Source organism: Pristiophorus japonicus, chromosome 22 (assembly GCF_044704955.1).
Source record: "Pristiophorus japonicus isolate sPriJap1 chromosome 22, sPriJap1.hap1, whole genome shotgun sequence".
NCBI classification, from domain to species: Eukaryota; Metazoa; Chordata; class Chondrichthyes; family Pristiophoridae; genus Pristiophorus; species Pristiophorus japonicus.
The window spans coordinates 62,269,359-62,341,447 of NC_091998.1; the positions used below are offsets into that span (position 1 = coordinate 62,269,359).

General features: G+C 45.4%; 1 protein-coding gene across 1 annotated transcript; it reads right to left on the minus strand.

Annotated features, from left to right (window-relative positions):
* Positions 1–3,325: 3,325 nt before the first annotated feature.
* On the minus strand, positions 3,326–42,963 carry LOC139234648 (dickkopf-related protein 4-like). The gene is made up of 4 exons (XM_070865332.1): positions 42,850–42,963; positions 29,117–29,267; positions 18,542–18,706; positions 3,326–3,678 (listed from the first exon to the last, which is right to left on the minus strand). The coding sequence occupies exons 1-4, from the start codon at positions 42,961–42,963 to the stop codon at positions 3,401–3,403; spliced, it is 708 nt and encodes a 235-aa protein (XP_070721433.1). The 3' UTR covers positions 3,326–3,400.
* Positions 42,964–72,089: the final 29,126 nt, after the last annotated feature.

Genomic DNA, 72,089 nt, shown 5'->3' on the forward strand with positions numbered 1-72,089 from the left:
GATACCTACTTTATTCATCTTGTTTCTTAAAATATAGCAGACATTGTGTTGCAATGAGTTAAAAGTTGGGCAGTTTAGAATTAAAAACTGTGGATGTGTGATACTCTTGGTGCAGAATTGCAGGTTTAGTTTCAGAATACACAGGAAATTTTGATATGCTGCATAAATTCCACCGGTGCAGTGCACCACATGGACCTGGTGATTTAGCTGCCATTTTACAATATACTGTTGAAGTAAGTAGAGGAAGGTTATAAAGGTAAGTTACTGTTCTCTTCTTAAAATGGAAACTGACCCTAACACGCAAGATCTTAGGTTTATATTATTGTGACAATAAATTAGTAAGAACAATCAAAATACTTTCAACGACAGTACCTTTGTGTGTTGGAGCATTATCGGGTATTTCATTGGGACTTAAAGGGAAAATGCAGTCCACCTCGGCTTTTTCCATTGTTATATTGCTATTTTGCATATTAGTTATCAATTGGAGCAGTACCAATCAGGGTTTATTATTGAACTGCTGAGCTGTCACTCCCCGTCAGCCTGAGGTTTTGTTTGGCTCACATCTTTGAACTGCTGGGCTGCAACTTTGAGTTGGGTTTGTTGTTGCGCGCTTGACTGGATCTTGCAGGAGCACTGGACTGCAACTTATGGGTTGTGTATTTTATTTGGCACTAGAAAGTAGTTTTGGTTTGGTGGGTCAGGTAGAGTTTGATCATGAGACCAGCTGGAGTTGGAACTGCCAAGACTCTTGATTAACTGCCAGTTTTGATCATCCACCAGAAGCTAATCATAGTGATGGCACAAAATGAGGTTTGTGCACGGAGGAAAGACTCAAATTGAAACTGACTATAATAATTAGCAGGTTTTGAGAGTTTGGATGACGAAGTCCAGTAAATGTCTGGGTTGTTGGTATACTGATAGTTGCTCTGGTTTAAGTGTTACTTGTCAACACTTCTGTAGAATTTGCCACACTGTATAGCTGGCAACCCAATAACTTACTAGTGTATTTTACAGGCTTTTACACATTTTATCTTATTTGTAATATATACAAAAGTTTGTTCATATGAATCCAAACGTTCTCGAACATTTTAGAAATGAATGCAAAATGGTATGAAAACGAGCTAGTAGGTGGGAAGAAGATTGTCCTTTATTACAAGACTTCCTTGGGGGTGGGACTAAATTCTATATGTGCTAATTTGATTTGCAGAATTCTGACCTTGGCAAAAGGTTAAATGTCATACAATATTGGGACTGCTCTGATGTCTGATGATGGATAGTTAGTGCCCAACATTGCAATCGAGCTGGTATTTGAAATGGAAAAAGCTATTCTGCAAGTATTTGTTGAGCTGATTGCTCTCTGCAATCTCTAAACGGAACCTAATATTGCCTGATGTGTGTGTGTGTGTGTGTGTGTGCTTCACTGCAGAATCCTGAACTTCCACTGAGCTCTGTTTACTTGTGTGGAGAGATAAATCAGCAACACGTCCTGCTGGTGCCAAATAGCCTCTTCCTATGCTGTAACATCTCTGTTTAAGGTCCTCTCCCTGTGTAATATACATCTTGTGTGTTACGACCATTTTAAAACATGTTACAATAAATGTAATTCTACAATTAACAGGACATTGGATGATATTGATGGTAGAGATTCTGTTCAAGTATTCTTACAAAAGGCTGCAACATTCTGATTTTTAATTTTTAAATAGCATTTAACCTGTAAATCATGCATATTTCACTCCTCTTATCTGTTGCTCACTATTGCATATTATTCATGGAGCCTTCATAATGCTGCTCAGAAATCAACTGGTGTGGTGATACTGAAAGATGCACTTAATACTGAGCTTTACATGAACTGTTATTTTGAATAGGGGATGGAGCAGTTGGCTTCAGAAATACACCTCTATTTGCCACGCAGTGATGTTAGGGATGGGGAGGGGTTGACTGCCAAGCACAGACCATGGAGAGACAGAACGTTGGAGGGCAAGACTTCCCAAGCAGCTCCGTTGCACCCTCTACGGCCGGGTCTGCCGGGGAATGTGTGTGGTACAACGGGAAGAGCCGAAAGAGCAAAAAAATTGACATGAATAGCTCTTGGACACTACAGTATCACAGAAGCTTGGGAGGGCCGGAAAATGTAGCAGTAGAAGGGTGGAAAGTATTTAAAGTTGGGGGTATGAGGTGATGTAAGTAAGGACCTTTCTTGGTGTAATTATCCTTAATTGTTTTTTGCTGTTGATATCAGTCAGACGTTGTTAGTGGAGTTTCAAAAAGTTACTAAGACAGTGCAAACCTTTTCTAAATGTTACTGAATTTACAAAATTAGATTAATTGCTGTGGCCTGTTTTGCCTTTGATACGGTAGCTATACTAATGTGAGGTGGATGCTAATCATAGAGAGGATGGCAGTAGAGCACGTCAACAGACAATGGTCCAGAAAGTACAGTTAAAATCACATTCAGACCTCCACGTGTTCCACAATCTCACGCTTTTCTCAAATGCAGAACACTTCTCAAAATAAACCTAAATTAAGTTTCATTTCTCAACAACAGGAGAATTTGCTCTGCTACTTCATTTCATTGCTGAGATCTTGGTATGCACAGCTTTAACCCTTGGTTTGCTGCTTGTATGGGAGCCTTGACTACGCAGCTAGCTATCAGCTCTCTTCCAGCAGAGATAAAAAGAAAATCAGCCAGTGCTGGAGATGTGAAACACAGCAGGCTGGTGAACATCTGAAAGAGACCAGTTAGTGCTTCACCTGCAGATGATCAGCTGAAACATTAACTTGGCTTTTCTCAAATGCCGACTGACCTGCTGAATGTGCCCACAATTTTCTGCTATTTTAACACTTTTAGTGTGTCTCAGTAATTGAAAGCATTTTTTTTTTGCTCCTCCCTTCCCCAAGTTAGGTTTATTTTGTTCAGTCACAAGCCTGTGCCCACTTGTACTTTATCCTCGTGCTTTATGGTTCAAATTGCTTTCTGCAGACACAGCCTGAGTTTGGAAGGACACGATGTCTAATTATACTACTGGTCATTCTTCACAGTTCGAGTGCCCAGAGTATGAAACTTTCATGTACTCCACATTACTGAAATGCGAGTGAGCAATACTGCATCGGTTGGCTCTGTCATATACCTGTATTCTCTGCTACTTGTTCTCGACACTGCCACCTACAGCAACACCATTTTTGGCCATCAAATACTTTCATCTGTTGATTCAATTTGACACAATCAGCTAACATTTTTTCCACCACACACACTATGCTGCACTGCAAGTGCTTCATCTCACAGAGCTCGTTTTAATACTTTTGTGTCTGTTTTGATGCATGGGGTTTGGCATTTTCTGCTTTAATGATTTAATTTAATTTGAACTGGTGCAATAGCTGATCCTGTTAATCTTTGATGCGGTTAAACCAAGAGTTCGGGCTGGGATCTCTCTCGTTGGCAGACCCGTAGCCTGGAGTTGTGTTGTGATGTGCCTTGGTTTTGGTTACGGCAGGCTAATCCTGGTCCACAATCGCATCGTTGGAAGATCTCCGGTCCCTGTGGGCCCTCCTTGCGGCGTCGTTTCGAGCAGACTTGTCCCTCTTTCAGGACAGGCCGACAGATCTTTGACCAGAAGTGACGAGCACAGCACAATCCAGCGGAACAGTCTGATGTTCGCAAGCATGTCTCTCCTTCCAGCTCTGCAACATATAGAGAGTATTTATTATCTACAGTATATGCTGGCTAAAATAATCACCTGATACAGTACGGAAATTGTGTCTGTGTTTGCTTCTGTACCTATATTGTGCATACTGAGCAAAAAGGAATGAATCTCCCCCTTCACCACCACCACTCCCTCCCCCAGCCCATATGCTGCAGAGCTCATATATCCATCAATCTCAACTTCTAAATATGTACAGCAGACAACAGGATAAAGGAAATATTCATTTGGATATGGTATTGTATAGCTTACATGTATCTGTGTCAACTCCTGTTTATGTACAATACACACCAAGTAAACGAGAATAATTCACTGCTACCTGACACCGTTTGGACCATTTGTACATGCATATATGTGTTACAGTGTCAGCTTCTGAATGTTTACAGTACTCCCTCTGAAGACTAGGAATATTGATGTGTTGGCTCACTATTCGTTTTCTTGGCGTATGAATCTAGCCAAACAAAGTCACCTCTCGTACTATTTTATTGATCTAGTTTGAGTGGTACGCAAGACAAAATGTCTTCCAAATGACACTCCGATAGTTCATGTTTCTCCGCTCCACTTCCATTCTGACCTCGGCCTCGTGCACTGTTGAATTAAGTTCACCGTGAGCTCGAGGAACAGTACCTCATCTTTCACTTTACAGTCTTATGGACTCAACAATTTCCTCTGACCCTATTTTTACCAGATGGCAGCTGTTGATGATTCTGCTGTACCCATTGACACCTCTTCTAGACCCAATCTTTTGTTTCCTTACTTTGTACCATTACCATCTATTTTTGCTTTGTTCAATCGTCTCTCTTTCATTTAATCTCTCCTGCCTTCCACCATATCACAGACCTTCTCTTTGTTCTTCTCCTCCCCCTTTCGCTGCCCCCACTTGCTTAAAATATGTTATATCTCTCAATGTTTCCAGTTCTGACAAAAGGTTGTCGACCTGAAACATTAACTCGTTCCCTCTTCACAGATGCTGCCTGACCTGCTGAGTATTTCCAGCATTTTCTGTTTTTATTTCGGATTTCCAGGATCCGCAGTATTTTGCTTTTGTTGCTGTTCATGTTTCTCATCATTCCTAATGAATTTTCAGTTACATTTCATCTACAAAGTTACATTTTTCTACAGTTTCAGAGGGCGGATTTTCAACATTAAAGGAAGAATTTGCATTTATATAGCTCTGAATTTAAATGGCCAGTTAACTTCTGCTTTATATATAAATGTTTGTCAAACTGGGACGTGTATATGCTTCAAGATTTTAATGTAAAGCACTCGGAAGTGAGACTGACATCATTTTGGTTTAAGGTGTTACTGTATTTCATAACCAAAACTTAATTAATTTAAATAGTTTACAATAGTTCTCACTGTCGCACAAATTTTACTGCACTCCTTTCCCCCATGTTGACAACTGTACATGGCATTTGCTGTCTGCCCTACTGTTTATTCTGGTGAAATTGGAAATAAATGCTTCAAGAACATGCTAGCAATACCCAAGAGAGGAAATCTTCACGAACGCATTAACTACATCCCAGTGACGAGAAGAATTTGTATCCTATGATTTGGGTCATGCTAAAACGGTCCAAGAATTAGTGCATGAGATGTATTTGCCACATACTACAGCAAGGTAAATAGTCCAAGAGTGATCCTACAGTGAAAACACAGACTCGACAAGTAATTATTCATCGCAGGATGAAAAGGTAAGCACTTTGTAATCACATCTCTGTATCTTGATTTTTGCAATGTTCAAATAACAGCATTATGTCTAACCTTGACTGTGGTCACAGCATGAGATGGCACAAATGCAAGATTGACTCATACTAGTAGATTCAAAGAAGTAGCTACGTGATAAACTTCCAGTAACATTCATTTTAACAGAGTTGCATGAATATTTAATGAAGCACAAAACTGAAGGTTATACGGATAAGTAAAGTTAGTGGTCATCGAACACTCTCTGGAACAACAGTTTCTGACCTGTTGGGGCCACACAGAAATGTCAGCTGTTGGATACAGCTGCCCAGTGTTTAATAATGGAAATTGGAACATTAGTCCTTGAATTTCCAATCTCGGGGGCCAAGGAGAAATCTTACAATATTTGTAGGGATTAAATAAGTTGGTTGTTTTTATATCTTCACGCTGTGGACAGATTCACATGCTGATTAACAATATGACAGACAGCACCCATTGTAACCATCCTATGGACTCCCACCACCCATACAAGGTTGGGGTGGGGTGGGGAACGACACACACACATACCCATCGAGCACGAGCATCCCACAGGATGTCAACTTATAACTCACAGCTGTAATCCGACCCCCAGGAAGTGGGTTTGAACCCTACGCCTGGCGCACAAGTGGGAATGCTACCGCGGAACCAAAGGCTCACTCCTCATGAGTTGCTGAGAGTCAGCAACAGTGAGATTGTACATGAGGAATGGTTTCAATGGCATGAATGCCTTCATTTCTTCTTCCACACTCACTTGTGTTATTCTTTTAAAAGGGTTTTGCTCTTGTAAGAGGTTGTACTTTACAAAAATGCTTCCGATTTCTTAATCTAAAATGTTTTATTAGTGGTGCGTGGTGTGTCTTATAGGTGTTTTTCCCCATCATTGAGTGATTTTGAACAATTGCTATTCGTAACGTTAATAAGTTCCAGGGTGGTCTGGACTAGTTTGACTGCCTAATGGGGTGGAAGAAGAATTTTCCAGATCTTTTTTACCCCCTAATTGGGCTGGAGTTTTATCTTATTTTTTGCCTCTTCCAGGAGATTACATGATTCCTGGTTTTGAACATGTCAGGGTGAGTCACATACAGTATGGTTATACATACTGATCCAGCAATGCTTCACATTTAAAATTCCCGTCTTTGTTTTCAACTTGCTCCATGACCTCGCCCCTCCCTATCTTTGTAACCTCCTACAGCCCTCTAAGATCAGTGTTCCTCCAATGCAGGCCTCTTGTGCATCCCCAATTTCCTTTACCCACCATTGACTGCCATGTCATTAGCTATCTAGACCCCAAGCTTTGGAATTCCCTCCCTAAACCTCTCTACCTCTCTACCTCTCCTTTAAGATGGTCCTTAAAACCTACATCTTTGACCAAGCACCTGTTCTAATATCTCCTTTTGGCGCAGCATCAAATTTTGTTTGGTAACGCTCCTGTGAAGTGCCATGGGACATTTTATGATATTAAAGGTGCTATATAAACACAAGTTATACTTGGTAGGTGTGTACAATGCAGCTGCATCGAGCAGGGAATATATTGTGGAGCATTACTATCCTTTATTGGTTCATTGTATTATTTAGCAGGTTTTGTGCAACATTTCAGCAAAACCTAACAGTACACAGAAAATATCTCTGCAACGTCTCAATTATTTGTAACCATGATTGGCCTACAAATTGTAGTAGTGCATATCACTGTCTTAAATAACAAATTCTTAAGTTTCACATCTCTAGAAAACTCTCAATAGCCCCCTGGGCAGTGAAATTGTCCTTCACACCTTTGAATAATTGCTCTGTTCCAGCCTAGTGTCATCTGCAAACTTGGAGATACTACACACAATTCCCTCATCCAAATCATTAATGTGTATTGTAAATAGCTGGGGTCCCAGCACTGAGCTCTGCAGTACCCCACTAGTCACTGCCTGCCATTCTGAAAAGGGCCCGTTTATCCCGACTCTCTGTTTCCTGTCTGCCAACCAGTTCTCGGACCTTATATAAAAGTTTTCCAACCTCACTCCGGAAATTATCCAACTTTTGTTCACCTTGTAGTTCTTTCTGATTTGGGACTGAGCCGTTCAGAACCTCTCCCCCAAAAAATCACAGGTTCTGTTTGTGCTGAGTTAGTTCATCTCCACTTGGATGGAGAGGGGCTACAATTGGCCTAAATGCTTGCGCACCAAGGAGTGGCAAAATTAGAGATCCTGTTCGTGATCATAATCCAGTGGTCGGTGCTGGGTGAGAACAGGATCAGACTTGGCCGGTGTGCCTCCTGCAGTGCGCTGCTTTGCTGACATTCCAAATGGGCACTTGGATAAATACCAGAGGGCAACTGTTGCTTGTGAAACAGGAAGAAAGAAAGACTCGCATTTATATAGTGCTTTTTACGTCTCAAAGCGCTTTGCAACCAATGAAGTACTTTTGGAGTGTAGTCACGATTGTAATGTGGGAAACGCAGCAGCCAATTTGCGCACAAACCAGCTCCCACAAACAGCAGTGTAATAATGACCAGATAATCTGTTTTTGTTATGTTGATTGAAGGATAAATATTGGCCAGGACACCGGGGATAACTCCCCTGCTCTTCTTCAAAATAGTGCCATAGGATCTTTTACGTCCACCTGAGAGAGCAGACGGGGCCTCAGTTTAACGTCTCATCTGAAAGACGGCACTTCCAACATTGATACAGTCCCTCAGCACTGCACTGTACCTTAGCAAAAGACAGTGGAGTAGAATTTCCATGTAGATGCTTCGATCTACCGCTGTAACTTCAGCAGAAGATCAGAGGAACCCCAGAAAAATGCTGTATGGAAATTCTTCCCTGTATAATTTCTTCTGTGTGTCTTCAGGAGGCGAGAGAAGAAAATTGGCTGTGATTGAGGGGTGGGGGCAGGTCAGGAAAGCGTTTTTTTTTTTTAATTCATCTGATTCAGCTGAACAGAAACATTCCCTCTTCTGATTAAATGTACAAGAAGATGTTGATCAGGATTGGCATTGATTCCCTATCTATAGCATGCCGTTACTTACCCAATATCCAGATCACCAATAGTAAGACCAGTGGTTGATCATAGAACTCTTGTCACTGTAAACAGTTTACTGGAATGTATTTGTCCTCATCATCAGTAGGTGGATTTGAATATAAAGTCTTATCAGATTGCGACTCGGGCCATAAACCAATGGAGAATAAGTAAATGGACAGTGCTCAATGCAACCCAGTGTATTCACAGTAATTTACAAACTTTACTATTCTTTAATTTATCAACTCTAAAGGCACATCACCAAGCTATCTTTCAACAAAACTAAATCCTAAAAATGGTTGCTAACTTCTTGCATGGCCAAAAGCTACCATGCAACTACCAGCCTAGTCCAGACTGTTATGAACCTGGTTCAAGTAACTGCAGTTAACCCCTTAATCTCAGCCTACTCGCCAAAGAGATGTCCATCAAAGAGTTACAGGCAATCAAGTAGTATGCCCCTTTGTAGAGGGGCTGTGAAGAGGGCGACTGGATTGAACGTCACCAAGGTCCAGGTCGCTGATTGGAATGTGGGAAGGTACAGCAGGAGTGGCGAGTGATCGTGAAGCGACGTGATCGAGGCCCAGGAGAGACGAGGGCCTAGGGGCAGCATAGGCCAGCCACACTGTGATATGTGCACGCACTAGGTCCGTGCAGCAAAGCTGGTCTCCAGTTGTCTTGGTTAATCCTTGCCACTGGATCAAGACTTAGCTCTGTCAAGCCCATGTGGTGGCTGGTGTGCAACGGCCACCAGACGTTAAAAAAATCCACGCACAGGCATCTTCCACCCTTCAACATGTAGTTCGGGATCTGGAATATTAGGTCCTTCATTGATACGCCTGTGAACCCATCCCTTTTTGGCGTGGAAGCAAGTCATCCTCAATACGAGGGACCGCCGATGATGATGACAGGCAATCTTGTCATAGACCTCAGACATACTGATAGATTTAGATGAGGAAAGACGGGAAGAGGCTCGAGTGGAGCATAAACAGCGGCATAGACTGGTTGGGCCAAATGTCGTATATCCTATGTAAACATTGCTCTCAATCAACTTCACCACCTCAGGCTGGCTTACTTCTTTAACATATTTCTAGATCCTTTGAAAACATGTTGGAACATGTTTTAATTACATAGATCACTATCAAACACGGGCAATGTTTATTGAACCTCTGTGGTTCAGAAGCTACAAAATGAAAAGCTTGGCAATTTAAACACCCAACATATTAATCAAAAGGGGTCAAAACCCCAATGCCTATTCAGTGATTTTCAACCTCCTTGATCGAAATGTGTGTTGTTGCACTTTGGAGAAACTTGACAGAAAACAACACTCTCCCTATCAACTATGGTCAACACTTTAAAAAACACTGATAAACTAATTGACAAAAATGCTTTATTGTTGACACCATTTGTGGGTATACAATCAGGAACGAAAAAAAAATCTTGTGCCATCTTGTAAGGTTGATAATTTCACAATCTAATTAATTTTCTCCAAGCCTGGTAAAGACCTGGTGGGGGAAGGAGCTAAGTGAGTGAGGTAAGTAAGTGAGAGTGTAGTTTGCACCTCACGTTGACCGTTATCAAAGTTTTTGTGCAACTATTGCAGTTGGGAAGAAAATGCACCAGGTTGATTTCTCCAGTGCCTCTCTCGAAGTGTGTGTGGAGGTCCTGCTACTTTAAGCTTTGGAGGCTTGTTCGCACAGTGTTTGGTCTGATTACCTCGTGGATGGGCATAACTCTCCACCGCAGTGATGGTTACACTAATAACATGCCTGTTTCCAAGCCCTACAATTTAACATGTGATGATGCGTCCAGAAGGTTCACCACACTCCAATCGCTAACTTTCCACATATTTAATAAATTATAAGCTTGTGGAATTGATTCACGAGATGTATTTATAAAGCTGTGGCTTGAATTATTTGCTTACCACAAGGTGCTGGAGGGGCACTTTGCTTTTTTTTCTGTATCACATTTTTTGAGGTGAAGAGGGGTTGGGAGAATAGCTATGCTGATGCATCTTTCTTAGCAATTATTAAACTAATTTCTAATTTTCATACCGGTTATTTTTGAAGTTTCCTCAATTCCTATTCTGATGGTGCTGACTCTTGCTGGTGTACAGTGGCACAGTCCCAACAGCCCACCAGTTCCTCATCCAAGTGCTTACTTTTCATAAGTGAGCTCAGAGAATAAGTGTCGACAGTCCATTCGACTGCATCACAGTCAGGCCGATCCTGCCCATAACTGGCATCCACACCTGGCTCATTTACTTTTCTCTCCCTCCACAGCCTAAGACTGTAAGATCAATCATAGCTCCCTCAATGCTGTCTTATTTGAGATCCCTCCGCCAAATCGAAGACCCTCCTAGTCTATTAGCTACTGCCTGCTTCTGGTGTTACTGTATGCGATCAACACTTGCTGCACTCACCTCTCTATAGTGATAGCATCCAGCGAGTATCTTTCCTGGACTAAGTATTGTGAAGGAATAATGTCTAATAGGATATTCAGTGGGAAATAAGTTCACTCAAAATAAAATCCTAGAACACCGTCCTTACCTTTTAGAAAGTGTGTGGAAGCAATGGACTTGATTATAGTGACAGCAAGGGTGGCAGTTCAATCAACATACTGTGATGGGAGTAGCTTTTAAAGTGTAATCTTCAAAAAGAAAGACTTGTATTTAAATAGTGCCTTTCATGGCCTCTGGACGTTTTTTAGTCAAGTAATTACTTTTTGAAATGTAGTCACTGTTATAATGTAGGAAACCCAGCAGCCAATTTTCACACAGCCAAGTCCCACAAACAGCAATGACATATAAAACCAGATAGTCTGTTTTTTAGTGATGTTGGTTGAGGGCTAAATGTTGGTTGAGGGCTAAATGTTGGCCAGGACACCGAGAGAACTCCATGACTCTTCTTCAAATAGTGCCAGGGGATCTTGCCTTTCAGGGAAGTATTTTAATCTGTGCCTTTAATAAACATTCATTCTCCTCCGTAGTCCAAAAAAATGGAGGGCAATTGTAGTCCCTCAAATTATGTCTTGGCTAAAATCAACCGACTCAACACAGATTAAGGATCAAACATGGGTGTCCGCTCGTCTCAATGGCTCAGTCCACACAATGCATTGACCCACAAAGTGATTAGCTGAATATAATTAAAGACATGCTTATACCAAAGGTGACAATCAACTTGTGCTGCAGTTGCTGTCTTCAGTACTCTCCAAATCAAGTATCATTATTGTAGGAATTTCTGGTTTCCATGTTCTCTAAATTGTCAGATTGCTTGTCTGACATCCAGTACTGGATAAGCAGAAATAGCCTCCAACTAAATATTGGGAAGACTGAAGCCATTGTCTTCGGTCCCTACCACAAACTCCGTTCCCGAGCTACTGGCTCCATCCCTTTCCGTGGCAAGCATCTGAGGTTGAACCAGACCGTTTGCAACCGTGGTGTCTTATTTGACTCTGAAATTAGCTTCTGTCCGCAAATCCGCACCATCACCAAGACTGCCTACTTCCACCTCCGTAACATCACCCGACACTGCGCCTGTCCCAGCTCATATGCTGCTGAAACCCTCATCAATACCTATATTCCCTCCAGACTAGACGATTCCAATGCTCTCCTAGCCGACCTCCCATCTTCCACCATCCATAAATTCGAGCTCATCCAAAACTCTGCCCGAATACTAACCAAATCCCATTCACCCATTACCCCTGTGCTCACAGACCTACAATGGCTCCGGCAACACCTCAATTTTAAAATTCTCATCATTGTTTTCAAATCCCTCCAAGGCCTTGCACCTCCATATCTCTCTAACCTCCTCCAACCCTGTAACCCTCCCAAAATCTCTGGCCTCCCCTATTTTAATCGCTCCACCATTGGCGACCGTGCTTTCAGATGCTTAGACCCTAAGCTTTGCAAGTCCCTCCCTAAATTCTCTGCTTCTCTACCTCTTCCTCCTTCAAAACACTCTTTAAAACCTACCTCTTTAACCAAGCATCTGTCCTAGTATCTGCTTACGTGGCTCGGTGCTGCTTTTGTTGCGATGTTTTTAATACTAGCACAAAAGATCGCAGAACCTCGATTTGCGTTTTAATGACGCAATCCTTTGCACTGGTTGCGCTGATATTGGGAGAATTGTGCTAAATAAAACAGCGTAATTGAGTGGAAACTCTGGCCCACTGTTCCAGTTGATCACTGATGATAGGATGCAGAGCTGCTTTATCAGCATGGTTTAATGGAAAGCCTGGGAGAGAGGTGAACCATTGCTCCAGTGTAGAACTCATTGTTGATTTTAAATATCGTAACCCAAACATAATGTAATGCCACTTTCAAGCACGTCCTTTAACTCAATCCTGCCGAGTGTAACGATGGGAGCGTTTCCATCAGAGGCACCCACTCTACTTTACCAGCACCTACTGTCAAAGAAAAATGGGAGCTGTGGTTAAGGCCTAAAGTTGTGGTCAATATTGAGGCTAGACAGCTGCACAGTCTGTGTGTTCCTCGCCATTGGAAGTGTGAGTAACATAACAAAGCCTTTAAAAGTTAGGATGTGCAAATGCTATTGTTTTTTAATTCTGTGCTGTATTCTTTAACTGAACTATTCAGTGTGCAATTAAAATTGGGACAAAGTTGTGCAACTTCAGGAAGACATCTGATCAGGTGCCCCAGAGAAATGCTCCTCACTTTGTTCAGGATTTTCTGGCTGCATTTATTTTCAAACTTTGTTATTCTTTGCATCATTTTTATTTTAAACTAAAACTATTTTGTTCAGCTCTTTCATGCAGAAAGAAAGCTGCTTTCACACGTTTGCCAAAAGTAGAAATGAATGGCAAGGATTAGTCCTCGTTATTCCCTACCTTATGAAGCAACTTCCAACAGTTTCCATCCATCTTGCTCAGTTGTAAGACTGATGCCTAAAGTATGGAGAGTTTAATATAGCACAGGTACTTGGATGGCACAAGTATGAATGCAGATGTGGCGTGCATGATAGATGCCCATCTCAGATGCAGGCAGTGACGACAGCTCAACAGAGATGGCCTGCCCCACTTTCAGTTTGTCCAGCAGCAACCTAACCATCGTTAACCTCCTTGCCTTGCCGACATGTTGTTTTTATGCTTTTCTGGAGCTGACCACTGAGGTATGGAAGCGGAGCTGAGAATGAACTGCTATTGATTGCCTCCTCCTCACTGGAAAATGTAACCCCGCTATTTAAAAAAGGAGGGAGAGAGAAAACTGGGTACTACAGGCCAGTTACCCTGACATCAGTAGTAGGGGAAATGCTAGAATCTATTATTCAAGACAGAGATTGATAGATTTCTGGATAATAAGGAAATCAAGGGATATGGAGATAGTACAGGAAAGTGGAGCTGAGGTAGATCAGCCATGATATTGAATGGCAGAGCAGACTTGAGGGGCTGAATGACCTACTTATGTTCTTAAGAACCTCAGCTATATTTTCAAGGACTCGTAAACACTGTATTGCTGGTCCTCCCAGCCTTGCTGTTCCCAACACAACCTGCACTACTTCCAGGTACATACTCATCCATTTCCAACATGTTTGGAAAGCAGAGGTTTCCTCTGCTTTGCTCAGTGTAGTGAAATCATAAACCAGTTCTTTATAAATATGTTAGTAATTTTGTTACATCTGGAGAGTACGGAAAATCTCTTTCCCCAGCTATGATGTTCACTGCTGTCGAGCATCTACTCATCCATTCCCCAACACAGTCTAATGTGTGCCCTTGTGCACTGTCCTTGCCCCAAGTGCTAGTTTACCCTTCCCAACATGCTTATCCTGTTCTGAGATGCCCACTTCCCTTTTAACAATATAGTTTATCCTGCTCTTTAAGTAGCTTCTCTGGCGAGATCTACAGATACTTTGCAGTATTCTTCACTGCACATGGAGGTACTGACTAAGCAATATTAACTGTAGTACTCTGCCATGCCTGACCTGTGAGTCATTAAACTATGATACAGAATACTATAAACCAGTGACATTTTTTTGGCACCAATAATTTCCAACTTTTGCATTTAGCAGTGAATGATATTTGATAAATGTTGCATTGCCACAGCAATAAATACAACATCATACACGCCAGATGGAAATCAATTAAACGCCCATTGCTGTTAAATACTGTAATTAAAGACTACTATAAGGAGAGTAGTGGTACTTAATGTGATTGTTGAGGGGCAATTTAGATGTCAGCCTCAACTCTGGGTAGCAGCCTTGCCTCTAAGTCAGAATTTTGTAGGTTCAAGTTCCTCTAAAGTTTAATTTGTTTATTGTGTCGGTTTTAGTGCCCCCACCCCACTTTTAGCTAGGAGGCACTTGTATAATTTGTGTTTTAGTGCCCTCAAAAAAAAAACAAGGGAGCATTTGTTTGAAAATGTTTGGTGTGTTCCCTCCTGCCCCGCTTTAATCAGGGGGCACTTGATTTAATTGTTTCCTACAAAATAGTTCTAGGTTAAAGTTCCAGTCTAAGGACTTGAGTGCATAATCTTGGCTGAAACTTTAGTGATGTACTGAGGGTATGTTGCACTTTTGGAGGCGCAGTCTTTTGGATGAGACCTTAAACTGAGGCCTAATCTGCCTACCCTCATAGATAGGTGCAAAATCCCGTGGCATTATTTGAAGAAGAGCAGGGAAGTCTTTTGGTGTTCTGGCCAACATGTATTCCACCACCGACGTCACTAAAATAAATTATCTGGTAACTTATCTCACTTGTTTGTGGGACCTTGCTACACACAAAGTGGCTGCTGTGATTTCCACATTCCAACAGTTACCACACTTCAAAAAGTACTTCACTGGTTGTAAGGCATTTTGGAATATCGTGAGGTTGTGAAAGACGCTATAGAAATGCAAGTCCTTGATGACATTTCTGAAGGATGTGGAACAGGGCATCGCAGCAGCATTTGTAAAATTACCCCAGTACCTTTTGGTATTATAAATTTCAAGAAGGAGCCATTTAATGAAGAGGGGTCATACCTGGGGCCACAAGGTTTCCGCCAGTGTCAGAAGTTAGATTGAACATGGGCTCACGGAATCCCAGTTAAAAGACCGTTTATAAAAGCGGTTTTAAGAATACAAGAAAACAGGGAATGGAAAAGGCCTTTTGGCCAATCAATCCAGTTCCTTCCACGCTCCATGTAGACATGAACCATCCATTTAATTTCCCTAGGGGGAAAGCTCTACACAGATATATTCCCTGATCTCCAGATGAAGGTAAACCATATATAGCACCTTATCACATTACAACAGCGACTACATTTCAAAAAGTACTTCATTGGCTGTAAAGCACTTCGGGACGTCCAGTGGTCACGAAAAACGATATATAAATGCAAGTCTTTCTTTCTGAGAAACACTGCAAAACATGTTGCAGTACCTTTTTTTAACCAGAATAAACCTAGCAGTCATCTTGTGCGCAATCAAGACCTGGCAAACAGCAAGTGTGATGACTGATGAATTAATGGCCCAGAAATCCCGGTCGGCTGCTTCCCACGAGCGATCGGGTAAAAAACTTTTTAAAATGCGCACTTACCTGTTCCTGCTGCACCCATGCGAGTTCCCGGTCCTGAGGCCTCCACTGACTGGGCGTCACAGCGCGTGCACATTGGGACGTGCGCAGGGCTGGAGCTGCAGTCACATGGCTCTGGGCAGCCAATCAGGTACAGTATATACTCATTCATAATAATGGGAACTCCGTAAGTTGGCGCTCCCATTATTATGAATGAGAAACAGCCCCCAAAAACAAACAAAACCAATAATAAAAAATAGAAACAATACAGCATATATTTTTATTAATTTAAATTAATGTTATTTATTTTTCAGTTATAGTTTAAAATAAACTTAGAATATTGGGGAGAGTTTTTAAACAATAAAATGTGTTTTTATAATTTTATTTTAAAATGTTGGTGTATTTTAAAACTCTTATGCCTGTAAAAGTACGCTATGTGCCTGCTTTTATCAGGCGCAAGAGTTTTGAGGACATTTGCTGGGCAAGATATGGTTAAATCCCACAGTCTTGCCCTTGCAAATGTCCTGGCTCCCGAGATGCAGAAAAGCCGGTTTTCAGCGCATGTGCTTTTGCGATGCCTTCCCGGGTCCGTGCACATGCCGTACGGACCCGGGAGGCCGGAATTTCTTTCCCCATTGTGTTTACGTGGTGCTACTGGTTGAGGAGGACATTGGGTGAACCACTCATGGGAAGTTACAACTGGTTTTGTTTTTATCTCCAGTATTTATCAGAATATTAGTGGTAAAGTAACATGAGCAGTTCATCAGGCAACAATGGTAATTCTGCCATGCCAAGCCTGAACATAAGGCGATAATAAATCCAACCAATGCTATTTTTACAAGTTTTGTTTCAAGCCCTAAATAGGTTGTTTGAAGACTTAATTAGGAACAAAATAAGCCAAGGCATGAGAAACATTTCCAAACACTCCATTCCCAAGCTTTTGCCTTTTTGAGCGACTGTAAGCGTGCTGGACCTTGGATTTGATAGAAAGCAGGGCACCCATCTCCTCATTGGTCTCAGCACAGCTTTCTGGGAGCAATGTTGTGAGCAAATTTGATATGCTTACCAAGGAGGGTGGGGGGGCGTTAGAGCAATATGCACTTCATTCATGCTTCATAGATGCTAAGAGGTTGCTTCCCCTGGCTGGAGTGTCTAGAACTTAGCAGGCATAGTCTCAGGATAAGGAGAAGGCCATTTAAGACAGAGATGAGGAGGAATTTCTTCACTCAGAGGGTTGTGAATCTTTGGAATTCTCTGCCCCAGAGGGCAGTGGATGCTGAGTCACTGAATATATTCAAGGCTGAGATAGATAGATTTTTGGAATCTAGGGAAATCAAGGGATATGGAGATCGGACGGGAAAGTGGATTTGAGATCGCTGATCAGCCATGATCTTATTGAATGGCAGAGCAGGCTCGATGGGCTGCAGGGCCTACTCCTGTTCCTATTTCTTATGTTCTTCTTTGCAACTGTCGGTGATGCATGGCATCACAGTGGGCAGTGAACAGGCCATGTGTCTGCCCTACCAGGTAGGGATCGGCGCATGGTATGCAGGCGAGGGGGAAGGAGACAAAATAAGATCTAAAATAACAGATATTCTGTTCTTTCAATCTGGGATCAATATCATTGAAGTGCTTATATACATATGACATTGATCTCACAGAAACAAGAAAGCTGGGGTTAAGGACTGAGGGAGAGTGTTGTCCCCACACATCCTACAGGACTGAGATCAATCCTTGCTGCAAAAACTGAAGTGCAAAATAGAGAAAAACAACTTTCAGCAGACCAGCTTCTATAATTCTACCTGGACATATAGCAAACGTGAATATGGGACAGTGTAACTTTCAATAAAGCTCGGGGTCAGTTGCACAGTTGGGCTCTGAATATGGAAGAGTGCGAACACAACAATTTCTGGCGTGAAACCCAAATTTCTGTTCCACTCCCATATTTTACCACCACTTTACTCCAAGTACTGAATGTTTAGATCAAATTACTCGGTCCTCTATTTTAACGGAGATATTAAAATGTTTATGTTGAGCAGGATTAAAGCACCGTTGCGGCTACTGAAATGTGTCCAGGTATAAGTGTCAGCCGTGGCTAAGTGGGTGGCACCTCACCTCTGAGTCAGGAGGCTGTGGGTTGAAGTCCCACTCCAGAGACTTGAGCACAAAAATCTAGGCTGACACTCCAGTGCAGTACGGGGGGAGTACTGCGTTATCAGAGGTGCCGTCTTTCAGATGAGATATTAAACCGAGATCCCCATCTGCTCTCTCATGTAAAAGATCCCATGGCATTATTTCGAAGATGAGCAGGAGGAATTATCCCCGGTGTACTGACCAATATTTATCCCTCCATCAACATAACACTAAAACAGATTATCTGGTCATTATCACATTGCAGTTTATGGGAGCTTGCTGTGCGCAGGTTGGCTGTAAAGCGCTTTGAGACATCCAGTGGTCATGAAAGGAGCTATATAAATGCAAGACTTTGTTTTCTTTTTTTTTCTTCCACGAGCTCCCTTGTAATATGATTATCGGCGCCTTAGGGTATAGTGTTGAAGTGAAGGCAATACAGATGTAGCACAGATCAGAAATAGGCAGCTGGAGATGGCAACAAGTATTACCTTTTCTTGTTTGTGGTCTGTCTGGCTTTTCCTTTTGATTATTGTGCCGTGTTTCCTTAATGTTTTGGGTCTTGGGTTTCTTGGTCTTTTTAACCTTTTTGTTCCGTGACAGTGTAGGCCTGGATGGCGTCTCTGCAGTCTGCTCCTCTGTCCGTGTGCATACATCTAAAAGAGCGAGAACAAAACACACGTCTGTCAGAAATTGCCAACGGCCCCTCCTAGCACCGCAATTCACTCGCCTTCGCCACGGATCAATCTTCTCAAGTTGTCAGTGCTTTACCCTGAATTGTGTTCACAAGATAGGAAGGCCTTTCAAAATGAACTTTATTGTATGAAACTTAACAACAGTAGGTGTAGATTTACGCGAGATGCAGCTGTATAAAAGCATTGCCTTGGGGTAGTCGAGGGTGAGGGGAGGGAGTTAAGATTAAAGATACTTTTCAAAGCGATGTTTCCAAGCAGATTTCTGATGAGATGTGAGTGCAGTTAAAGATTCTTAATTTATACAGGACTCAACTTCACAAGAGGAGACAGCCAATTTCCTGTTGGGTGAATAACCAGGTTTGCCTCAAAATTTGCATTCCGTTATTAGAAATCTTCGCCCACAATCACTTACAGGAAGATCCTGTGAAAGTTTAATCATCAAGGAAGATTTTTCGTGTTGGAGTGTTTTTCCCTTACATATCCATTTTTCAGCACGTGCTCTTCCCCCAATCAGAAAGCGGCGGCCCTCTTCACAAACCTCTATTAATATAACCGATGGTGCAGCAGAGCAGATCTCCAGTCGTCCTGGTTAACCCTTGCCACTGGTCCAAGACCTAGCTCTGTCAAGTCCGTGTGGTGTGCAACGGCCACCACACGTTAAAAAAATCCACAAACAGGCATCTTCCACCTTTGAGGATATAGTTCGGGTTCTTCATTCGAAACACCTGTGAACTCATCCTTTTTCTGGCGTGGAAGCAAGTCATCCTCGTTTCAAGGGATCGCCTACGATGATGATGGTACTTGCTCCTCTGAATTTTCCTTTGTTAATCATGGCAAGCTCTTAATAACTAATCCTACAAACTCTTCCTCTTCCCTCTCTCGGTCCTGTAGCAGACCCAAACTCCGTCCCCTTTTTTTAAATCATTGGTTCCCAAGAGTTCCAAATCGTCAAACACCTTAACTTCCTCAGACCTTTCTTCCCCCAACAATCTATTGGCTATAAACTTTGCCATGCTTTCACAGAGAACCCGCTGATGTTTATCTTGCTCCTTGTAGAGAAGCTGTGCTCTGTCCCTTCCCCTAAAGGCACAGCTGTGATCAGGGACTTGCCATGTGATCAGTAAATGCACAGTGCCTTGTCCACCAAACGCTGACACAATACTTTGCCATTCACTATACCATCCTTACTTGCAACTTACTGTATTTTTTAGGGACATAGGAACAGGAGTAGACCATTCAGCTCATCAAGGCCGTTCTGGCATTTAATTAGATCCTAGCTGATCTGAATTGTATAGAATTCTCAATCCAATTAACAACAGTAATCTCCATTTTGTAGTAACTTTACCATAAAAACAAGACCAAACACAGAGGGAGAGATTGGAGGAAATGAATGCCTAGTTGAAAACATAGTTTTTGAGAGGGATTTTAAAAGAGGAGAGAAATGGAGGGGTGTGGTGGGATGTCTGGGTGGGGCGGGGGGGGGCCGTGTTCTAGGCAGCAGAAGGCTTTGCCTGATTCAGGGAGGCGAAATGAGGGGTCAACGCACAAAAAAGGTCAGAGTCAGAGAACCGAATGGTGTGGAGATAGGTGTGGTAGGGTGGATGGGAAAGGCCATGGAAGGATTTGATGGTGCGAATGAAGAGTTTAACTTTGATATGCCGGGGGTCAGAGAGTCAGTGAGTAAGGGAGTGATGCAGGAGTGGGTCTTAGAGTGAGGCAGGATGCAGAGCACTGTGTTTTGGATAAGATGGAGTTTATGGAGGGTAAAGGATGAGAGGCCAGAAAGGAAGGCATTGCACAAGTGTGACAACAGAAAGGTGACAAAATCATGGTTAAGGGTTTCAACATCGATGGGGCTAAGGTAAAAAGAAGCATCACCATGTCATAAAGTTCCACTCAGTTAATATTATCAATGGCACTCTGGGCAGCAAACCAAATTTAAAATAAATCAATGGATGAGGGCAGTTCAGTGCATGTTGGTTAGATTTTCAGAAGGCATGTGATAAAGTTCCATATGTAAGGCTTTTAATACAACCAAGACATGTATGAAAGGAAAATTAGCTAGACATTTTAAAAGCTGGTAACAGTAGCAGAAGGTGACAATGAAACGAAAACAGCTGTGTCTGGGAGTAGTGACGAGTGAAGATCTATAGGGATTTTTTCTGCTTCCCCTGTTGTTTCAAAAACGATATGGAGATGAGTACTTATGATATGTTGGTGTGCGCAGGTTGCTTAGTCAAGAATCTTTAGCCATATAAGAGCAGCTACTTGTGGCCTGACCTTACTGTCACTGACTCTGATCCAGCATTGTCTCAGTCGATGGCAAGTCAAGACACACCAGATATGCTAGTGACTCAAAGCATAGCTTCAAAACCAAACGGTATGATTGAAAAAATAATAGCCTCTGCTGCATTGAGGCACGACACAATTTTTCAAATAGACAACATTTCATATTTAATATCTTCTGTATGGTGCATGTAATGTATAGTAAGTGTAAAGCAGCCCATCTGATTTCTCAAACACCCCATTGTCCTAGAGGCTGGCAAATGCTCACTGACTGGAGTTTCTAACCATGTTCCCAATTATGTGGCATCTGATTGAGGGTTTCAGCAATACATAACTTTCAGTTCGTGTGTGTGTGTGTGTGTGTGTGTGTGTGAACGTGTGTAATTAGTTCGAAGTGTAGGGAATCCCCAACTGTAGGTGCAAATGAGGGTACTGCATCACCCAATGCATTTTTGCTTGCCTTCAGGAACACTACTACAAGGTACAAGGATCCAATGGTATTGTATCTGGGGAACAGATTGGTGGGAAAACTTGGAACACCATAAGGATTACAAGAAGTGGAAAGCTCACAGTGCTTGATTTTGGCTAGTTCATCTGGGAGGCCTGTAACTTTCTCAAGGGGGAGTCCTGCTGTATCTGGCTAGTTGCTTGGATGGAAACATTTTCTTAGCTTGAGAATGGAGAAGGGACGAAGGAGGCAAAATAACTAAAGAATGGGAAAAGAAGATGATAAATATGCTCACAAGTGTAACTGGCCTGATCCTGGAATTATAGATGAACACCAAGGCTGATTTAATGTTCCCTTTAAAGTGGAATTGGTTTTCTAAAACATGAACTTTCAGTGTTGTGAGTTATTTTGTGTGCAAGAGGCAATAAAATGGAGAAATTCCTTAAGACATGGGTGGAATCAATGGTGGGAACTGAACCAACCGCATAACCCTTGCCACTGGACCAAGATCTAGCTCTGTCAAGCCCATGTGGTGGCTGGTGTGCAACGGCCACCCCACGTGAAAAGAATTCATGCACAGACATCTTCCAACCTTTAGTCTGTAGTTCGGGACCTAGATTGTCAGGTCCCTCATTGAAACACCTGTGAACTCATCCCTTTTTGGTGTGGAAGCAAGTCATCCTCGATACGAGGGACTGCCTAATACTATACTCAACTATAATTGTTTTTAAAGTCCAAATTTGATGATTGTCGAATTCCCAGGCAAAATGCACCAGCAGAAACAAAACCTAGTAATTCTGCAAGGTAAATCAGTGTCTTGCAATTACTAGAGGTGGTGCTGCAGTGCCCCCATTGGCAGGAGAGTATAATTTGCATTGTGACAAGTTTATATAGATATTTTCCATTATAGATGGACCAAGGAATTTAAAATGGAAAAGTTGCCAATGATTGTGTGCAGATGTAAGATTTTTAATATATTACAGATAGATGATCCTCATCCTCCAATATATATGTTATCTGCTTAGAAGTTTCAAAATGCACGCAGTGAATACATTTTGCTTGATATCTTTGCAAAAGCTGGCTTTACCTGCCAATTACTGAAGTCTCCATGGCTTCATTTGCCAATTCCATTGGCAAGTGAAAAATTGCAACAGTTTCAGGCACCATCTCCTGGCAACATGTGGGCACAGTGCTAGCAAAGTGGTCCCAGCAAGCAATGTCCCGACCCTTGTAATTGACTAAAGGAGAGTAAACAGGTGTCTGACTTTAGCAAGCTAAGATTGACATGGTTTAAAAGACAAATCAGGCCCTTGCTGCAGAACTTTTTGCAGGTTTAAAGTTTTTACACAATGACTGCTTCAGCTGTGTCCCAGAGATTGGTTTGACCATCCAGCAGGTTTTATTAATATACCACTACTTTTTCTCCCCTCTTGAAATCTTCGATTCCTTGCTGGGATATAGTACAATGGGAGCCTCTAGTACTTTGCTCAAGTAGCAAATTTCACTGTAGAAGGAATTACAGGCAAGGGCGACCCTGCCTTCATCCAGTGCCCACAAATATACTACATAGCGATCTAGAGCGGGAATCGCTGCTGATTGCTCCATTGCCTAATCCAAAGAACTGTGGCCAATATTAAATCTATACTCTGGCTGAGATGAGCTAGCTGGCACCTTACTAGTATGTATAATTATCTCTGCTGTCAGTCTGAAGTCTATTCAAAAGAAACAGTGATTGCATGGCCCCTGGAATGTCCATGGTTTCCAGCTCAATGTTGGACAAAGATTCTTTACTGCCTGCCGAGGAGTATGATTGTTTTTCCCAAAACTCACCTTAATTATGCTTTTCGCTTGACAAAAACTATTTCTGGGTCTGTAAGCATAACAAACGAATCCACTAAAAAGGAATATGATACCTTTTGGATGGAAATGATTTGATTAGGGAAGAACTGCATGAGCTTCCAACAAATGAGGAGCAGCAGGGGAGCAGAGACTGAGATGCCAAAGGATCAGAGCTGGAATCACTAATTGCTTTGTTTTATTGTATCAGTAAAGCTGGGAACATAAATCATAAAATGAGAAAAAGCCACACAGCCCAGAAGCTCACACCTTCCCCTTAACTAGCTTGGCGAGTCCCATTTCTGATCCTGTAGGTTGCAAATTTATGGTCCAACATCGGGACATTCTGGTACTCTACCCCTGTAGCAATCAGTTAAACTGTGCCTTTCTTCATGATGAAAGGCCAACTTAATTAGGTATCTGCCATGGCTCAGTGGTAGCACACTCACCTCTGAGTCAGAAAGTCAAAAGTTCAAGCCCCACTCCAGAGACATGAGCACGTAATCCAGGCTGATAAATCAATGCAGTACGGAGGGAGTGCTGCACTGTTGGAGGGGCAGTACTGAGGGAGTGCTGCACTGTGGGAGGGGCAATACTGAAAGAGAACTGCACTGTCGGAGGGGCAATACCGAGGGAGCGCCACACTGTCGGAGGGGCAATACCGAGGGAGTGCCGCACTGTTGGAGGGGCAGTACTGAGGGAGTGTTACACTGTGGGAGGTACCATCTCTGGAATGAGGCATTAAGCCATTAGGCGGATCATTTGGCCTTATTCAATTTATCCCTGAAGTCTTGGCAAATGTTTATCCCTCACCTAACATCACTAAAACAGATTATCTGGTCATTTATTTAATTGCTGTTTGTGGAATCTGCTTGTGCGCAATTCAGCTGACATGTTTCCCGACATTACAACAGTAACTACACAAAAAATAATTGGCTGTAAAACACTTCGAGATGTCCTCAGGTGCTAAATAAATGCAAGTTATTTGTTTTATTATGTGAGTGACAGTTTATGTATGCCTCAGTTTCATTAAGTATCCATGCTTCATTAAATCCTCAGTCTAAAATATTAAGTATGATTGGCTAAACTGTCACACACTATAGTATTGCTGTGCAAATTTTCTTTGGCTAGTAACAACGAGGTCGATAGACAGTGGAACCGAAGTCAATGGTCATTGAGCTCAAAAAGCAAGCTCTTTAAATTGGTTTAACTGGCTTCTCATTTTCTAAAATCAGATATTGTTTATAGACCTCATAACAGTAATCACAGTGTTTGACAGAGTATAAATCAGGAAATTAGCAAAGCATGTAACAAGGGTAATACAATAATCAAGGGGGACTTTAATCTCCATATAGACTGGGCAAACCAAGTTAGCGAAAGTATCTTGGAAGACAAGTTCATGGAATTCTTCGAGACAGTATTCTGGAACAATATGGCAAAGAACCAATTAGGGCACAGGTTGTTTTAGATCTAGTGTAATGACACAGGATTAAGTAGTAATCTTACAGTAAAGGATCCTCTGGGGAAGAGTGATCATAATATGATCGAATTTAATATTAAATTTGAGTGTGATGTAGTTAAGTCCGAAACTAGGATCTTAAACTTAAACAAAGCCAATTACAGAGGTATGAGGGGCGAGTTGGCCGATGTCGATTGGGAAATTAGACTAAAAGATATAATGGTAGATAAGCAATTTAAAGAAATAATTCATGAGTCCCAATGACTATACATTCCCTTAAGGAATTTTAAAAAACATTGGAAAAGTGATACATCATAGGCAGTCCCTCGGGGTTCAGTACTAAAAATCAGTACTCAGGTGACCGATGAACTCATTTTAAACGGTGGAAGATGCCTGTGCGTGAATTCTTTTAATATAGGGTGGCCGTTCCACACCAGTCACCACACGGGCTTGACGGAGCGAGGTCTTGGTCCAGTAGCAAGACGACTTGAGACTGGGCTCTGCCGCATGTGCCAATACATATACACAAACTCAAACATACTCCTACTGTCCTCCTTCCTCCGTCCCACAGAACCTCTGTCTAAAAAACAAACCACTGGAGAAGTGGTACAGCCCATGGCTAACTAGAGAAGTTAAGGATAGCATTAGATTAAAAGAAAAAGCTTACAATGTTGCCAAAAAGAGTAGTAAGCCTGAGGATTGGGAGGCTTTTTGAATCAGCAAAGGATAACGAAGAAATTGATGGAAGGAAAAAAATAGAATGAGAGTAAACTAGCAAGAAATATAAAAACAGATTGTCAGAGTTTTTACAAGTATGTAAAAATAAAGATATTAGTGTTGGTAAAAGTGGGAGCCTTAGAGGCAGAGACAGGAGAAATTATAATGGGGAATAAGGAAATGGCAGTAATGTTAAACAAATATTTTCTGTCTGTCTTCATAGTAGAGGATAAAAAGAACATATGAGGAATTGTGGGGAACCAAGTGTCTAAAGAGAGTGAGGAACTTAAAAGTAACTAATATTAGTAAAGAAAAAGTACTGTAAAAATTAAAGGGACTAAAAGCTGACAAATCCTCTGGATGTGGTGGCCTACACCTTAGGTTTTAAAAAGAGGTGGCTGCAGAGATAGTGGATACATTAGGTTTGATCTTCCAGAATTCCCTAGATTCTAGACATCCCCGTGGATTGCAAGGTAGCAAATGTAACCCCGCTAATTCAAAAAGGAGGGAAAGAGAAAACAGGGAAATATAGGCAAGTTAGCCTGATATAAGTGGTCCGTAAAATGCTAGAATCTATTATTTGAGACGTGGTAACAGGGCATTTAGAAAATCATAACATGATTAGGCAGGGTCAACACGGTTTTATGAAAGAAAAATCGTGTTTGATAAACCTATTATTTGAGGGTATAACTAGCTGGGTAGATAAAGGAAAAACGGGTGGATGTGGTATATTTGGATTTTCAGAAGGCATTCAATAAAGTGCCACATGAGGGGGTAATATATTAACATGAATTGAGGATTGGTTAACAGTCAGAAAATAGAGTCTAGGAATAAACGGGTCATTTTTGGGATAGCAGGGTGTAACTAATGGAGTGCTGCAAGGATTAGTGCTTGGGCCTCCGCTATTTACATTCTATATCAATGACAGATGAAGGGACTGAGTGTACTGTATCCGAGTTTTCTGACAACCCAAAGCTAGGTGGGAAAGTAAGTTGTGAGGAGGACACAAAGAGGCTATATCTAGAGATTATAGGGGCAGGTTAAGTGACTGGGAGAGAAGGTGGCAGATGGAATATAATGTGGGGAAGTGTGAAATTGTCCACTTTGGTAGCAAGAATAGAGAAGCAGAATATTTTTTAGAAGATGAGAGACTAGTAAATGTTGGGATTCAGAGGGATTTCGGGATCCTTGTAAATGAATCACAGAAAGTTAACATGCAGATACAGCAAGCAATTAGGAAGGCAAATGGTATGTTAGCCTTTATGGCAAAGGGTTTGAAGTGTAACAGTAAGGATGTCTTGCTGCAATTCTATCAGGCTTTGGTGAGGTCATACTTGCAGTACTGTGTACAGTTTTGTTCTCCTTACCTAAGGAAGGATATACTTGTCTTAGAGGCACAACAAAGGTTCACTAGATTGATTTCTGAGATGAGAAAGCTGTCCTATGAGGAGAGGTTGGGTAGAATGGGCCTATATTCTCTGGAGTTTAGAAGAATGAGAGTTGATCTCATTGAAATGTATAACATTTTTCAAGTGCTCGACAGGGTAGATGCTGAGAGAATGTTTCCCCTGCCTGGAGAGTCTAGAACTAGGGGTTATAGTCTCAGGATAAGGCAGCAGCCATTTAGGACTGAGATGAGGAGAAACTTCTTCACTCAGAGGATGGTGAATCTTTGGAATTCTCTACCCCAGAGGGCTGTGGATGCTCAGTCCATGAATGTATTCAAGACTGAAATCAATAGATTTTTGGGCACTAAGGTAATTAAGGGATGTGTGGATAGGATGTAAAAGTTCAGCGATGATCTTATTGAATGGCGGAGCAGGATCGAGGGGCCGTATGGACTATTCCTGCTCCTATTTCTTACGTTCTTGTCTTCTGCTTTTGATGTCTGAGTATCCATGAGAAATGCTTGTGCAAGGAAATAAGTAACTGGGACGACATTGACCATGAGTAAGTAAAGTATAACTTTCTTAGCTAGTGTAATAAACACAGGCAGAGGGATCCATTAACTACAGTATAGAAAGATAAGCAGTTATAAATCTATTTAAAGGATTCAAGACCAGTTAAATCAGGAATAATTGTTTGAGAGAAGTATCTTTGAAGTTAAGAACTACAACTGTTTACATGAATAGACTGGTTTCAAAGGATTCAGGAATAGATAGACCATGAGGTCCTATAAGAACATAATAATTAGGAGCAGGAGTCGGCCATTTGGCCCTCGAGCCTGCTCCGCCATTCAATGAGATCATGGCTGATCCTCTACCTCAACTCCACTTCCCTGCACTATCCCTATATCCCTTGATTCCCTTATTATTCAAAAGTGATCTGTGACCTGTACCTTTGATATAGGCAGAATAAGGTGTATCTTGGAATGCCTTTTGCTCCAAGATACAAGGAAATTTGGTTATTAACCCATAACTCTCCAAGATGTCTAGCGTACAACTCCCCTCAGGTGTTCTACAATGGACATGGGGATCTTGGCAGCCTGAAAGGCTGGTTTCACGAAGCCTCAACATTACCTTTAAGCTGCTCAGCGCTCTCGATCTCCTGCCCAATCGGCTCACCAATGGGAAAACTCACGCGTGCACAATATTTTGAATGGGCCCCGCACGAATAATTTTTTTTTAAGGGAACATTGCTCAGCTTTGAATGTTAAACCTAAGAGGCTGGATTACAGCCATGCTATCATGGTACAGCCCAATCCGGTCCATCTCCCCTTCGCCTATTGTCAGTTTGCTGTTCTATGTACCTCTTAACTTCCTTTCACCTGCCAGCTATGGGTTCTTTTCTGAGCTGGCATTTCGTGCCATTCCTTCTCATCTTTTTGCTCTCAATGCATTCTGTTCAAAGGCAGAATTATCCCAGTATCCAAGTGCTCCGTGAAAATAGAAATTGTTGCGCAATGAACCAGTCCTGTGCTCGGCGGGAGATGGAGTATGGGGTCAGTGGATTTATCCTAGGGATCTTTCCCTTCCTGCGGGGGATTTGGCCTCCAGTCAGTTTGAGGGAAGAGCACTGACCCCGTCCCCTTAGTCTGTTGTGGTGCATCATACCAAAAGTGGACCTTGAACAAGACATTGGTTGGGATTATGGGCCTCAGTAAACAATGAGGGTAACATACCTCGATTTTCCAGCCTATGTGACTTTAACACTGGTGTCTGGATGGTACATGGAAAGGTAGCTTCAAAAATAATAGCAATCAGAAAACCCAGGCGTTGGATTTCTCAGTGATGACCTAAAGAATCAGGGAGTGAAGGGTTATGGGGAATGGGCGGGGAAGTGCAGTTGAGGCCAAGATTTGATCAGCCATGATCTTATTGAATGGTGGAGCAGGCTCGAGGGACCAAATGGCCTACTCCTGCTCCTATTTCTATTGTTCTTATGTTAGTATTCAGCACCCCACATGCTCTCACATCTCTGAGTGACTTGTTAAGAGTGGAGCTAGCAGAGACCTGGATTCATTCAGCTTCACCACACACAGACTGATGCACAAAAACAGTTGGAGCCAGTTTGACCTGGAGTACTCACAGGCTGTAACAGAAGGTGAGAATACATCACTTGAACATGACACACCAGCGACAGCGCAGTTTGGTGAAACAGCAGGCCGCTGCTGTTGAATTCTTACCATTTAAACAGTGGCTTCCTGAGCAGCACATTGCGTCCGATTGGCATCGTCTCCGTAGCCCTCTGCAGACAGCGCAGGAGGGTTCTTCATGACGAGAAGCGAGGCAGAATTTCCCAGGGCCACAGTCAGGATCTGCCAAGCACCGAGGCCCCTGAAGAGTCCATCAAAAACAGCACTTCAGTGAAGAATTAGATCCAAATTCCACATACAGCACAGAAATAACCCTTGTGTGGGGAGTAATGCAATGCAAGAAAGGGAGTGTGAGTTCTGCAGTGTAATGTTGGTGAGGGAGTGGAAATCTGTATACTTCCATCCGCTCTCCGAATACATCCATTCTATACTTTGGGAAGCATCCAGGAAAGTTGTATTCATCTGTACTGGCTCCCAACTCCCATTGTTGCAATCTAACCTCACTTGTTTGATAACCTCTCTTTGCTGATTGCCATTGACCTTAAGCCAAATGCAATTAGCCACCCACCCTTCCTTGGTTTTGGATTGAGTAATTGATGGGGACAGTGTAGAGGGAGCTTTACTCTGTATCTAACCCCAAGCTGCAACTGCCCTGGGAGTGTTTGATGGGACAGTGTAGAGGGAGGTTTACTCTGTATCTAACCACGTGCTGTACCTGCCCTGGGAGTGTTTGATGGGGACAGTGTAGGGGGAGCTTTACTCTGTATCTAACCCCGTGCTGTACCTGCCCTGGGAATATTTGATGGGATAGTGTAGAGGAAGCTTTACTTTGTATCTAACCCCCTGTACATGCTCTGCGAGTGTTTGATGGGACAGTGTAGAGGGAGCATTACTCTGTATCTAACCACGTGCTGTACCTGCCCCGGGAGTGTTTGATGGGACAGTGTAGAGGGAGCTTTACTCTGTATCTAACCCCCTGTACCTGCCCTGGGAGTGTTTGATGGGACAGTGTAGAGGGAGCTTTACTCTGTATCTAACCTGTGCTGTAAAGCTCCCTCTACACTGTCCCATCAAACAATCTCCGGTCAGGTACAGAGGGTTAGATATATTGCCCAATGAAAGTGCAAGGCCACTAATTGAGCAGCCTTTTAGCTGAATGTATCTCTGTGCAGCCACTAGGTGGTGCTATTTACGCTTGTTCAACTCCTGCTATTCCAACAGTTTCATAAATTACAGTAGGCAGTAAGAGGTGACACTGAGCGTACATTTTTGAGAATCGCACACTTATGAAGCAGAACCTCACCTGCTGAGAGCACATATTTACAAGCTGTGTGTGTGCAGTCAGAAATAGAAGGCAATTTCCTAGAGCAGGCCCCCAGCGGTGAGCCTCTGTACAGGAGCATGCCATGGAAAACTTCATCTTAAATATCAGGCAATCTTCCATGAGGGAAAAATGCTCGAGATTCCCAGCAGGTCATTCAGTGAAAACGTCTGATGAAGGCTCTCCTCCTGAAGTGGAGCTTTTTCAGATGCAGTCAGAGCCGCTGTCTCTTCCCAGCAGTTTCTGTTCTTATTTCAGCATTCCCTCCCTGACCTTGTCCCCTCCCTATCTCTGCAAACTCCTCCAGCCCCACAGCCCTCCAAGATCTCTGCACCCCTCCAATTCTGCCCTCTTGAACATGCTTGATTTTAATGGCTTTGCCGTTGGTGGCCCCTCTTTCAGCTGCCAAGGCCCTAAGCTCTGGAATTAAACTATCATTGTAATCCATGTATAAGCTGACATAAGTTGTACACCTTGAGAACATTGACCACAGGGGACGAACTTGTGGGAGACACTCCTAACCTGGACTTTCCGGTATAAAGGGGGAAGCTCCACCCACCTTCAGTCTCTTGAGGTCTTGGTAATAAAGGTAACTGGTCACAGAGTGACCTTCTCTCAAGTATGGGCCTCGTGTGCTGAGGCCCATATACTGTATAGTAAGGACATATCAAAAAACTCTCTACCTCTTCCCCCCTCTCTCTGCCTTTAAGACGCTCCTTAAAACCTACCCCTTTAACCAAGCTTTTGGCCTTAAATCACCTTGTGTAGCTCAGTGTCAAATTTTGTTTGATAATGCTCCTGTACAACACGGTGGGGCTTTTACTGCGTTAAGGGTGCTCTATAAATATAATAGCATTTATAGTTTTCTTTTATTGTCCCATTACAGGGCATGAGCTGCACAAATCCACGGAACAGACCCTTGGAATGACCATATCAATTGCCGGCAGTATCGCACATTCTATTCCCACCTGCGCAGACCACCCCTCACCACTACCATTCTGACCAGGAGGGATGGAGGCAGAGATACTTCCATTACCAACCCAAGTTATTTTGTGAAATCCCGTAACAAACTCTTCTAATTTTTACATCAGCTGTGCTGCAATGTGAATTGCTGCCCGAGTACAGGTTCTGTTCTGGAGATGTGAACGTTGTACTCGATGTAACAAACCACCCGTTGAGGGGGTGAGATGAAGAGGGGTGGGAGGAGGCTCGTGTGCAGCATAAACACCGGCACGGACCGGTTGAGCTGAATGGTCCGTTTCTGTACTGTACATTCGATGTAATACTATGCAAGCCAGTTGCATTTCCCATTCACAAAGTTCCATCCATTCCCTGAGAGGTTGGACAAGCTCCGGAACTGGGACCTGAGTATGTGCTCCAGCTGTACACCTCTGGCCTATTTTTGTACATCTATTTCGCTCCCCAAGTAGCAGTGGAGGCAAGAGATGGGAGCTATAAGATGATAATAAGAAACAGGAGCAGGAGTCGGCCATTTGACCCCTCGAGCCCGCTCCACCATTCAATAAGATCATGGCTGATCTGATCATGGACTCAACTCCACTTAGAAACATAGAAACATAGAAAATAGGTGCAGGAGTAGGCCATTCAGCCCTTCGAGCCTGCACCGCCATTCAATAAGATCATGGCTGATCATTCCCTCAGTACCCCTTTCCTACTTTCTCTCCATACCTCTTGATCCCTTTAGCCGTAAGCGCCATATCTAACTCCTTCTTCAATATATCCAATGAACTGGCATCAACAACTCTCTGTGGCAGGGAATTCCACAGGTTAACAACTCTCTGAGTCCTCATCTCGGTCCTAAATGGCTTACCCCTTATCCTAAGACTGTGTCCCCTGGTTCTGGACTTCCCCAACATCGGGAACATTCTTCCCGCATCTAACCTGTCCCGTCCCGTCAGAATCTTATACGTTTCTATGAGATCCCCTCTCATCCTTCTAAACTCCAATGTATAAAGGCCCAGTTGATCCAATCTCTCCTCATGTGTCAGTCCAGCCATCCCTGGAATCAGTTTGGTGAATCTTCGCTGCACTCCCTCAATAGCAAGAACGTCCTTCCTCAGATTAGACGACCAAAACTGAACACAATATTCCAGGTGAGGCCTCACCAAGACCCTGTACAACTGCAGTAAGACCTCCCTGCTCCTATACTTAAATCCCCTAGCTATGAAGGCCAACATGCCATTTGCCTTCTTCACCGCCTGCTGTACCTGCATGCCAACTTTCAATGACTGATGAACCATGACACCCAGGTCTCGTTGCACATCCCCTTTTCCTAATCTGTCCCTGCCAGCTCCCCATAACCCTTTATTCACTTATCGCTCAAAAATCTGTCTATCTCCACCTTAAATATATTCAATGACCCAGCTCTCTGGGGCAGAGAATTCCAAAGATTTACAACCCTCTGAAAGAAGAAATTTCTCCTCATTTCCATTTTAAATGGGTGACCCCTTATTCTGAAACGATGGCCCCTAGTTCTAGATTCCCCCACGAGGGGAAACATCCTCTCTGCATCTACCCTGACCTCGGGCAAAACTGATGCTGCCCCATCCTGTGACCAAGGCCAGCAACTCACTGAACACTCGAGGCTGTCTGACATCTTTTTAAATTGAGAAAGCTAAATAAAAATGAACGATACATAGCACAACGCATCAAACAGATTGGAAGAGAAGGCAGTGTAATGCTGGAGATGACCATAGGGTGCGGGAGGGAGGTAGGCGAGAAGATTCACAGTTTATGTGTGAGCCATGGCTCAGTGGGCAGCACACTCACCTCTGAGTCAGAAGGTTGTGGGTTCAAGTCCCACTCCAGGGACTTGAGCACATAAATCTAGATTGACACTCCCAGTGCGGTGCTGAGGGAGTGCTGCACTGTCGGAGGTGCCGTCTTTCAGATGAGACGTTAAAACCGAGGCCCCGTCTGCTTTCCCAGGTGTATGTAAAAAAATGCCGTGACACTTTTGAAGAAGAGCAGGGGAGTTCTCCCCAGTGACCCAGCCAATATTGATCCCTCAACCAACATCACTAAAAACAGATTATCTGGTCATTATCACATTGCTGTTTGTGGGAGCTTGCTGTACGCAAATTAGCTGCCATGTTTCCCACATTACAACAGTGACTACACTCCAAAAAGTACTTCATTGGCTGTAAAGCATTTTGAGACGTACTGAGGTCATGAAAGGCGCTATATAAATGCAAGTTTTTTTTTAAGGTTAGAGTTGGAGATGAGGTAATAGTGTTTGATTTTAACGCCCAGTTTAGCTTGTTGCCAGGGAAGAGAGACTATCCCGTGACAATGCTCTCATCTGCTGTTCGCTTCCAACACTTTCTGGGTTATTTCACCACTTTTAAGAGATGGTTGGATGGGCACTTAAAGTGCAGTAACCTGCAGGGTTACGGACCTAGAGCTGGTAATTGGGATTAGACTGGATGACCTTTTGTTGGACGACGCAGATGTAATGGTAAGTACTGCAGGGACTAGTTTCGATCGCCTGGATGGGTCGGAGAGGAATTTTCCCAGATTTCTTTCTCCCTAAATTGGCCTGGGTTTTTATCTGGTTTTTGCCTCTCCCAGGAGATCATATGGCTCCGGTTGGGGTGGAGTGTAGAATGTTTCAGTATAAGGGGTGTCGCAGTTGTGTGAGGCGGACTGGTTGGGCCGGGTGCTCTTTGCCTTTCCGTCATTGTTCATTGTTTATATGTAACCTTTAGGGCTACTGACCGAGGGCCGTGCGGCTCTTTGTCGGCCGGCGCGGACACGGTGGGCCGGAATGGCCTCCTTCTGCGCTGTAAATTTCTATGTTTCATGTTTCTAAAGAATGTGTTTCATGATTTCACTAGAAGTTGCGATGGAAGGACATCTTCCAGCTAGATCGACATAGCAAAAACGTACAGGGCGGATCTGCCCCATCTGTTCCTGGAGAGAGATACAACTGACTGGGATGGGTGGAGATTGGGGAGGAGCCCACAGACTTCTCCAAGAGTTCCTTTTTATCTCTGCCATGACTGATCTGAAACAGATACCGGTTACACGATTTGGTCCTGCTCTCCTGCCCTGTCTGTAGGGAGAGGGGGCGGGATGTATTTCATGTAAATAGCTCGAGTGAAGTGTGGCTGAATGGACAAGTGACTGTCCCCAAAACTGCAAATAGCACAATTCCAGAAATACAGCTTTTTGTCAGCTTGATTGTGGCTTTTCTGAGACTAGGCCAACATTGACTACTAGTGAATTTGAGGCCCTGCTCCAGTTTACAATCCACGGGATTTATTCAAAAGATAACAAAACTCAGCGAGTAGCTTCAAACTGATCTGTTCAAGATGCTCGCCTGTTGCACAGTACTAACCAGGAACAGCCTTCCTCTACATCTCAATCATCTCCACACTGCATTCTCTCTCTCTCGTGCAGTTTTGTGCTTTCCCTTGTTCTCCTATTGTCTCACATTCTCTCTCCCACACTGTCTCGGTCTCTTGCTGTTTTTGCTCTTTCTTTATAATAAAGGGCGGGGAAGTGGAGCTGAGTCCATGGTCAGATCAGCCATGATCGTATTGAATGGCGGAGCAGGCTCGAGGGACCAAATGGCCTACTCTTGCTCCTATTTCTTATGTTTATCCCTCTTTCTTTTTCCTTTTGTTCTTTCTTTTGCTCTCTGGTGTTGCTCCCTCATTCTGTCTCTCGTTCTGTCTCTGTGTCTTCTTCCTCTCTCTCTGTCTCTTTCTCTGGCTCTCTCTTTGTGTCTGTCTCTCGTTCAGGCTCTGCTACAATCAAACACGCTCTTCATTTAAACAAATGGACACCACAATCAAATGCATTGTGGAATCTAAATCTCCAAAGTCAACTGCTTGCTTCAACATCCAATCTACACTGCAACTGCACCAAAGTAACAACAACTTACATTTATATAGCATCTTTAACATAGTAAAACGTACACAGGAGCGTTATCAAACAAAATTTGACACTGAACCACATAGGGAGATATTAGGGCAGGTGATCAAAAGCTTGGTCAAAGAGGTAGGTTTTAAGGAGCGTCTTAGAGGAGAGAGAGATAGATAGAGAGGTGGAGAGGTTTAAGGAGAGAATTCCAGAGCTTAGAGCCTGAGCAGCTGAAGGCACGGCCACCAATGGTAAAACACTACAGGAAAAGATACGCTGGTCACTTTGAAATATGAAGTGGCAAAATCTCTCCCATTCCTACTGGATCACAGAATGTCGGAACCATATTACTGTCATTTTCCACGTTCACACTGGCACAGCATTTCTTTTTGTGTGATTTACATTGTTGTGATCGTACCCAGGGGATGGATGATGCCAATTCCCAGAGTGAAGCTTGAATCTTTCGTGCTTCTGTCTGTGCCACAGATCCAATTAGTGCGTGGGCTCAACGGGCCAAATGGCTGTGACCATTCTATATATTTCTTCACAAAAGTGGTTGTTCAGATCTGCAACCCATGACCTGAAAGGGTGATGGAATCAATTGGAAGGCAATCAATGGAAATGTATTATTTGAAGAGAGCTAATATGCAGAGTTATGGGGGAATAGCTGGGGTGTGGAACTGGATTGGACAGCTTTCATAACCATGTCAGCTGAATGGCCTCAATCCTTGCTGTAAGATTGTATGATTCTATACAATTCCACTGAAAATTCATGGTGATTTCTACCTTTTCTGGTGTGTTTGTTTAAAGTTCTTGACAGTTTGTTCATGTGTCACTATAGATTAATTGAGGAGAAATTTACGCTATTTTGGAGTTGATTTATTTTGCGGGAGTCGAGTAGGGGGAAGGCAGGATTTCCATGACATTCAATGTCTGTTTCTCACCTCACTTCAAGGTTAGAAAGTACTTGATTAATGAATGCACTAATGTAAAATTCATGCATGCACTATTTTATCGAGGTTAAAACTTCAATAAGTTAGCACATGTACGCATTTTACGCACATACATTGACCAAGTCAACAATAGCATGGACAGAATTTCCATCCCGTACAAGTCCACAGTGCTGCTTGGACAGGGAGCTATATTAGGGGTTCTTGATGTACCTGATGATATTTTTTTTTTTTTTTTAATTCGTAGCCAATCGTTCCAATTCTTTGTCAAATCACAAACGCCAGAGGTTACCTTGCACATGCCAAGGATCACTCTGCGCCAATGCTCTTAGCCAAAAGGCCTAGAGCCACTGCACCGTTCCTGGAAGTACTGCAATACCAGGTTCGTGCCATGGAGGTGGATGGGTCAGGTCCCCCACACACCTCCGTGGAGGTGGATGGGTCAACCCTCCCCACCCACCTCCTCATGATATTTGGGTCACTTGAAGGGACGAGCACTATAATTGTGAAGCTTTTCCTGTTAGATTGGAGAGAGATGATCAGGACTGGGAATGCCACTGCCTGATATAATGGTCCGGAATTTGTAGTCAGCAACAAAGCGAAGGTGCTTGACTCTGACCTCGAAGAAAGCGGACCACCACAATCTAGCAATTCCTGTGGCGTCAATTACAGCACTCCCGACCGTTGTTTGAATCTGGCGCCAAATCAAGCAAATCTCCAGCGTCCAGCAGCAGTGATGTCACCAAGCTGGCTGAGCAGCCAATCGCATTGAAGAATTCTCACAGACAGCAAACCAAGAAGTAAAATGCACAATTCTAATGTTCTTTTTTATAAGTTTCACAGAGAACGAAATAAATATTGGGACATACACTTAGGATTAAGGTAGAAGCTGAAATATCATAAATTTTCCAAAATGATTATTTATAAAAAATATGTAATTCTTAATCATATTAATGGAACAATTTGACATTCCACAAATATAAAATTAGTTTTTCAGAGCTAGAACAGCTGTTCAGCAGTCAATACGTCGTTAAAAACCCAGTTTTAACAAGGCTTAACTTTTTTGTGGGGGTGGGTGGGAATGGATTAACAATGATATTTCAGCGTAACTGGGGAAGTTGTATGTGATTTAAATTGATTGCCGGCTGTAGGGAGTTACACAGGGCGACCTGTGGTGGAGCAGGGAATGACTGACCACAACGTCAGGATTTCTGCATTTAGCTGCACATGCACTAAATCCTGAAGTTGCGGTGAGTTTCAGAGGAGTAATGACGGTGAACGCTGACAGTTTTGCCATCATTACCACTGCAAAATCCGGGCCCTAATATGGGACAGATTTTATATCGATATAGATGCAGTACATTTTATATGGAATAGTCATAGTGGCGTATATATTGTGTGTGTATATATTAACTAGAGACTGGAAATGTACAGTGCAGGTAATGAGTGGGATAGTTAGAGTTTTGTACATCTATGAAATTGCCATTGACACACTAGAAGGGATGGTTAGTGGGCAAAGTGGATGGGGTAGCTAATTGGAAGTATGGAGGATAGAAGATGGGTTTTGGTATGATCGCACAATTATACAATGAGTACACCTGACCACACAGTGCACGAGTGACAAACTTGTATTTGGTCCATAAATTTACCCACTGGAATTGGCTTTACATTCCTATGTTTTTGACTTTCTCAGTGAACCAGCAGTCTGATACTGCCTCACACAGTGCAAACTATCTTCAGGATCATTTGTCGATCATTTGGTCTGATTGTCAAATGTCTCACAGGTGCTTTGCCCATGTGTTTAAGAAACAGGAGCAGGAGTAGGCCATTTGGTTTGCAGTGGTGTTCCCCAAGGGTCAGATTTTGGATCCATTAGTCTTTTCAATTTTTATAAACCACCCAGACTCGGGAGTAGAAAGCAGCATTATGGTAGATTGTGATGAGGCTAGTTATAGGCTTCAGGGTGACAGAGACAGGATAGTGAAATGGGGAGAAGCACAGCAGATGCACTTCAATATGGAGCAGTGTGGAAGTGATGCACTTTGGGAGGACTGATATAGAAAGACAGTATACTATAAATGGCACGATTTTAAGAAGTGTAGATGAGCAGAGAGACCTTGGTGTCCATATACACAAATCCTTAAAGGTGGCAGGGCAAGTTGATAAGGTGATTTAAAAAGCATTTGGGTTACTTGGGTTTATAAATAGAGGCATAGAATATAAATGCAAAGAGAATATGCTGGAACTTTATAAATCACTGGTTAAGCCTTAGCTGGAGTATTGTGGACAATTCTGGGCCGCACAATTCAGGAAAGACATAAAGGCCTTACAGAGGGTACAGAGGGAGTTTACCAGGATTTTGGACTTGAGTTGTGAGGGGAGGATGGAAAAGTTCAGACTGTTCTCCTTGGAACAGAGAAGGTGACCTAATCGAGGTTTTCAGGATGATGAGGGGGGTTTTAGAGTAGATCGAGAAAAACTATTCCCTCTGGTGAGTGGGTCAGTAACCAGAGCTCGGAGATTCATAATCATTGGCAAAAGAACAAGAGGGGAGATGAGGAATGTTTTCACTCAGAGTTATAGGGATCAGGAACGTCCACCTGATGGTGGGAGCTGATTCCATCAATAATTTTAACAGGGAGTTGGAGAGGTGCTGGAGGATGAGGAGCTGACAGGGTTATGGACAGGACGCAGGGGGTGGGATGCAGCACGCTTGCTCTATCACAGAGCTAGCACAGGCAGGCCAGGCTGAATGGCCTGCTCTTGTGCTGTAAGTTTCTGTGAATCTATTAAATGATTTAATCAAATGCAGAGCGTGGCGGGGGCGGGAAGAATTATAATCCCTGGATGAATTAAATTGGGTTTAAAGTCCTTCCTCAGTGGGAAAACAACAGAGGGCGCTGTTTCATCTCCCTGGGGCACAGGCTGAGGAAAAGCTCCAGGATTGGGGTTCACTTTAGAGGAGCAAGGGGGTTGAATCTTAAACATAGAAACATAGAAAATAGGTGCAGGAGTAGGCTATTCGGCCCTTCGAGTCTGCATCACCATTCAATATGATCATGGCCGATCTTCTATCTCAACACCATATTCCTGCTTTTTCTTATGACTCATTTGTACAGATGTGCAATTTTAAAAAAGTGAGTATTCTAGGATGAGGAAATTTCAGGGTTAAAAACCGGGGATGTGGGACTAAGCACAGCCGCCCTTTCTGAGACCCAGCACAGGCAGGAAAGGGCCGAATGGCCTGCTCCTGGGCTGTAACTTTCTGTGGTTCTGCTTGGACACTGGCCAGAGTGAGTGACAGGGCATTGCTGACGCCAGACTGGGAGAGAGCTACTCTCTACCCCCACACTGCCCCCACACCCCCCTGACATGTCTCTGCTTTGCTCAGAGATGAATTCACTGGCATCTGGAACTGGTTGCAGCCGCGTCTTCTGTGGGACATCACCAGCTGATCACTTGGCCGATATTCCATCCAGATGTCTTTCTGGCTTATTTCCACTATCTCCAGCCCTCCCGGCAGACAGGTCGACAGATGGTCAGACAAAGGTGGCAGAGCTCTGGCAGTGATGGGGGATGAGAGAGAGAGAGGGGTATTGAGCGTTTGAGCCCGTGACCCGCACACTCTTTGTCAAATTCGGTCTGTGTCCCGAGAGCTGTGGGGGGCAGCCCTTCTGGTCCATTGCAATGCACCTGGTAGCAGACAGAGCTACTGCAGCGCTGGACCGCGGCAGTCACATCGCTCACTCAGTGTCACTGCGCTCGGAAAGGCTGAAAATCCGCTTTAAATACTAAAGCAGATTGAGCCATAAAACCGAGCCTGCATTTTGACAGGTGATGGCTGACACATTTCGGGTTCACGCCAATATAAGTCTGTGATTGCAAAAAATTAAGGCGAACACATTCTGGTAATTCACAGCTAAATAGTTTGGGATCGCGTTGCATTTTTAACAAGTAACAGCAACAGACTTGGCTCTCGGCAGCGACCAAAAGATGTTGCAAGCTGACAGAATGGATTAGAGACCCAATGCTACCCACACCCTGAGCAAGCTCCAGTTGGTTGAAGCCTTTGTTTCTGAGCAGCATCACAGTGAAGGTCACTTCCCTCTCCCCTCCCCTCAATACAGCTCTCTCCCAACACACAGCCATTCGGGGACAGTCCAGCTCTTGGTGACTTCCAGATTAACACAGCAGGCAACTCCTCGAGTGACCCAGGCTCTCTCAGCCACCTCCCCGGCCTTACATTGGAGATTAATTCTCTGGTTATAAATATTTAGCATTGCACATTGAAACAGCCGCATCATAATCCTCTCTGTTCACTAAAAATACCCAGGCTCTGATAGGAAAAAAGAAAAGACTTGCATTTATATAGCGCCTTTCTCAACCATCGCACGTCCCAAAGCGCTTGAAAGCCAATGAAGTAGTTTTGGAGTGTAGTCACTGTTGTAATGTGGGAAACGCGGCAGCCAATTTGCGCACAGCAAGCTCCCACACACAGCAATGTGATAATGACCAGATAATCTGTTTTTGTTATGTTGATTGAGGGATAAATATTGGTCCCAGGACACCGGGGATAACTCCCCTGCTCTTCTTCGAAATAGTGCCATGGGATCTTTTACATCCACCTGAGAGAGCAGACAGGGCCTCGGTTTAACATCTCGTCCGAAAGACGGCACCTCCGACAGTGCAGCGCTCCCTCAGTACTGCCCCTCCGACAGTGCGGCGCTCCCTCAGTACTGCCCCTCCGACAGTACAGCGCTCCCTCAGTACTGCCTCTCCGACAGTGTGGTGTTCCCTCAGTACTGCCCCTCCGACAGTACGACGCTCCCTCAGTACTGCCCCTCCGACAGTACGGCGCTCCCTCAGTACTGCCCCTCCGACAGTGCGGCGCTCCCTCAGTACTGCCTCTCCGACAGTGTGGTGTTCCCTCAGTACTGCCCCTCCGACAGTACGGCGCTCCCTCAGTACTGTCCCTCCGACAGTGCGGCGCTCCCTCAGTACTGCCCCTCCAACATTGTGGCGCTCCCTCAGTACTGCCCCTCCGACAGTGTGGCACTCCCTCAGTACTACCCCTCCGACAGTGAGGCGCTCCCTCAGTACTGCCCTTCCGACAGTACGGCGCTCCCTCAGTACCGCCCCTCCAACAGTGCGGCGCTCCCTCAGTACTGCCCCTCCGACAGTGCGGCGCTCCCTCAGTGCTGCCCCTCTGACAGTGCGGCATTCCCTCAGTACTGCCCCTCCGACAGTGTGGCGCTCCCTCAGTACTACCCCTCCGTCAGTGAGGCGCTCCCTCAGTACTACCCCTCCGACAGTGAGGCACTCCCTCAGTACTACCCCTCCGACAGTGAGGCACTCCCTCAGTACTGCACTGGGAGTGTCAGCCTGGATTTATGTGCTCAAGGAGGCTGAAGATAATTCAGGAAGATAGCTAACCTTTTGTAAGTGAATTTGATAATGGTGGGGCTTCTATTTCATTGGACGAGGGTCCCAGTGCTGCTGGTTCCTTTATTACAAGGATAAGGATTCGTCAGCAGGACAGCGTTATCTTTGGAGTTAGGATTAAGAGACAGGAAAAGTCACATCATTGCAGTTCGGATTAACAGACAGAATAGTCCTTAGGGTTAGGATTGTAACAATGCGGCAACTTGGATTGAGGTTAGAATGAGCAGAAAGGCCAGGGTTTACAGCTTCCCTCTCCCCTGTTTTTGCGGTAAACCCCGAGCCCAACGTTCAGTTATGGAGCACCTGTGTCGGTAGCTCTGTATTTACCGGCAGCGGGTTACAATCGCTGCCCCCGGGTTTCTCCAGACTACCGGCTGTCTCTGAGCTGCCCGGAGGGCGGCGGGTGGAGGCGACCACCGCGGAATCTCAGGGCTGCCCATCTCTCCAGATCCCAGCCTCTCACCCTGGCCCGGGCGAGCTCTCCCATTACCAGAGGCCGGACTGCGGACCACCGGCATCCTGAGATGGGGGGGGGGGGGGTGAGGAGCAGACCCTCAAGGGGCAACTTTGGCTGAATTTCCCAGCGCCTGGGGCGATGGAAAAACACGGGTAACTGGCTGCTTTCCCTCTCCCAATCTCCCAATCTCCCTCTTCACTCACAAATCCCCTCCCAGTCTCCCAATCTCCCAACTCACTCCCAAATCCCCTTCCCAGTCTCCCAATCCCCCTCCTCACTCCCAAATTCCCCTCCCAATCTCCCAACCCCCCTCCTCACTCCCAAATCCCCTCCTAATCTCCCAACTCACTCCCAAATTCCCCTCCCAGTCTCCCAATCCCCCTCCTCACTCCTAAATTCCCCTCCCAGTCTCCCAATCCCCCTCCCAGTCTCCCAATCTCCCTCTCACTCCCAAATCCCCCTCCCAATCTCCCAAATCCCCCTCACTCCCAAATCCCCCTCCCAATCTCCAAACTCACTCCCAAATCCCCCACCCAATCTCCAAACTCACTCCCAAATCCCCCTCCCCTTCTCCCAATCTCCCTTCCCACAATCACTTTTTGGGGACTGACACTTGGTCGGAGTGTCTCTCCCACACTTGCCCAAGATAGCCGGCTGTCCTGACTGCCTCTGGATCTCGGGAGGTTCTCGGAGCCCTCAATACAGGATCAATACATTATATACGATCAATGCTCTCTCGTCTATTACAGAGCGTCAGCGCACTCACCCGCATGCTGGGATCCTGCCCAACTTCGGCTGAACTCCTGATGGTGTTTGAATCCAGGACCAAAGCAGTGATGTGTGAGAGGAGGCAGCAGAGCAACAGGAGACCACACTTCATGGTCCAAGGTGTTTATAGGGAAACCAGTGATAAAATAAAAAAATACACAGTTCGGAGTGTCGGCCCTCCTGAAACGCTGCCTTATCTCTCTCTGCACCGGTCACCCTGCCTCTCCCTGTGAATGAGATAACCGGTTATTGAAGTCGCCAATTTGCTGGGGGCTCTTATAGTCCCGTTGCTCCCTCCTCCTCTGACGTCTCCCTGTACCTTCTCGCAAGCCCAGACTCGAGGAGGGACAAGTCCCTGATTGAACTCTTATTTCATTCAAACAAAGCGTTTCCGAATAGAGGACGCTGCAGGCGCTTCTCACCCACGCGAACATCACAACACTAATAATTATTCACAATTTCCCCTTTCTCTTGGTTTCCTTTTGTGTGTGTGTGTGTGTGTGTCTGAAACAGCAGTCAGTTGGACCCAACTCAAACTGCATCTTCAAACACTGCTCCGGCACAAAACCCTGTACTTAATTGGCAGGTAGCTGGAGGATGTCTTTCCAATACACAGCTTGATCCTGATCACTGACAAAAAAAAACCTTGTGCTCATTGAGGAATAGAGGTGTTCCAAGTGGAATCCTTTCCATTTCAGGTACCCCAGAATCTCGATCGAAAAGGCCAACATAAAACGCTTGAAACCCTCAGCAGGTCTGGCAACATCAGTGGAGAGAGAAACATACAATTCAAGCCTTCTACTTTTTAGAACATCTCATAGAGATGTTCCCAAGCCCTTCACGTGGACCTTCTAGCCCCAGAGCTACCCCAGGTTGCATACAACGTTCACTTCAGTCCCACGTTCTCGATCTTTGGGCACCCTGTGCGGAGGGGAGCGGGCAGGTCGGAGGGTCTCCTCGTAGGACTGCTCCTGGGCCTGGCCAAGGGGGCCATCAGCCGGTCCAGGCAGAGGGCGGTCGAGGGGGTCATTCAGCCCGACTGCCTGCCTCTCTTCCGCGGTTACATCCGAGCCAGGGTGTCCCTGGAGATGGAGCACGTGGTGTCCACCGGTACGCTCGCGGACTTCAGCGAGAGGTGGGCGCTGGAGGGACTGGAGTGCATCATCATCCCCGGGAACAGAATTTTAATTTGATCTGTTAAGTTCCCTTAAAGTTTTATTGTTAATTTGTGAGTTCTAGTGTCCCTTTAATAAAGGGGGTACTCGGCTTTAGCTGTTAATTTAAAATAGTTTTGGAGCTGTTGAACATAATTTTAATTTGATTTGTTAAAGTTCCCTTTAACGTTTACTTGTTAATTGGTGGGTTCTGGTCATTTACCAAAGGGGGAACTTGGCTTAAAGTTATAATTTAAAAGAGTTGCATGCAATGTTCCGGAAAATCAGCAGCATTCCACCAGCCTTGCTGGAGTCTCTGGGGTAGCACTGCGTAAGAGCACCAGGACTGGCAAAGGCTCACAGAGACAGGCATTAAAAGAATGCGCAAGGGTGATTAGCTGACTTTGTTATGTAATATTGGATGGATTGATGTACAAAGTTGGGTTGGAATGTTTGTCTTGTGATGGTTTTTATTTCAGCACTGTGGCCAACAGGACTGTGCCGGTCAGTAACAGAGGGAAGGTTAGGTGTGGGACTGTTATTGAAGGGGGACTTGGGGCTGCGATCACTGGTACCGCAGTCAGACGAATTGATTAGGGACAGCCTGGGAAGGAAGAGGCTGTCTGGGTTGTCTCCTCCCTTCTGCTTCCCCCTCTTCCTCCTTCTCCTCAGCGGCTCACCGTATGCCTGGCGGCAAGGGCTGTGCCCCCATGTTAGCGAGGTTGTGGAGCTTGGAGCAGACCACGACGAGTCTTGAGACGCTCTCCACTGAGTGCGGCAGGGCTCCTCCAGAGTGGTCCAGACAGCGCTAGCGTTGTTTAAGGACGCCAATGGTCTGCGTGATCAGATTCCGTGTGGCACCAACGCGTGTGTGGAGCGAAGTCACAAGCCAGGTGGTCAGTGGATAGCCCCCTTGTCGTCCAGTAACCACCCTCTGGTTTTCCGTGGTAGCTGAAAGAATAAGGGAACAGAGGACTGGCACAGAATAAAAGCATTATTGCTGCCAGGACACTGGGCATTCATCATCATGTGCTGAACTGTCCTTTACCCAATTGTTAAGGAATAGGATTGTGCACACTAGTTATTGGCTGAATTCATACCCTCCTGAACATATGCTTTCCCTTCACAATGAGAATATTAATTAGTCATTTCTAAACAATTTATGATTCATGCCTTGTCATCTTCAACAATAACAACAACTTGCATTAATATAGTGCCTTTAATGTAGTAAAACATCCCAAGGCTTCACAGGAGTTTTATCAATCAACATTTGACACTGAGCCACATAGGGTGATATTACGGCAGGTGACCAAAAGCTTGGTCAAAGAGCTAGGTTTTAAGGAGCATCTTAAAGGGGGAAAGAGAGGTCGAGAGGCGGAGAGGTTTAGGCAGGGAGTTCCAGAGCTTGGGGCCCAGGCAACAGAAGGCACGGATGGTTGAGCGATTATAATCAGGGATGCTCAAGAGGGCAGAATTAGAGGAGCACAGACATCTCAGGGTGTTGTGGGGCTGGATGAGATTACAGAGATAGGGAGGGGCGAGGCCATGGAAAGATTTGTAAACAAGGATGAGAATTTTAAAATTAAGGCGTTGCTTAACCAGTCGCCAATGTAAGTCAGCGAGCACAGGGGTGATGGGTGAGCGGGACTTGGTGCGAGTTAGGACACGGGCAGCAGAGTTTTAGATGGCCTTAAGTTTACGGAGGACTGAAGAAGAGCAAAATGACTCCTTCATGTTCTCTGCGAGGAATCGCCTGATGCTCTTCATCTGCAGCTGGGATGTCGAGTGTCTCCGTGACTTCTGAAGTCAGCAAATGTTTGAGAGGTTGTAGAACTGATGGCGGGGCTAATCACAACATGTGCAGCATTTCAGACCAACACACTGCCTTTCGGCCATGTCTTTCCCCTTAACGTCCCTCTCACTCCGGCTCTAATTGCTGCTTCTGGTTCTGTTGCAAGTCATCGCAGATACCCGCAGCTCAGCAATATCGTGATGGTCAGGTGAAAGCAACTGTGCGTACAGACAGACCACCACTGAGCTCCCCCTCCTCTCACTCTGCTCAGAATCGTGCTACACTGCGCACTGCAGTCCCTGGAAGGGCTTTCTGTCACCGAGAAACCCGGAGCAAGGAACATGTGCAGGAATGGGGGAAGAGAGGGAGGGGTGTAAAGGTGAGGCTCAACCTGGTTTTTGAAACGTTGTAGGTGGAAGGCAGAATGAGAAACAGACAATAATTCTTCATTTCAGAACTGTGAAGATTGAGCAAGCTGGAATATGCGGAGTTCAGGAGAAGCAAAAGAGGAAAGTACAGTGTCGCAATGGAAGCATTTAATTGTAAGGGACTTTGTATAGGACACTATCTTTATTTCAGCATTCAGCATTACTATCCGATAAATAGCCGCTGGGTAAATTATTCTGTTACACTGCCCGTGTGTGCATTACTCTGTTACACTGTCCCCGTGTGCATTACCCTGTTACACTGCCCGTGTGCATTACACTGTTACACTGTCCCCGTGTACATTATCCTGTTACACTGCCCGTGTGCATTACCCTCTTACACTGCCCCCGTGTACATTATCCTGTTACACTGCCTGTGTACATTACCCTGTTACACTGTCCCTGTGTACATTATCCTGTTACACTGCCCGTGTACATTACCCTGTTACACTGTTCCTGTGTACATTATCCTGTTACACTGCCCGTGTACATTACCCTGTTACACTGCCCGTGTACATTATCCTGTTACACTGTCCCTGTGTGCATTATCCTATTACACTGTCCCCGTGTACATTATCCTGTTACACTGTCCCTGTGTACATTATCCTGTTACACTGCCCGTGTGCATTACCCTCTTACACTGTCCCCGTGTACATTATCCTGTTACACTGTCCCCGTGTACGTTATCCTGTTACACTGCCTGTGTACATTACCCTGTTACACTGTCCCTGTGTACATTATCCTGTTACACTGCCCCCGTGTACATTATCCTGTTACACTGTCCCTGTGTACATTATCCTGTTACATTGTCCTTGTGTACATTATCCTGTTACACTGTCCCTGTGTACACTATCCTGTTACACTGCCTGTGTACATTACCCTGTTACACTGCCCGTGTACATTATCCTGTTACACTGCCCCTGTGTACATTATCCTGTTACACTGCCTGTGTACATTATCCTGTTACACTGCCCGTGTACATTACCTTGTTACACTGCCCCTATGTACATTATCCTGTTACACTGTCCCTGTGTACATTACCCTGTTACACTGCCTGTGTACATTATCCTGTTAAACTGCCCCTGTGTATATTATCCTGTTAAACTGCCCCTGTGTACATTATCCTGTTACACTGTCCCTGTGTACATTACCCTGTTACACTGCTCCTGTGTATATTATCCTGTTACACTGCCTGTGTACATTACCCTGTTACACTGTCCCCATGTACATTACCCTGTTCCACTGTCCCTGTGTACATTACCCTGTTACACTGTCCTTGTGTACATTACCCTGTTACTCTGCCCCTGTGTGCATTATCCTGTTCCACTGTCCCTGTGTACATTACCCTGTTACACTGTCCCTGTGTACATTACCCTGTTACACTGCCCCTGTGTACATTACCCTGTTACACTGTCCCCGTGTACATTATCCTGTTAAACTGCCCCTGTGTACATTATCCTGTTACACTGTCCCTGTGTACATTACCTTGTTACACTGCTCCTGTGTACATTATCATGTTACACTGCTCCTGTGTACATTATCCTGATGCACTGTCCCGGTGTACATTATCATGTTACACTGCTCCTGTGTACATTATCATGTTACACTGCTCCTGTGTACATTATCCTGTTACACTGCCCCTGTGTACATTATCCTGTTACACTGTCCCTGTGTACATTATCCTGTTACACTGCCCCTGTGTACATTACCCTGTTACACTGTCCCTGTGTACATTATCCTGTTACACTGCCCCTGTGTACATTATCCTGTTACACTGCCTGTGTACATTATCCTGTTACACTACCCCTGTGTACATTATCCTGTTACACTGCCCCTGTGTACATTATCCTGTTACACTGCCCCTGTGTACATTACCCTGTTAAGCTGCTCCTGTGTGCTGTGGTGTTCCCCAGGAGTCAGTATTGAGATCTCTACTCTTTTTGCCGATGGTCAGTGGGCCGGGGCCACTGCAGGGAGCAGCGCGTGCTGCCACAGGAGGGTGACGGCTGCGAAGCCAGGTCACTGATTGCAGTGCGGTCAGGCACAGCAGGAGGGGCGAAGGAGCAGCAAGAGTCCGTAGAGGGACGTAATCGGGACGCAAGAGAGGCGTGAATCTGGGGCCCAGAAGAGGCAAGGGCCCAGGGGCAGCATGGGTCAGCCCACACTGCGATATGTGCGCACTAGGCCCGTGCAGCAGAGCTGGTCTCCAGTCGTCTTGGTTAACCCTTGCCACTGGACCAAGACCTCGCTCTGTCAAGCCCGTGTGGTGGCTGGTGTGCAACGGTCACCCCACGTTAAAAAAATCCATGCACAGGTATCTTCCACCCTTCTGGATGTAGTTCAGGATCTGGAATATTAGATCCATTGAAACACCTGTGAACTCCTCCATTTTTGGCATGGAAGCAAGTCATCCTCGCTTCGAGGGACAGCCTATGATGATGATTTTGCCAAATCTATAGTAAGAACAAAATATGTTGGACATGCACAGTACGTCAGTCAGCACCTGTAACGAGAAAAGACAGATTCACTCATTTCCGCCATGAACCCTTTCTCAGAGTTGCAAACCGAAATGGAATTTGGGATTTTATTAAGCTTAGAATAAATCAAACACAAGTTAGTGGAAATACACTCGGCCAGTCACGATCTATAAAATACAGGTGCATAGTTAAGATTTAAACACTTCTTCAGCCACATCTTCATGGCTGGATTAGGATTCTGTCCTGTGGAACAGAATGGCCTTGGAGTTCCGACTGCAGTGCAGCTGAATATCAAGCTCTGTGTGTAACGGGCGGCTGGCTTGACACTGACTGTTCTCCTCCCAGCTCCCAAGCCCGATTTCTAGGCCAAGATGTTTCCATTTGTGGGGAATCCAAAACTTGGGGCCATAAATATAAGATAGTCACTAATGAACCCAATTGGAAATTCAGGAGAAAATTCTTTACCCAGGGAGTGGTGAGAATGTGGAACTCGCTGCCACAGGGAGGGGTTAAGGCGAATAGTATCGATGCATTTTAGGGGAGGCTAGATAAGCATATGGGGGAGAAGGGAATAGAGGATTATGCTGATGGAGTGAGATTAAGCCTGAGTGGGAGGAGGCTCGTGTGGGACATAAACACCGGCACGGAGCGGTTGGCCTGAATGGCCTGTTTCTGTGCTCTACAACCTTTGTAATGACCTGGGCTTAGGCATAGAGGATATATAAACAGAAAATGCAGATGACAAAAAGCTTGCAAACATTGTAAACTGCGACGAACATAGGAAAAGGAGGAGACAATTTAGCAGCTCAAGCTTGTTCCGCCATTCAAGGAGATCATGGCTGATCTGTGACCCGTCTTTGCCCCATGTCCCTTAGCACCCCTGATTATCGGAAATCTATTAATCTCAGATTAATAATATGCCGAGCATCGTGGCTGTTTGCGGAAGAGAGTTCCAATCTTCTCCCACCCTTTGTGTGTAAAAGTGTTCCCTAACTTCACTCCTGAAAGGTCTGGCTCTAATATTTAGACTATGCCCCCTCGTCCTAGACTCCCCAATCAGCGGGAATAGTATCTCTCTAACTACCCTATCTGTCCTCTTAATATCTTGAAAACTTCCATCAGATCACCTTTTAACCATCTAAATTCCAGGGAATACAACCCTACTTTGTGTAATCTTTCCTCATAATTTAACCCTTGGAGTCCGGGTATCATTCTGGTAAACCTACGCTGCACTCCCTCCAAGGCCAATATACGCTCCCTAAGGTATGGAGCCCAGAACTGCTCACAGTGCTCCAGGTGTGGTCTAACCAGGGTTTTGTATAAAGATCGTGGCAGAGGTGCGGTTGGTGTTTGTTACAGAGGAGCAGCAAGAGATCGTGGCGGAGGTGCGGCGAATGTTTGTGGGGGAGGAGCGGCGGGAGATCATGGCGGAGGTGCAGCGAATGTTTGTGGGGGAGGAGCGGCGGGAGATCATGGCGAAGGTGTGGCAAATGAAGGCACGGGGCCCAGAAGAGGCGAGGGCCCAGGGGCAGCACGGGCCCAGCCCACACTGCGATATGTGCTCACTAGGTCCGTGCAGCAGAGCAGGTCTCCAGGTGTCCTGGTTCAACCCTTGCCACTGGACCCAGACCTCGCTCTGTCAAGCCCGTGTGGTGGCTGATGTGCAACGATCACCACACGTTAAAAAAATCCACGCACAGGCATCTTCCACCCCCTCAACTGAAGTTCAGGACTGGAACATCGGGTCCTTCATTGAAACATCTGTGAACTCTAGTGGCAGCAAGTCATCCTCGTTCGAGGGACCGCCTGTGGTGATGATGATAACTGTAACATGACCTACCCCCTTGTATTCTAGTCCTCTAGATATAATGGCCAGCATTCCATTAGCCTTTTTGGTTATGTTTTCTACCCGTCCATGATATTTTAATGATCGATGTACACGGACCCTTAAGACTCTTTGCACCTTCACTGCTTGTAGCTTTTCACCATTTAGAGAGTACTCTGAACTATCCTTGTTAGGTCCAAAACAGCTGACCTCACACTTGCCTATATTGAACTCCATTTTGCTCAATTTTCACTAAATCTATTAATATCACTGTGTAATGTTATGCTTCCAACTACACTGCTTACAATGCCATTCATCTTTCTGTCAGAGGAGGAGACATTTTTGTACACAGCGAGCTGTTGTGATCGGGAACGCGCTGCCTGAAAGCACGGTGGGAGAAGATTCAATAGTAACTTTCAGAAGGGAATTGGATAAATACGTTCAGTGGAAAAATGTGCCGGGCTGTGAGGAAAGAGCAGGGAATGGGACTAATTGGATCGCTCTTTGAAACAGCTGGCACAGGCACGATGGGCCGAATGGCCTTCTGTGCTGTAAGATTCTATGATTCACCTAATTATTTTTTTTGTTTTTGATAGAGCCCTCAAATTTCCTCTGAGGCAGAAGAAACGGAAAGGGAGGGTTTGAACACGATACTGTTTGAAACCGGCACTTTGTGAGTCAGCGCGCCTGAGGAGCTAAACCCTCCAGCCGCAGGTGGGAACGCACTGTTGGCCTTATCTGACTTCTGTCATGCTGTTTTTTGTGGGATATAAAAGTCATGAAAAAAAGCTCCTATTAAAGTTTTTTTTATTGTGGAGCAAAAAGATAATTAATCACTTTGTGACCAAAGGAATTTTACTACCCAATCTGCAGGGGGCTTTAATCTTTGATTTATAGAGACAGTTATTTCTGGAGATGAAAGTGAAACGAATGGTGATGTTCTGTCTTCAGACGGTGAACTTTACATTAATCTCACCTGAGTCATAATCGGTTTCTAAAATACGGTGCACAGTAATCCTTCACTCTGGCACCCTCTGCTTGCAATCTCGGTTTAACAAACTCTGCTCTTCCAAACTTTTATTATTTAGCAGTTTTCATTTTGTCTCTGCTGACTCTCGCTGGGGCCACTGCTGCCTTGTGGCATCTGACTACAACTAGTTATTGTTCACCTGTGATTTCAGTCAGTGAGTTATTGACGGCCGGGCTCAATCCTGTGCTCACCCGCACACAAGATGGCTCTTAACAGAACCTGTCATCATGTGACTTTGCCACATGACCCGTTTATTGTATTTACATCAGTAGTTGCTTTACCACAGTAGTCCACTAGGCGGAGCTCTATTACAAGCAGGTGTCGCTGGATTGTGATCAGGAGCAGGAACACTGGCTCATCTTTCTTCTCCCCAATCCTGCTATTAATTTAGTTTTTTTTTTTAACATTTTTTTCAAGGGATGTGGGTGTCGCTGGCAAGGCCCAGCCCTTAAGAAGGTGGTGGTGAGCCGCTTTCTTGAACCGCTGCAGTCCGTGTGGTGAAGGTGCTCCCACAGTGCTGTTAGGGAGGGAGTTCCAGGATTTTGACCCAGCGACGATGAAGGAACGGCCGATATATTTCCAAGTCGGGATGCTGCGTGGAAGGAGGAAACAAGAAAAAGGATTTGGCAAGAACTATCCGATACAATGGCCCAGAAATTGCGGTCGGAGGCCTCCTGTGAGCAGAGGCCTCCGACCACAAGAAAAATTACGAAAATACTTGGTGGTCCCGGAGGAACGAACACTTGCTCTCCGAGGCCTAGATGCGCAACCCAGTGCAGAGGCCCATGCATCCCAGGAACATAAGTGCAACCTGGGATCACATGGGCCGGGACCACCAATCACAATATAATATTCCCATTGATAGTAATGATGAGTTCCGTTTGTACAGGGCTCCCATTACTATCAATGGGAATACAGGTTGAACCTCCATTATCCAGAACCCTCTGGACCTGGCCTGTTCTGGATAAGGGATTTTTCCGGACAAGGGGTGGTCACATTAAATTGGATGGTACAGGTACTAAGCAAGGGGATATTTGGGCTGGTTGGCTTAGGGCTGGGAGTGCGGCAGAGAGATCATGGGGGGGGGGGGCGGTGGATCGCGGGGTCAGGCCAGCGATTGCGGGAGTCGGCAGCGAGGAAGGACTTCAATTTGTTCATGTTGGAGTTCTGCGCATGCGCCCCCGGTGGCCGGGAATGGTTCTGGACGAGGGAGTTCTGGATAAGGGAGGTTCAATCTGTACCCCGCAAAACAAAGAAAACACAATACATAAATCTTTAAAAACTCACTTATTTAAAATTAATAGAAATTCAATTAAGTTAAATGTTTTAGAAAAAAACATTTTTTTGAATTAAAAAAAATATGTTTTAATAGTGTTAAAAATAAACTTACCTTAATGGACAGGAGTTTTAATATAAAAATTAATCAAATTAATTTTTGCTATCTTTTACAACTCTTAGCTGGTAAAAGCAGGTGTAAGAGTTCGAAGGACATTCGCTGGGCAAGAGTTGGGCAAATAGCCCAAATCTCCGCCCGAGAAGGCCATTCTCCCGGGGAGGCGAGCGATCGGTCAAAAGACATTTTGACAGATCGCTAGTGCCGGGTTTAGGCACATGCGCAGTGAACGTCTAAACCCGGAAGTTGCGGGGCCTCTTTGGGCGCGCGTGCACATCGTACGCACCCAGAGAGGCCGCAATTTATGGCCCAATACCACACAATAATACAATGATCAAAGTCTGTAAGAAACGACAATCTGCAACAGCCAGAACAATTGCACGGCACTGTGGAGTAGGTGGTGGATAAATGGGAAAATGAAGTGCTGAAATACGGGAGTAATATGAAATTCACAGCCAGGGAAGTGGACAGCAGATGCTGGTAATGGTACGGCTGGAACCATTTACACTTCCTTTCGACCCATCTTTACTTTCTTTACTTGTCCCATTACTATCGCACCACCATCCCTTTTGCCATTGAAGCGTTCCTGCCTTGCACCTGATCACAGAGCTTCCCCCTTGCTCCTTTCTCCCCGCTTCCCTTGCACGTGCTTACAACCTGTTACATCGCTAACTTTTCCCAGTTCTGACAAAGGGTCATCAGCCATGACCGCGTTAACTCTGTTTCTCTCTATGCAGATGTTGCCTGACCCGCTGAGCGTTTCCAGCATTTGCTCTGTCCCTGGGAGAAAGAGGAGGAAAAGAACGAGGTCAGACAGAAAGGAAAGTACAAGGAGACAAGGCGGTAGATCTGGGGGGAGAAATTCGGGTCGTTTGCGCCTGCCGTTAGCGACCCCCGGGGGCTGCGAACGAGACGCAAACGACTTCCTGCCCGCGACACGGGGCCGTCACCACCTCCCGTGAAATTCTGCAGGAGTTAGTGGCGGCGCTAACGAGTAGCGCCTCGGGCTGCAGCGCTGGCGATGATGACGTTAACACCGTGCGCGGCGATCCGTTTGCACCCCGGAGCGAAAATTCGTCGGCGCCCCGTGAGGCCGTGGCGGGGGAATGTCCGCGCCAGCTTTGCGGGTCGTGAACCGGGCTTCCGCCCGCTCGCGGGGGGCGAAAATCAAACGGGAGGTGCGGCGCGGACATTTGTTAAAATGGACGACTCACCGGTCGCGGCCGTGCCCTCCTCAAATCGTCATGTTGCAGCCCGGCTCCCCGCCGTCTGTGGCCGGCTGCTGCCACGCCACCCAGTGGCGGAGGGGTGGCGCCCTTTCCCTGAGGCGGAGTCGGCAGCGTGCCCTCCCCCTTTAACGGAAAGGGGGAGGGCCCTGTGCTCCTGTTAGCGCTCTGCAGCTCCCCGCGTAGCGCTGGAAAATTCCCCTTGTTAGCGCCCCAGTCCCACCCCCGAGAGGAAGTGGAGCACGAGACGTTACGCTTCACTTCCTCTCGGGGGTGGTAAGCCCAATTTAGCTCCCAGGGCGGCACTTCCGTGGCTGTCGCAGGAAGTCCCACCTCGCAGCGAGTTCCGCCCCCCCTCCCCCCGACTTTGTGCGATAGTGTCAAGCCGCGAGGCGGCAGCCCATTTTACATCTCTCCCCCATTTCTATTTCCACCGTTGACTTCAAGGGAAATAAAAATCAGGAAGGTGTAAAAGGCGGCGGCGATTCACTATCACCCACTTTACGACTCCGCACAACGTCAAAATCCACCCCAGGGAGTTTAGGAAAGATAAAAGCGGAAGGTTATAAAAATCAGATCAATAGGAATTGGAATTAAACCGAGACGGAGGCCGTTTGCGATGTCTTTATGTAAATGCAGAAGGGATTGTGAATAAAACTGGCAAGCTGGAGGCTGTGGGGGCCATGATATAAAGCAGCATTAACAGAGAGGGGGCTTGGCACAGGGCGGGGGCTGAACATTCCTGGTTACAAAGTATTCAAGAGATATGGATTAGCATAAAAGGAAGGAGAGTAATCACTTGCTCGATTACAACACTAGAACATTAGGGTGGTGCATCTATTTCTTCAGTTAAGGAATATGAAGGGAACTGTTAGTCTATTCCGAACAACATTTAGAGGGGATAGAGGAAGAGAGTAGACAAATTAGAGCAAAATGCAAGAACAACAAAGCCAGAATAATGGGTGGCTTGGGTCAAAATTGGTTATGGCCGTTTATGAGGTGGTGCCACTGCCTGAGAGCTGATTTTACCGCCGGGCGTTAGGTGCAGGCTCCAGCTGCCAAATTCGGTTTTTACTGCCAAAGATGAGAGATGAGGTGCTAAAAAGTGACGTTGCACACTCGCCCTTGGGTAGGAGCTCAAGAAGCCGACTGAATGTCCCACCGTACTCGCTGGGAAACGGCAAGAAATAAACCCTCAAACTTCTGCGACCCGCGCACACTACCCCACTGTTACAACTGATGAAACCGAGGTGAAATAAATAAAGGAAAAAACTGACCTTGATCGCTGGGTGAATACGGCTGAGCCCCGCGATGTTCCCCCTCACGTTCCCCAGGCAGTGCGGACGCCCGGCCATTAGGCCTCCGTACAAACCCAATATCGCGGGAGCAGCGCCAAGGGGGCGCTGCACCCTGGATGATGTCACTGCGCGGGTGGCACCTCCACCAATGAGCCGACTGAACTTCCCCCGAGCTGTGGACACCGCTTAACACCGAGGGTAGGCCTTTGCCGCCCATGCTAACCAGCGGCGTTATAAAGGGAATTTCGACTCCTAACTGTCCAGCGATAGATTGGGGAAGAAGTAATGTAACTTGCAAAGGAAGGGGTTTCTACAATGTGGCCACAACTGCTTTCCAGATCGGTACGTTTCTGTTCCAACGAGGAAGCAGCCAGTGCTGGATCTAGTTCTAAGAAATGAACTGGGGAAGGTGGTTAATGTAAGGGTGGGCAAACATATCCGAAACATAGACTGCACATAATTAGGTTCAATAAAAAATGATAAAGGAGAGGGAACACTCAAAGACACAAAGGCACTTGACTGGGAAAGAAAGCCAAATTCATCGAGATGAAAGGGAGAAAGCCCGGATCAATTAGAAAGAAAAATTGGCAATTAAGAAGTTGCAGAAACAATGGCAAATGTTCAAACATAACTTATGTGCGTCAGTGATATATTCACACAGGAAGTAAAGGCGGGGCAGTAAAGACTGGAATTCCTTGAGAGTGTGCAGGAATTCCAAATGATAAATCTACGGCTGGTAATTCAAAAGGAAAATTAAGTGGAATCCGGGAAGTAGGACAGAGAAGCAGAACATGGCGAATATAAAGCCTGAGAAAGGATGCGAACAGCGATTGGCAGGGAACATGAAGGGGAAAGGATTTACTGGTAAATGGCATATTCGGTGTCGACATTGGAAATCTATTTTATTGTTGGGAAACCCAGATGTAATGTATTTGCTTCAAGGGTTCTTTGCTTAGGAATTCACAGCAACACATTGCTATTAAGAACCAGTTGGTTTATTAGCAAAAGGTTTAACGATCACACGACACATTACCAGTTCATCCACCAGGCTCACAACCACCTGCCCCATCATGGATCCCCCGAATCCAACTGGCTGGGGTTTTATTGAGTCTTGTGAACATCACATGATTAGCTAAGCCACTCCCACTCAACAGCTCTACAACTATTTTGTAGACAACATTAATCAAGTGCCCCCTGGTTAAAGGGGGGCACACTCCAGATACTTTCAAACAAGTGCCCCCTTGTTTTTTATTTGAGGGCATTAAAAACATAAATTATACAAGTTCCCCCTGGCTAAAAGGGGGGGGGGGGCACTAAAACCGACAAACATAGACAAATTAAGCTTTAAACATTAATGATCAAATTAAAATTTGGTTGCCGAGGGTGATGATGCACTCCAGTCCCTCCGGCGCCCACCTCTCACGGAAGACCATGAGCGTACCGGTGGACACCGCGTGCTCCATTTCCAGAGACACCCTGGCTCGGATGTAACCGCGGAAGAGAGGCAGGCAGTCAGGCTGATCGACCCCCTCGACCGCCCACTGCCTGGACCGGCTGATGGCGCCCTTGGCCAGGCCCAGGAGCAGTCCTACGAAGAGGCCCTCCGACCTGCTCGCTCCCCTCCGCACAGGGTGCCCAAACATCAGGAGTGTGGGACTGAAGTGCAACCAGAATTTGAGGAGCAGCCCCTTCAAATATTGGAAGAGGGGCTGCAACCTCACTCATTCAACAAAAACGTGGAACATGGACTCCTCTAGACCGCAGAAATTCAGGCGGCCTGGGAACCCGTGAACCGACTTAAAAACTTATTGCATGGGACTGCTCCGTGCAACACCCTCCAGGCCAAGTCCCCAATAAATAGAGGGAGGACTCCTGCACAGAGTGCACTCCATTGGGGACCCCTGCCTCCTCCGGACGGCAAGATGGTACGCCATGGCGCGTCTGGACGGCAGGAGCAGCCCCTACAGGAAACCCCTCCACGCAGAACTGAAAGGCACGGAGGGGATTTCCCGGAGGAGGCTCAAGTTGTGAGGCGTCGGCTCCCGAGGGAGGTTTTTGGGCTTGGCGCCGATGAAGAATGCTAAGCCCTACAAAGCTGTGAGCGTACTCACAGGTCCATACATTACACCACGTGTAAGGGGAAGGCCTTCATTGAAGGGCAGGCTGGAGGAGGTTAGAAAAAGGCGAAAAGTCACCCAGTCCGGATGGGATACATCCTCGGTTGCTGAGGGAAGTCAGGGTGGAAATTGCAGAGGCTCTGGCTTCCATCTTCTAATCCTCCTTGGAGATGGGGGGGGGGGGGGCGGTGCCAGAGGATTGGAGGATTGCAAATGTTACACCCCCATCAAAAAAGAAGCGAGAGATAAATCCAGCAACTACAGGTCAGTCAGCCTAACGTCTGTGGTGGGGGAAACATTTAGAGACAATAATACGGGACAACTCTGCACTAATCAGCAAGCAAACCACCTGGGCTGTACATAATAACATAAGAATTAGGATCAATGGCTGATCTTCATCCATTTTTCTGCCCAAAACCCAAATCTCTTGATTCCCTGAGAGACCAAAAATCTATCGATCACAGCCTTGAATATAATCAATGACTTGCATTCACTGCCCTTTGAGGAAGAGAATTCCAAAGATTCACAACCCTCTGAGTGAAGAAATTCCTCCTCACCCCACTCCTAAATGGCCGACCCCTTATCCTGAGACTATGCCCCCTAGTTCTAGACTCTCTAGCCCGGGGGAACAACCCCTCAGCAACTACCCTGTTAATCCCCCTCAGAATCTCACATGTTTCAATGAGCTCATCTCTCCAGAGAGTTTATAGGCCCATTCTACTCTATCTCTCCTCACAGGATATCCCTCGCAGCCCTGGAATCAATCCAGTGAATCTTTGTTGCACTGCCGCTAAGGCATGTATATCCTTCCTTAGACAAGTACATCAAAACTATGCACAGTCCCACCAAATCCCTGTACAATTTTGGCAAGGCTTCCTTACTCTTGTACTCCAAACCATTTGCAATAAAGGCCAACACACCCTTGGCCTTCCTAATTACTTGCTCTACCTACATGCTAACTCACTACGAGGACACCTAAATCTCTCTGAACAACAACATTTAATAGTTTCTCACCATTTAAAAAATACTTCTATTCTCCCTACCAAAGTGAATAACCTCACATTTCCCCACATTATACTCCCATCTGCCACCTTACTGCTCACTCATTTAACCTGTCTATATGCCTTTGCAGGCTCTTTGTGTCCTCCTCACAGCTTACTGTCCCACCTGGCGTTGTATTGTCAGTAAATTTGGATACATTGCACTCGGTCCCTTCATCTTAGTCATAAATGTAGATTGTAAATAGCTGAGGCCCCAGCATTGATCCTTACGGCACCCCACTTGTTACAGCCTGCCAACCCAAAAATGGCCCGTTTATCCCTACTTTCTGTTTTCTGTCCGTTAACCAATCTTTTATCCATGCTAATATATTACCCCAACCCCATGAGGCCTTATCTTGCATAGCAACCTTTTATATGGCACCTTGTCGAATGCCTTTTGGAAATCTAAATATGCTACATCCACTGGGTCCCCTTTATCTACCCTGCTAGTTACATCCTCAAAAAACTCCAATAAATTTGTCAAACACAATTTCCCTTTCATAAAACCATCTTGACTCTGCCTAACCATGTTAGGATTTTTCTAAGTGCCCTGTTATCACTTCCTTAACAATGGATTCTCGAATTTTCCCAACAACTGATGTCAGGTTAACTGGCCTGTAGTTCCCTGTGTTCTCTCGCACTCCTTTCTTGAATAGCAGTGTTACACTTGCTTCTGATCCACTGTGACCGTTCTCGAATCTCAGGAATTTTGAGAGAACACAACCAGTGCTTCCACTGTCTCTGCGACCACTTCTTTTCGAACCCTAGGATGTAGGCCGTTGGGTCCAGGGGACTCGTCAGCATTTAGTCCCAAACATTTAGTACAAACTGGTACAGATAATGGAAGCAGTACAACTTTAAGAGGCTGTCCAGAACCCTGCAACGTTTCCCTAACTTCATCCAACAAGACCAACAAAGCTCAGGGAGATGTTTGCAACGAAATGCAGCAGAAACCACAATGCACCTGTGACAACCGGGACTAGCTCAAGGGAACAGCCCCAGGAATGTTAGGCTCTGAATCACGTCCATTCCTCAGCATTTTATAAGAACACAGACAGTTGAAATAACAAAGTATGTCTTCAATATCAACAGCTGCTACACAAACCTTGCCTTAGGCTGTTGATGGGAAGTTTATGTGTGTGTGTATACGATATACAATTTGGTACGTTACTAAATGGGTTGACCTTTTTGTAGTCACTATGGGGTCAAGTTTCGGCCTATTTTTTTGGAGCAACTGGTTTAGAATGGAGTATCTTAGAAATTGCAATTCTCGGCATTTAGTTTGCTCCAGTTCTAGTCAGTTCGAACAGTTTCATTTTGGAACAGATTTTCTTTTTCAAAAGGGGACGTGTCCGGCCACTTACGCCTGTTTTGAAAGTTTAGGCAGTGAAAGCTTACTCCAAACTAACTTAGAATGAAGTAAGTGTAGATTTTTGTACGCTCAGAAAAACCTTGCCTACACTTTACAAATCAGGCGTAGATTACAAATCAGGCATAGGGAAGAGAGATTGGGGGGGAAGGGAAGTAATTAAATTCTACACGCATTCAGCAGTCTTACTTATACAAATAAAGAGCCATCCTGACTAAAAAATTATAAACAATGCAAAGACAACATATTGCATATTCCTACCTATGTGAAGCAGCAGCATCCTTCGAGCTGCGAGGGAGACTGAGGCCATTCGGCCAGGGACAGGGAGAGGCTGCCAGATAGCCAGTTTGAAACTTAAATTTGCAGAATATGTGCTGCATTGTCAACACCAGGTGATTTATTCAACAGCGCTGCTAAAAGCACTCCTTCAGACACAAAAAAAAATCACCAAAATTCAATCCCAAGCCTTTCCAGGGGTCCACGAGACAAATCAACACTTTACTTTAAGTCCCTTTAAAAATGGCCGAGTGCCAATGTTTCTGGGCTACTGCGCATGTGCGCGCTCCAACGCGCATGCGCAGGGCTGCCGGCATGACGTTGCCTCGTTTAACTTAGCTCCGCGTCCCCCCCCCCCCACTTGCAGAATCGGCGCAACTCTGTGGCTCCCCCTCCCGCTGCTGTGAGCGCACCGCGCTGAGCTCCCAGGGACTAGCAAGGAGCCGGAGAATTAAGAGGTATTTTTCTGTCGCACTTTTAGGCGCGGAAAACGGGCATCCAGCTTGGGGGCTGCGCCGTTCTAGGCGCGGCCCGAAACTTGACCCCAATTTGGCTACAATTATACCTAATTTGCATTACAGCAAAACATAGAAACATAGAATAAATTAACAGTATAGGACAGACGGAGGCCATTCGGCCCATCGAATCCGCGCCGGCTCTATCGAAGAGCAATCCCGTTAGTCCCACTCCCCCGCTCTTTCCCCATATTCCTGCAATATTCCTCCTTCAAGTATTTATCCAATTCCCTATTGAAGGCCACTATTGACTCTGTTTCCACCACCCCATCGGGCAGCGTGTTCCAAATCCTAACCACTCGCTGCGTAAAAAAGTTTTTTCTCATGTTGCCTCTGGTTCTTTCGCCTTAAATCTGGGCCCTCTGGTTATCGACCGTTCAGCCATTGGAAACTGATTCTCACTATTTACTGTAACTAAACCCTTCATGATTTTAAACTCCTCGATCAAATATCCTCTTAGCTTTCTCTGCTCTAAGGAGAACAACCCCAACTCTTCCAGTCTATCCACATAACTCCAATCCCTCATCCCAGGAACCATTCTCGTAAATCTCTCTGTAACTGCTCCAAACCTTCACATCCTTCCTAAAGTGCGATGCACAGAATTGGACACAAAACTTCAGCTGGGGCCGAACTAGTGTTTTATAGGTTCAGCATAGCTTCCTGGTTTTGTAGTCTGCCCCTCTATTTATAAAGCCTAGGATCACACGTGTTTTATAAACTCCTTTGTTAACCTGACCTGTCACCTTCAAAGATTTCAAACACCCCCAGCTCTCTCTGTTCTTGCACCCCCTTTAAAATTGTACAATTTAGTGTGTACAGTCTCACCTCATTCTTCCTACCAAAGTGTGTCACCTCACACCTTTCTGTGTTGAATTTCATCCGCCACCTGTCCGCCCATTCCCCCAGCCTGTCTATGTCCTCTTGAAGTCTATTACTAATTTCCTCTGCGTTTACTACACTTCCAAATTTTGAGTCAAATGTTAAAATTGTGCCAAGTCCAAGTCATTAATGTATATCAAAAAAAGCAGTGGTCCTAGTACTGAAACTTGGGGAACGACACAGTCTAAATCCCACCAGTCAAAAAACAGCCATTGACCACATCTCTCTGGGTTCTATCCCTTTTGTATCCATGCTGTGACTGCCCCTTTAATCCCATGGGCTTCAATTTTGCTAATAGCCGAATAGGTGGTACTTTATCAAAAGCCTTTTGAAAGTCCATATATACAACATCAACTGTACTGCCCTCATCCACCCTCCCTGTTATCTCATCATAAAACTCAATCAAATTGGTCACACATAAAGCTAGAATAATTTGTGTTATGTATGGACAGATGTTGGATCAGACTCTTGCCAGGATGCAAGAGCTTGTTGAAAATTCGGCACCAAGATGCTCCCGACTTTCTGCCCGTATTATCGTTGATCAGAAGATAAAATTGGCTTGTTTCCTTGATTTCGTTAGGAGCTTTGATTGCAAAGAACGGTTTTGTCCCACCGGGAAGGTGTTAATACAAAAGCAAAACACTGCGGATGCTGGAATCTGAAATAAAAACAGAAAATGCTGGAAATCTCAGCGGGTCAGGCAGTGTCTGTGGAGAGAGAAACAGAGTTAACGTCTCAGGCTGGTGCCCCTTAGTCAGAATGTGTTAATGTTGGACACAGATGTGAAATGTGTTGAGTCCTTAACTCTTAAATATAATCACACGAGGCATGTACTGCAGACACAGTCACTCTGTGACCTTCACCTTTATTACCTGGACCAAGGAGTGCTGGCCCTGCGAGGGACCTCCCCTTATATACCTGAATCTCCAGGTAAGGAGTGTCTCCCACAAGTACACCCCCTGTGGTCAAGGTGTGCATTTCTAGTAAGTATGTACAGTATGTAGTGGTTACCTGAGGGTTACAATTGTATAAGGGTTACAGTAGTATGCTGGTTACATCACCTCCCCCCTCACGTCTTTTTGACTCAAAGGTTAAGTCTATCAGGTGGTCGACGCTCTCTCGTGGAGCGCCGCAGTTGAGGCTCTGGTGGCTGAGCCTTGGCATGCGTTTCTGTCACCTGAGGTGATTCCGGCCTGTCCGGGCTGGCCGCAGGGACTGTGCATGCTGGTGATTGTACTTGTTGCTTGTCCACTGGCAGTGGTGTGGTTGGCATCTCATGCTCTTCTTCAGGTTCATCGGTGTCTATGCTGAACCTTTTCTTTACTTGGTCCAAGTGTTTGCGGCATATCTGCCCATTATTGAGTCTGACCACTATGACCCTGTTTCCCTCTTTACCAATTACGGTGCCCTCCAGCCACTTGGGTCCCAATGCATGGTTAAGTACAAATACCGGATCATCCATTTCTATACACCTCTCCCTTGAGTTACGATCGTGGCACTCGGTTTGGGACTGGCGCTTGCCCTCAACAATGTCTGCCAGGGTTGGATGGATGAGGGACTGCCGCATTTTGAGCGTACGTTTCATGAGGAGTTATGCCAGAATGCGGCCGGGACCTATAGGCCAGCAGGAAGTGCGATAGGCGGTACTGCAGAGAGGGTCCTTGGATGCGGAGCATGCCTTGCTTTATGACTTGGACCGCACGTTCCGACTGGCCATTGGAAGCCGGCTTGAATGGCGCCGTCCGGATATGTTTGATGCCATTACCCGACATAAACTCCTGGAATTCATGGCTGGTGAAACACGGGCCATTGTCGCTGACCAGAATGTCCGGTAAGCCGTGGGTCGCGAAAACCGTGCGCAGGTTCTCCATGGTGATGGATGTCGTGCACGAGTTTAATATGATGCACTCGATCCGTTTCAATTATGCATCAACAATTATCAAGAACATTTTTCCAATGAACGGGCCCGCATAGTCCACGTGAATGTGTGACCAAGGCTTGGTGGGCCAGGGCCACGGGCTGAGCGGGGCCTCCCTGGGGGCGTTGCCCAGTTGGGCACACGTCGTGCACCTGCGAACCCAGTGTTCCAGATCTGAGTCAATCCCCGGCCACCATACATGTGACTGGGCAATGGCCTTCATTAACACGATGCCAGGGTGCTCGCTGTGGAGTTCCCTGATGAATGCTTCCCTTCCCTTCTGGGGCATGACTACCCGGCTTCCCATAGTAGGCAGTCGGCTTGAATGGAGAGCTCATCCATCCGTCTCTGAAACGGTCTGACCTCCTCGGGGCACGCCCCGTGCGTGGGCGCCCAATCCCCAGTCAGGACACATTTCTTTATCATGGATAGGAGGGGGTCCCTGTTGGTCCAGAGTTTGATCTGGCGGGCTGTGATGGGGGAGCCTGCGGTGTCAAAAGCCTCAATGACCATGACCATCTCAGCGCTCTGCTCCGCCGCCCCCTCGGTGGTGGCCAGGGGAAGCCTGCTGAGCGCGTCAGCGCAGTTTTCGGTGCCTGGCTGGTGCCGTATGGTGTAGTCATACGCAGCCAGCGTGAGAGCTCATCGCTGTATGCGAGCTGACGCATTTGCATTGACCGCCTTGCTGTCGGACAACAGAGAAGTTCTAACTCGAACGGTCTGCCGAAAAGGTATTGGTGCATTTTATTCACACCATAAACGCAAGCGAGTGCTTCCTTTTCGACCATGCTGTACCCACGCTCTGCCTGGGAGAGCGACCTGGAGGCATAAGCCACCGGTTGGAGCTGTCCGTCTCCATTACCCTGCTGCAACACACACCCAACCCCGTATGATGATGCATCGCATGTTAAAACGAGTTTTTTACAGGGGTCATACAACGCCTGTTTGTTAGAACAAAGCAGGTTCCGCGCCCTGTTGAAAACCCGTTCTTGACAGTCCCCCCCAAAACCATTCGCAACCCTTACACAGGAGCACATGTAACGGCTCCAACAACGTGCTCAAGTTTGGCAGGAAGTTCCCAAAATAGTTCAAAAGTCCCAGGAACGATCGTAACTCCGATGTGTTGCTGGGCCGGGGCGCACGACGGATCGCCTCCGTTTTGGATTCGGTAGGCCGGATCCCGTCTACGGCAACCCTTCTGCCCAAAAACTCGACCTCTGGGATCAAAAACACACACTTGGCCTTCAGCCACAGGCCTACCCGGTCCAGTCGGCGTAGCACCTCCTCCAGGTTGTGGAGGTGTTCCTCGGTGTCTCGATTCATTATTAGGATGTCGTCCTGGAATACGATTGTGCTGGGAATGGATTTCAGCAAGCTTTCCATGTTTCTCTGAAATATGGCAGCCGCCGAACGGATGCCAAAAGGACACCTGTTGTAGATGAATAAACCCTTGTGTGTCGTGATGATGGTCAGAAGCTTGGATTCTTCAGCCAGTTCCTGAGTCATGTAGGCCGAAGTGAGGTCCAATTTAGTGAACAGCTTGCCACCTGCCAACATTGCAAAAAAGTCCTCCACCCTCGGGAGCGGGTATTGGTCCTGCAGGGACACCCGGTTGATGGTGGCTTTGTAGTCACCGCAGATCCTAACCAAGCCGTCCGCTTTAAGGACAGGAACAATGGGACTTGCCCAGTCACTGAATTCAATGGGCGAAATTATGCCCTCTCTGAGCAGCCTGTCCAGTTCACTCTCTATTTTCTCACGCATCACGTACGGCACCGCTCTAGCTTTGTGGTGCACTGGTCTGGCGTCCGGAGTGATGCGTATCACTACTTTTGTGCCCTTGAATGTTCCGACACGGGTTGAAACAGTGACCCGAATTTTTGTAGTACCTGTGAGCATGAGCTTCACTCCACAGATGAAATGCCGTGCACATCCCCCCATTTCCAGTTCATCTCAGCTAGCCAGCTCCTTCCCAAAAGCGCGGGGCCATTTCCCGGAACAATCCAGAGTGGCAGCCGGTTCTGTGACCCATTGTGTGTTACCACCACGTTTGCACTGCCTAGCACTGGAACGATCTCTTGGGTGTACGTCTGTAACTGCGTATTAATTCATTCCAGTTTGGGCCTGCTAGCTCTGTGTGGCCATAATTTCTCAAATTGTTGTGCATGAGGGACTGGCTAGCTCCCATGTCCAGCTCCATGCGCACCGGGATACCATTCAATAAAACTTTCATCATCATGGGTGGTGTTTTTGTGTATAAGCTGTGGATGTCAGCTAGATGAACCCGCTGAACTTCAGCATCCATGGCTTTACCCCAGACATTGTCCTGCACTGCAAGCCCCTCACCTGATTCCTCTGTTTCATAGATTCGCCTTGCAAACCCTAGCCAAATGTCCTCTGGCATTACAATTCCTACAGACGAACTGCTGAAATTTGCAGCTTTTCGCATAATGTCTGCCCCCGCATCTCCAGTATTGGCTGAGATCGTTGTTCACAAAAGGACTGTTAGCAGGCATTCCTCTTGGATTGTTCCCTTGGTTGTTTCTAAACACTCTGATGGTGGGTGTTAATGGTCCCCTTGATGGCGTGAATTGCCGCTTCTCTCTCCATTCTCTCCTGTCGGGGGCCCACCTTAGAGTTGGTTTCAGCTTGGGCAGTTACAAAATGCCTTTGCCTGACTGCAAGATCTTGAGCCACATTTATCACGTTAATTCCTTGGTCCGTCGCCACGTTGGACCCGGGACTACTCGCGTAAATTAGCTTGGTCTTTTCTTCCCCGGCTATGAAAGTTTGAGCTATCAATGCTGCCCCTTTTAGAGTTAAGTCCTTGGTCTCTATGAGCTTCCTGAAGATCCTGGCATGGCTAATGCCCTCAATGAAAAAATCCCTTAACATCTCCCCCCTACAGGCGTCTGAGAACTTACAGAGGCTGGCCAAGCGCCGCAAGTCTGCCACGAAGACCGAGATGTTTTGCCCTTCCCGACGTCGGTGTGTGTAGAACACCGCGGTGCCGGGCCATGTGTATGCTGCTCGCCGGTTTTAAGTGTTCGTTGATCGGCTGACTGAGCTCTTCAAAAGACTTGTCGGCCGGTTTGTGGGGTGCGAGCAGGTCCTTCATCAGCGTGTATGTTTTTGGCCCGCAGCTTGTTAGTAGATGCGCCCTCCGCTTGTCAGCCGCATCCTCTCCCAGCCAGTCCTTCGTGACAAATGTCTGCTGGAGTCTCTCCACAAAATCATCCCAGTCTTCACCCACACAGTAACGTTCCTCTGAGCTACCGGTGGCCATCCTCTGGGTTCAGTGATTCCCGTTTCCCATCGCCAGGTGTTGAGTCCTTAACTCTTAAACATAATCACACGAGGCATGTACTGCAGACACAGTCACTCTGTGACCTTCACCTATACTACCTGGGCCAAGGAGTGCTGGCCCAGCGAGGGACCTCCCCTTATATACCTGAATCTCCAGGTAAGGAGTGTCTCCCACAAGTACATCCCCTGTGGTCAAGGTGTGCATTTCTAGTAAGTATGTAAAGTATGTAGTGGTTACCTGAGGGTTACAATTGTATAAGGGTTACAGTAGTATGCTGGTTACATACATGACAAAATGTTCCTATTTTCCAGGATATTCACCCTTGTATTTGTGACATCTACTTTCCGTTGTTAATTGTATGTATGTTTGAGATTGCGCGGCAGGCTCAAGGGGCCGAATGGTCTGCTGCTCCTATTTCTTATGTTCTATCCTCTACACTGTCCCATCAAACACTCCCAGGGCAGGTACAGCACGGGGTTAGATACAGAGTAAAGCTCCCTCTACACTGTCCCATCAAACACTCCCAGGGCAGGTACAGGGGGTTAGATACAGAGTGAAGCTCCCTCTATACCGTCTCATCAAACACTCCCAGGGCAGGTACAGGGGGTTAGATACAGAGTGAAGCTCCCTCTACACCGTCTCATCAAACACTCCCAGGGCAGGTACAGGGGGTTAGATATAGAGTGAAGCTCCCTCTACACTGTCCCATCAAACACTCCCAGGGCAGGTACAGCACGGGGTTAGATACAGAGTGAAGCTCCCTCTACACTGTCCCATCAAACACTCCCAGGGCAGGTTTAACACATGTTAGATACAGAGTGAAGCTCCCTCTACACTGTCCCATCAAACACTCCCAGGGCAGGTACAGGGGGTTAGATACAGAGTGAAGCTTTCTCTATACTGTCCCATCAAACACTCCCAGGGCAGGTTTAACACATGTTAGATACAGAGTGAAGCTTTCTCTATACTGTCCCATCAAACACTCCCAGGGCAGGTTTAACATGGGTTAGATACAGAGTAATGCTCCCTTGATATAGTCCCACTGGAATAATGTTCTGGGTGGAGACCCTACCTTTGAATGCCAGAGGAATACAGGAAGCTCCTGAACAGGACCAAGCAAATCAAAACATGAGTAACTGGTACAGGGCAAGAGTTATAATGTGCTAAAAAAAATTCAGAAAGAGAGTCAATTAATTTAATTGTCTACAAAATGGTGGAAAGGGATTTGTATGAGAACATAAGAACATAAGAAATAGGAACAGGAGTCGGCCATACGGCCCCTCGAGCCTACTCCGCTATTCAATACGATCATGGCTGATCTGATCATGGACTCGGGTCCACTTCCCCGCCCACTCCCCATAACCCCTTATTCCCTTAGCGTTTAAGAAATTGTCTATTTCTGTCTTAAATTTATTCAATGTCCCAGCTTCCACAGCTCTCTGAGGCAGCAAATTCCACAGATTTACAACCCTCTGAGAGAAGAAATTGCTCCTCATCTCAGTTTTAAATGGGCGGCCCCTTATTCTAAGGTCATGCCCCCTAGTTCTAGTCTCCCCCATCAGTGGAAACATCCTCTCTGCATCCACCTTGTCAAGCTCCTTCATAATCTTATATGTTTTGATAAAATCACCTCTCATTCTTCTGAATTCCAATGAGGCCCAACTTACTCAACCTTTCCTCATCACTCAAACCTTCTCTGAACTGCTTCCAAAGCAAGTATATCCTTTCATAAATATGGAAACCAAAACTGCACGCAGTATTCCAGGTGTGGCCTTACCAATACCCTGTATAACTGTAGCAAGACTTCCCTGTTTTTATACTCCATCCCCTTTGCAATAAAGGCCAAGATCTATTCAAAAGGGAGTTAGATATGGCCCTTACGGCTAAAGGGACCAAGGAGAGAAAGGCAGGAATGGGGTACTGAAGTTGCATGATCAGCCATGATTATATTTAATAGTGGTGCAGGTTCGAAGGGCCGAATGGCCTACTCCTGCACCTATTTTCTATGTTTCTATGTTTCTATTCCATTGGCCTTCCTGATCACTTGCTGTAGCTGCATACTATCCTTTTGTGTTTCATGTACAAGTACCCCCCAGGTCCCGCTGTACTGTGGCACTTTGCAATCTTTCTCCATTTAAATAATAACTTGCTCTTAGATTTTTTTCTGCCAAAGTGCACGACCTCACACTTTCCAACATTATACTCTATCTGCCAAATTTTAGCCCACTCACTTAGCCTGTCTATGTCCTTTTGCAGATCTTCAGTTCTCTTTATATTGACCAGTTTTATAAGAAGGATTCTCCAGCCTGAGTTTGCCATGTTTGATAAATGATTCCATTTTGTTTGATAACGTTCCCGTGAAGCGCCTTGTGATGTTTTACTACATTAAAGGCGCTATTTAGATGCAAGTTGTTATTATTGAAATATTTCCCTGCCGCTTCTCTCTCAGATGCTGTAAGCCTCTATTCCCAACATGTCCTGTGGTGTTTGGCCTGTGTTGTTGGCAGTTGATGCTTTTTTTAATGATATAAATACTTCATCATTCTGAGGAAGCTGGTTTATAAGCTTAGATGTGATAGAATACAGGCTGAACAATTTCCTGTGTTATGTCCTGCCTCATACGCGTCTGTGTTATGTGAGTCAACTTGGCAATTGAGGCTGTTCAGTTTGGAATCTGTGCACTGAGCAAAAATATGGGGAAAAAAATACTCTTTTTTTCTCCAACGTCTCTCGGATGAGACATTAAACTCAGTCCCTGTCTGCCCTGTCCAATGGAGATAAAGGATCCCATGCCACTATTTGAAGAAGAGTAGGGGAGTTATCCCTGGTGTTCTGGCCAATATTTATCCCTCAATCAACATCACTAAAACAGATTATCTGGTCATTATCACATTGCTATTTGTGGGAGCTTGCTGTGTGCAAATTGGCTGCTGCATCTCCTACATTAAACACTGACTACACTTCAAAAAGTACTTAATTGGCTATACTAGGTTTAGCAATGAGCCAGATTTAGTTGATAATCCAACAGTAAGGGAACATTTATCTAACAGTGATCACAATATGATCAAATTCAGTTTGGAATGGAGAAACTTAACACAGGAACTAAAATGCTCGATTTTGGTAAGGCTAACTTTAACGGGGTGAGATAGAAACTGGTGGCAGCAAACTGGTCAAAACTGTTATCGGCTAAAACTGCAGATGTACAGCTGGGAGATGTTCAAAAAATAATTTAGTTTAATACAGGACCAGTATATACCCTTTCGGCAAGAGCTCTGTCTACCAACTTAAACAGCCGTGGTCCGCAAAATAGGTGAGAAATAACATAAATATAAGGAAAGAGCATAGAATAGAGTAGATCGAGGGGACTGCGAGGGATACAAGGAACAGCAAAGGAAGACAAAAAAGATAGTAAAAGCTGCAAGAAGGGAATATGAAAAGAAATGTGCAAGATATCAAGGTTAACACAGTTTTTACAATTATATTAGAAGAAAAAGGATAGTTGAAAGTATTGTGGGTCCTTGAAAAACAGATGTGGGTAATATTGCAAATGAAAATAAGGAAATGGCAGACTTGTTCAGTCTGTGTCAGTGCCAGTGTCAGAGGAAGAGGATAATATACCTGACATTCCAATGAATAATGAATCAAGGACTGGAACTCACTAACGTTAATATAAGCAAGAAATCAGTATTCGAAATAAATAGTGGCACTAAAGACTGAAGATTCCCCAGGACCTGATGGTTTCCACCCCAGGGTTTTAAAGGAAAGTCGGTGAGGAAATTGCAAATGCTTTAGCCAAAATCTTTCGAGGCTCCCGGTTCAGGAATTGTCCCATTACATTGGAAAATTGCAAATGTACCTCCATTATTTAAAAAAAGGTGAGAGAAAGAAGCCAGGAAACTATAGACTTGTTAGTGAAACATCTGCTGTGTGGAAGTTATTGCAATCCAGACTGAACGATAGAGTGACTGAGAACTTAGAGAAATTTGAGCTGATTACAGAGAGCCAACATGGATTTGTAATGGGTGCGTCATGTCTAAGGAACCTAATTGAATTTTTTGAGGAAGTAATTAAAATAGTCAACAATTAAAGTATGGACATAGTTTATATTGGCTTCCAGAAGGCATTTGATAAAGTTCCATAGCTAAACTTAAACACTATTAATTGACCTGGTTAGGAGATTGGTTAGGCGGTAGAAGACAGAGGGTCGGGCTAATGAGTATGTACTCGAATTGGAAGGAAGTGACTACTGGTATCTCACAAGGATCTGAGCTGGGGCCTCAACTACTCACTGTATTTATTAATGACTTAGATAACGCAATAGAGAGCCATATATCCAAAAGCAAAATACTACAAGTAGTAAGAAATCATGAATTGGAAGAAGTTATGAATTGTAATAGGAAGTGGTTTTATAGAAAGGAATGGGTTTACATAAGAGCATAAGAAATAGGAGCAGGAGTAGGCCATACGGCCCCTCGAGCCTGCTCCGCCATTCAATAAGATCATGGCTGATCCGATCATGGACTCAGCTCCACTTCCCTGCCCGCTCCCTTATCGTTTAAGAAACTGTCTATTTCTGCCTGAAATTTCTTCAATATCGCAGCTTCCACAGCTCTCTGAAGCAGTGAATTCCACAGATTTACAACCCTCTGAGAGAAGAAATTTCTCCTCATCTCTGTTTTAAATGGGCGGCCCCTTATTCTAAGATCATGCCCCCTAGTTCTAGTCTCCCCCATCAGTGGAAACATCCTCTCTGCATCCACCTTGTCAAGCCCCCTCATAATCTTATACGTTTCGATAAGATAAGATGAACTGATGACAGAGGAACAATTCTAATCATGACAGATAAAGATTTTCACAGAGAGCTCGTTTACAAGTGCATAATTCATGAATGGGCCTGCACAAGTGATAAACAAACTGTCCAAGAGAAGGTGACCAGAGGTCTCAACAAGAGGTGTAAGCAAAGGAATGATCTCATGGAACGGGGGTGGTTTTTCATCTGAGAGTTGTGACAAAGAACTCGACACACCATTGGACACCCTGGTTTGGGAAGAGCCTTCACAGGTTAGATTGTCCTGTCCACATTCTACCCCAGGCCCATCCCTAAAAAGGGAATAAAAGAGATATCTCTTTAAGCACAGATGATGCAGAGAAGAGCTGTTTGTGACCAATACCAGCTGCTTGTCACAGTCGTATGTCT

What these genes read in the sequence shown, in the direction of transcription:
- LOC139234648 (XM_070865332.1), bottom strand. Translation starts at nt 42,963, where the DNA reads ATGAAGTGTGGTCTCCTGTTGCTCTGCTGCCTCCTCTCACACATCACT. An exon ending in GGCAGGATCCCAGCATGCGG is followed by an intron (nt 29,268 to 42,849) that starts GTGAGTGCGCTG and finishes TGGACTCTTCAG; the next exon opens with GGGCCTCGGTGCTTGGCAGA. An exon ending in AGGAAGCCACTGTTTAAATG is followed by an intron (nt 18,707 to 29,116) that starts GTAAGAATTCAA and finishes TCGCTCTTTTAG; the next exon opens with ATGTATGCACACGGACAGAG.